The sequence below is a fragment of the Aquarana catesbeiana genome, linkage group LG09 (genome assembly GCF_042186555.1).
Source record: "Aquarana catesbeiana isolate 2022-GZ linkage group LG09, ASM4218655v1, whole genome shotgun sequence".
NCBI classification, from domain to species: domain Eukaryota; kingdom Metazoa; phylum Chordata; class Amphibia; order Anura; family Ranidae; genus Aquarana; species Aquarana catesbeiana.
Window position 1 is genome coordinate 89,904,135 of NC_133332.1, and position 72,089 is coordinate 89,976,223.

The 72,089-nt window shown below is 44.2% G+C and overlaps 1 protein-coding gene across 12 annotated transcripts; it reads left to right on the plus strand.

The window, feature by feature from the left end:
• Nucleotides 1-1,703: 1,703 nt before the first annotated feature.
• Nucleotides 1,704-55,020, plus strand: LOC141107897 (uncharacterized). Of its 12 annotated transcripts, none has more exons than XM_073598943.1 (5): nt 1,704-1,862; nt 19,743-20,792; nt 32,363-32,443; nt 39,113-39,193; nt 54,583-55,020. In XM_073598943.1, exons 1-5 carry the CDS (start codon nt 1,814-1,816, stop codon nt 54,639-54,641), a joined length of 1,320 nt encoding a protein of 439 aa, XP_073455044.1. In that variant the 5' UTR covers nt 1,704-1,813; the 3' UTR covers nt 54,642-55,020. The 12 variants fall into 12 exon arrangements, with proteins under 12 accessions (XP_073455044.1, XP_073455045.1, XP_073455046.1 ...); XM_073598944.1 differs by having other exon boundaries at nt 39,116-39,193; XM_073598945.1 differs by having other exon boundaries at nt 32,366-32,443.
• Nucleotides 55,021-72,089: the final 17,069 nt, after the last annotated feature.

The window sequence follows — 72,089 nt, forward strand, 5'->3', positions numbered from 1 at the left end:
GGCAGTAGTGTGTTACCACATGTTGCGGTGCACTGCGCTGGAAAATGTGTGTCGGAGGTGCCTGAATGCATTCAAAACTGAAACCAGTGCTTCAATTGTCATCATCTTGGCTACTTTCTTTTGTGTTTGTGCTGTCACTGACAGTGAAAGTTGTGGGAAATCCAACATTTTAACTGGACACGGGATGAGAGGGCGCCATCTTCCAAAGGGGACACCTGTTCTTGTGACAGCTGTCCTTCACTTTGAAGAGGTTTGCACTCACTTCCTGCTGCATTCTTTGGACAGTAAAATCTCTAAAACAGGACACAACAAAAAGTAAACTGAGCCCTAACCACGCCCTACTCTAGTAACAATAAATCTACAATCTATATGTAGCAGGCACCTACTTTTAGGTAGGTGACCTTTTTGGTAGTTTACTAAGTCAAGTAAATTTAGACAGGCTTGTGCTATTACAACAGGCCTGTTTTTGTTCATTTCTCATTTAAGCGTCAGGTAGTTTGTATGCTAGTCTCGGCCAATCATTAATTTGCTTGGTAATGCCCGGGACTCTCATATAGAAGCGGGGTCACATGGTTGAGAAAGAGGCTTCCGGGCTTCCTGTTGGAGCGTGGAGAAGCCAGCCTGATTCCCGGAGGGGAGAGGTTTCCCCCTCCGGGGAGCCAACGGAGCTCCCCCCGTGCGAGAAGGGTGGGGAACGGGTCTCTATGGAGGAAGAGACGACATCTTACAGCATGTAGTTGCTGGTGTCGTTGGCCACCCCTGCGGGGAGGGGAGCAGGCCATAAAGGAGAGAAAGGAACTAAGAATCATTGCGGGAGAAGTAGCAACAAAGCGGAAGGAAACTGGGCGATCGATTGTTTATGAGTGGCACATGGACTATTGATCACGTGAGTGAAAGCCCAAGGGAAGGGTACTACCAGAGGCTGAGGGATGTTGGTACGCAAGTCAGTGAGACAGGCAGTGATGGCCTGTGACTTTGGGTTCAGCAATGCCCCGGGATTCCAATCAGTCGGGCGGGAGAAGTTATTCAGCGTGACTCTTTCTTGGCTCAACTAGGAAGTACCATGCAGATGGGAAGTAGTGGTAAAAAGGTAGCGGTGAAGCTGCAAGCACACATATAGAGATACGGACTGTTCTTAAAAAGTCATGATGATGAAGAAGTTATTCAGAGTGACTCTTTATCAATTATTTTCTATCAAATCTACTTCCATCTTTCCTCATTGAAGAAATCACACAAAGTGATTTCCTAACTGTCCGCAAATGATTCTAGTTTTCCCGTAAGAGACAGTGAAAAGATGATAATATAACAAAAGGGCATCTCAAAGGAAGTCCTTCTCCCATCCCAGTTCATGTTAATTAATAAAGCAAGAGAAAAAGCATTATAGACTGTGTTTGGATTTTATGGGCTGTGATGAGTTAGGTGGTAAACGAATATAACAATTATTTAGCCGCTCCATCGGGGGTAAGCGCTTCATATACATATTGACTTATTAGAAAAAAATAAAAATATGGAAGAGCAAGAACATAAGAAGGCTCTACTGTGATCCTCAGCAGTTTAATAAGGAGTTTATGGTTCCTTCTTGCCAACCTTGGCATAACCTCACCCTTTTCCCAGTTGCTTGAATAAGACCTTGTATAACAAACAACTTGTATAACAAGCAAAGCTTATCACTGAGGTATCATACTTTTTGTTACTGATAAGAATTTTCCTTTAAAAGACGATGAATTGTATTCTGCAGCAAAACACTTTAGTGTTGACCATCAACCCTTAGGTCTGTATCAGCATCTAGTACAGAATAGGATTGATCGGAGGAATGGATCGTGGACTGAAAACTTTTATTTCTTTAATTCTATGGATATTTGGTAAGACTGTAGTTATCTTATGTATTTATAAATATATATTTTTTTCCTCTTTAGTACAGTACAGCCATGGCCAAAACTTTTGAGAACGACACAAATATACATTTTCGCAAAGTCTGCTTCCTCAGTGTTTTTAGATCTTTTTTTCCAATGTTACTATGGCATACTGAAGTATAATTACAAGCATGTAATAAGTGTCAAAGGCTTTTATTGACAATTACATTAAGTTTATGCAGAGTCACTAGTTGCAACCCCTCTTTTTCAAGACCTCTGTAATTCGCACTGTCATGCTGTCAATCAACTTCTGGGCCACATCCTGACTGATGGCAGCCCATTCTTGCATGCTCAGTGCTTGGAATTTGTCAGAATTTGTGGAGGGGTTTTTGTTCACCCGCCTCTTGAGGATTGACCATAAATTCTCAATGGGATTAAGGTCTGTGGAGTTTCCTGGCCATGGACCCAAATTTCGATGTTTTGTTCCCCAAGCCACTTAGTTATCACTTTTGCCTTATGGCAAGGTGCTCTATCACGCTGGAAAAGGCACTGTTCCTCACCAAACCGTTCTTGGATGGTTGGGAGAAGTTGCTCTCGGAGGATGTTTTTGTACCATTCTTTATTCATATCTGTGTTCTTAGGCAAAATTGGGAGTGAACCCACTCCCTTGGCTGAGAAGCACCCCCACACATGATTGGTCTCAGGATGTTTTATTGTTGGCATGACACAGGACTGATGGTAGCGCTCACCCTTTCTTCTCTAGACAAGGATTTTTGCAGATGCCCCAAACAAACGGAAAGGGCATTCATCAGAGAAAATGACCTTACCCCAGTCCTCAGCAGTCCAATCTCAGTTTTGAGATGTGAAACAAACAAAAAAAAATATTGCTGTGACTGCTTATCTTCTAAATCTACTAGTGCATCAACATAACATAGAATAATTCAAGAGATCACATTTTTTTAAATTCATAAATATATATTCTTAAAGGTCTTTCCACATAGAATTGATATTATATATACATAATTGGTAAAACACTGACTCTACTTAGGCTGGCCATACACTATACAATTTTCTGATTCGATTTACTTTAGATTTACCTTCAACTATGTAGTCCAAGGGCCTGCCTGACTGCATACAAATTGAAAGGGTTTTTTATATGGTTTTGGTAAATCTAAAGGAAAGTTGAACAAAAAAATTGTATAGTGTATGTCCAGCCTTAGATTTCCTCCAGACTGGACATTATACTGGATCATAATATTATTGTTCAAATTATGTAGTTTCTGCCAAAAGTTTTCAATGTGTTTCACAAACAGCGTCTGCTTCTTCAGGACCAACGATCAGGTTGTAAGAGGGGCTTGTGATTGGCTAGAAATCGTCTCCAAAAGGACCAGCTCCTGCCCCGCTCCTCTCTTACTAGAACAGTAACCCACCTACTAAGGCTATAACTCTCCGCTCTCTTGTGCCCACTCCATGCCAGAGGCCTCCTCCCGACATTCCCAGCCATTAACCTTTACATCCCCAAAGGAAGGATTTTCCACACATAAATATGGTTTCTGTATTTTGCTGGTGGTACTTGGAAATGCCACAACAGTCATGTCACACCGACATACTACCTGGAGTCACTTGACAGTACATTATCAATCACATTTAGTGGACCGTCCACAGTAGTCACATGTGAAAGCATCATGCAACTCTTTAAATGAGCCATCTTCTCTTAAACAGTCTTTCTCCACTTGGGGTCATTAGCACTTACTGGGATAGGATCTCTGCAGTCACCTCCTGCGAAGGTACACCTCTCCCGGGATCCCCCAGGAGGATAGTCTCACACAGGGAACTTGCAACCCATCCTAGCCCCACCTCCATAAGGATCAGGAAGTCTACAACTGGGTGCAGGTCTGTCTCTCCTCGGCCTCCAGCACTGTCTAGGGCCTCCACTTGCTGGCTACATCTGCAGGGCCATCTTAATAGCATCACAGGCCCCTGGGCAAATTAAGCCTGTCCAAATTTACGCACCTATTCTGTAAATTATAAATAGTTGATAGATTTGAACACATGTTCCTTAGTACTTGCAATAAAATTGATCTTAAAATAATAAGAAACCCATTAGAAATGTGTTCTCTCCTCTCTTAGTTCCCTACATCTCCTTGTAGCTGCAATGAAAAGCACGTGTATAGACCAGTGTTTCTAATGCCTTCTTCAACCTTCTTTTTTTTTTTCCAGGAGTCTTTCATATTTGTGGTTGGGGGCAGTAAAGCCATGCAGTTGCGCTGTGGTTTTACTGCTCCCTCTAGCCACTTGACCTCCGTCATGATCAGGGCATTTGCTGCTATTTAGCATGGCGCTAGCTTAACTGGTAATTGCTCAGTCATGCAACACTATACGCAAATTATATTTATATCATTTTCCCCCCACAAATAGAGCTTTCTTTTGGTGGTATTTTATCACTACCATTTTCTTATTTTTTAATAAAAGAAAAAAAGACAAAAAAATGTGAAAATAAAACAATATTTTCTACTTTACGTTATAAAACATATAACATTTCTTCATAAATTTAGGCCAAAATGCATTCAGCTACATGTCTTTGGTAAACATGTAATAGCGGTGGTCAGCTGATAGTGTGACTGATAGTGTGGCTGATAGTGTGGCGGGCGATCTGGTGCTAACAGACCCTCACTGGGAGGTACACTAACTGACATCGCTACTGACACTAATACAGTGATCAGATATAATACTGTACACTATCACTGTACTAATGACAGTGGCTGGGAAGAGGTTATCATCAAGGGACAATTAAAGGGTTAACTGCGTGCCTAATGAGTGTAATGTGTGCTGCTTTTACTTACAGATCTGGCTGCTTTTTCTCCCAGGAAACAGCCAGATCGCTGTTCTGTGTACAGAGCCCTGTGTGTAAACACAGAACTCTATACTGTGATTGGACACAGCCAATCAGCAGGTTTGAACCAAAATCATTTGTGGAAACCTGCTGATTAGCTTGTGCTGTGTCTAACCACAGCACGGGTTGGCAGGGGGCACGTGTGCACGCCCCCAAAAAAACTGAAGACAGGTGGCAATGTACAGGTACATGTGGCAGACACAATGCTTTGCTTTGTGACTGTGGCAAGAATTCTCTCCCCGGTTGCCTTTGGTGAGAACACCACATTCAAATAAAAGGGTTCATACTGCAACTTCCCCATAATCATGTGCAATTCACATGGTTGTGGTGGCATGATGCAGCATTTAGGGGGTTCAAACACCGCCTGTCAAATGCCTTTAAAAAGCAATCCGTGTGTGGATTGCTTTTCAGAGGAGCAGTATTTTTTTTCAATCAGAGAGCAGAGGAAGGGACATATGCAACTGTCAAGGTGGAAGGGGGGGGGGGGTGTGTTTGGACAGTGGACTCACCAATTTTGCAGCCTCTACTGTGTGTGTCCTCCAATTTTCTGCCTGCTGCACACCTTCCACCATACTTCCAGCAAAGTGCCATGTGTGTGTCTGTGTGTCCTCATCAGGGGGTTGTGGGGTATCTCCTGGCTGGGTGGCGGGGGGTAGGCAGAGCAGAGCCAATGACAGGTCGGGGATGGAAAGTAGAAGATGCCACCGGGCCAGTGCCCACTCGTCCAGCCCTGCTGCTTACTAAACTAAAGTGGTAGTACTGGTGTGCAAGGTTGGAGATGGTTGGAGCTGGTACTGATGGGGCCCCTTGTGAACCTGGGGCCCGCTGGATAAGATGGCCCTGTACATCTGTGGTGTGTTTGGCTCCCATGCCCCAACTGCACTAGGGCTCCTTCCAATGTAGCTCATAACTGCACCCTGACTCACCCATGATATCACTACAGGAGGACTCTAACCAAAAGGGCCTAGCACCTGATGACACTTCTTTCTGTAACCACTTTTCTGGAACAGATGTAACTGCACCTGCCTACAGAGTGTTTTGATAATAACTGACAATAGATGTTTCCGCCACCTCTGAGTAAAACATGATATGATTGTTAATCTACTGTATATGCAAATTTGAGCAGTGCGTCACGGCCCATAATGCACTGCGTCATCGCAATGGTTTGCTGGCTGATGATTGGCCAAGCATGCACTATGACCCGCATGCTTTGGCCAATCACAGCGCCATAAGCAAACACAGCCATAATTGGCCAAAGGCAGGGTGCCTTTGGCCAAATATAGCTCAGGGGATTAAGTACACGCCCCACACTATATAAGGCCACCTGCACGTCGGCCGTGTGTAGTGTGTTCCGGCGTTCAGAGAGAGAGTGTAATTTAATTTTAGATAGATTGAGCAGACAGTTGATTCAGTTACCTCCAGTATATTTAGTATATATATATATTTATATACATTTCAGGCTTTGTATATATATATATATATATATATATATATATATATATATATATATATACTGTATCCAGTTTAGCTAGACCTCACTGCAGACCGTTCCTGTTGTTCTGTTCCTAATATACTACAGGCAGGCAGTTCATTCAGTTAGCTGCAGTATATTCAGTACTGTATCCTGTGCAGCTAGATCTCGCTGCAGACTGTTCTTGTTGTTCTCTTCCTAATATACTACAGGCAGGCAGTTCATTCAGTTAGCTGCAGTATATTCAGTACTGTATCCTGTGCAGCTATATCTCGCTGCAGACCGTTCCTGTTGTTCTCTTCCTAATATACTACAGGCAGGCAGTTCGTTCAGTTAGCTGCAGTATATTCAGTACTGTATCCTGTGCCGCTAGATCTCGCTGCAGACCGTTCCTGTTGTTCTCTTTCTAATATACTACAGGCAGGCAGTTCATTCAGTTAGCTGCAGTATATTCAGTACTGTATCCTGTGCAGCTAGATCTCGCTGCAGACCGTTCCTGTTCTTCTGTTCCTAATATACTACAGGCAGGCAGTTCATTAAGTTAGCTGCAGTATATTCAGTACTGTATCCTGTGCAGCTAGATCTCGCTGCAGATCGTTCCTGTTGTTCTTTTCCTAATATACTACAGGCAGGCAGTTCATTCAGTTAGCTGCATTATATTCAGTACTGTATCCTGTGCAGCGAGATCTCGCTGCAGACCGTTCCTGTTGTTCTCTTCCTAATATACTACAGGCAGGCAGTTCATTCAGTTAGCTGCAGTATATTCAGTACTGTATCCTGTGCAGCTAGATCTCGCTGCAGACCATTCCTGTTGTTCTCTTCCTAATATACTACAGGCAGGCGGTTCATTCAGTTAGCTGCAGTATATTCAGTACTGTATCCTGTGCAGCTATATCTCGCTGCAGACCGTTCCTGTTGTTCTCTTCCTAACATACTACAGGCAGGCAGTTTATTTCAGTTAGCTGCAGTATATTCAGTATATATATACATCCCAGCTTTGTGCAGCTACATCTCACTGCAGGCCTTTCCTGGTGTACCTATTCAAATACATTACAAATACATCAAATACAGTATGTCTGGAAGGCCAACAAGGAGAGGCAGATGCTCACAGGCCACTAAAAGAACGCAAGCAGGCTCTGTGTCTACAGTCAACATTGCTGGTCGTGGACACGGTGCATGTTCAACACGTGGCCGTGGGGCACGCTTGTCCTTTTTTTTGGCAGCTAGCCGTGTTGAGCCACAACATGCAGAAGAGTTGGTAGAGTGGATGACCAAGCCGTCCTCATCCTCCTCATCCTCTGTCACCCAGGCTCAGAGTACTTTGGCTGCTAATGCAGCTACCAAAGTGGCCTCTTCCATTGGCTTAATGTCATCAGTCACTCCTTCCCTAGCCCCACCATCATGCCCTGAGGAGTCCCCCGAGCTGTTCGACCACAATGTTGGGTACATGCTGCAGGAGGATGTGCAGCGTTTTGAAGGCTCCGATGATGGTACCTAGATTGAGGAAGGCAGTAACGTGAGCCCAGAAGGACAACAAACTGCCAGTCATGTTCCCCCAGCTGCAGCATACTGTCAGATTTGCTCCAGTGACGAGGAGGGAGGGGATGATGAGGTCACTGACTCTACGTGGGTGCCTGATAGGAGGGAGGAGGAGGAGGCACATCTCCAGGGGCCAGCTTAAGGGCAGCCAACCAACTGCATTACACCGCAGAGCTCCGCATGTGCAGGCGCTGCTGACCAAAAGTTCTTTGGTGTGGGCCTTTTTTGAGACGTGTGCAGCAGATCGCACCATTGCTGTTTGCAACATATGTCTGAAGCGTATCAAGCGTGGCCAAAACAGCAGGCGCTTGGGCACCACAAGCTTGACCAGACATATGTTGAACTCCCATGCAGTTCGTTGGCAAGCGTACTCAAAAGACCCACACCAAAGAACAAGGCAGACCTCTCCTTGCTCCTCATCAGCTGGGATCTCCAACACCACTATACCTTCAGTTCTCTCAGAAACCTGCACTGAGAGGAATGAAGGTGTAGAATTAGGTGTGCCAAGTACTTGCAGGCAATCTGTTATCGCTACACCAACGTCCTATTGTAGCAGGCAAACTTCCCTACCCCATTTGCTAAACCGGCTAAAGAAATTTGGTCCCAGCCATCCATATGCCCAGCGGCTGAATGCTAGCTTGGCTAAATTGCTAGCACTCCAACTGCTGCCTTTTAAGCTGGTGCCCCCTTTCGTGAATTTGTGGAATGTGCGGTACCTCAGTGGCAGGTTCCCAAATGGCACTTTATTTCATGGAAGGTGATTCCGGCTCTCTACCAGCATGTGGAAGGCAATGTCTTGGCCTCGCTGGACAGGGCTGTCAGCGGTAAGGTGCATATTACCGCTGACTCATGGTCCAGCAGGTATGGACAGGGACGTTACCTATCTTTCACAGGGCACTGGGTGACCCTGCTGGCAGCTGGGAAGGATGCAGGACAGGGTGCAGTATTGTTGGAGCTTGTTCCGCCACCATGCCTCCAAAATGCTACTACTGGTGATTCTGACACACCTCTCTCCTCCACCCCCTCCTCTTCTTCTTCCTCCATGGCCTCTTCCTCTATAGATTTGTCCTCGGAACCAGCGGTGCTCTGTAGTTGTTCAAGGGGCTACGCAAGCACTCAGGCAAAAAGATGCCATGCGGTGCTTGAGCCGGTGTGCTTAGGGGACAGGAGCCACACTGGGGCAGAGATTCTGTCAGCTCTGAAGGGGCAGGCTCAGAGGTGGTTGATGCCACGCCAGCTTCAGGCAGGAATGGTGGTTTGCGACAATTGCACCAACCTCCTCTCCCCCCTCCGACAGGGACACTTCACTCATGTTCCCTGTTTGGCTCACGTCCTTAATTTGGTGGTGCGGCGGTTCTTGTGCAGGTACCCGGGCTTACAGGATCTCCTGAGGCAGGCCAGGAAAGTCTGTGGGCATTTCCGCCGGTCATATAATGCCAGTGCTCGGCTGGCTGACCTCTAAAAGGAATACAATCTGCCCAAGAACCGCTTAATCTGTGACATGCCCACCAGATGGAACTCAATGTTGGCCATGCTGCAGTGGCTGCACAGGCAGCAGAGGGCAATCAATGAGTACCTGTGCGACTATGGCACCAGGAGAGGGTCAGGGGAGTTTGGCTTTTTTTCACCACGCCAGTGGCTCATGATCAAGGATGCATGCACTGTCCTGTCACCATTTGAGGAGGCCACGAGGATGGTGAGCAGTGACAGTGCATGCATCAGTAATAATGTCCCTCTTGTCTACCTGTTGGAGCACACGCTGCGTGGAATAATGGACAGGGCACTTGAGGCAGAACAGAGGGAGGAAGAGGAGGACTTCCTTACCTCTCAAGGCTCCCTTTATCCAGACAGTGTTCCTGCGGGCCCGCCGATCACACAGGAAGAGAACGAGGAGGAGGAGGATTGTGTCAGCATAGAGGTGGAGCCTAGCACTCAGCATCAGCAGCAGTCTTCAAGGGATCATTTACAGTCCCCAGAAACCCATGGACTTGTACGTGGCTGGGAGGAGGTGGCTGCGGATCAGGTCGTCCTTAGTGACCCAGAGGACTCCGGACCGAATGCCTCAGCAAACCTACGCTGCATGGCCTCCTGATCTAGCAAAGCCTGCGAAAGGACTCTCGGATTCGTGGTTCCAGGGTCATGCCTAGCTCTAAAGCAAACGTTAAACTGAAGGCACTTTAAAACCAAAAAATGCAGCAATGACACGAATGGAGGGGATCTGGCAGACTGTTGATTGACCACCTGCACCACGCTCATGTTATCGGACCAGAAAACCACCTGGTGATTGCGCAACCGCTCGCCCCACAGCTCAATGGCGACCATAACTGGAAAGAGCTCCAGCAGTGTGAGGTTGCGCAAAAGATCCATGCGGACCCATGAGGCCGACCAACATTAAGCAGACCACCCCCCTTGGAAAAAGGCCCCGAAACCACAGGAGCCTGCCGCATCAGTGTATAGCTCCAGCTGTGAGTTCGGTACCTCCTCCAGCAACCAACATGACTGGCGATTGTAGGACTGGAGAAAGGATAGCCACATCCCCAAGTCATCCCACATGGTCTTGGTGATACAGATATAATGGTGGAGGGCAGCCAACCCCTTTGTGGCCCACGCCAGATGTCTACTGAAAGCCCTCCCCATGTGGATGACGCGGCAGGCAAAGACCAAGTGACCCAACAAAGACTGAAGTTGTATTAAACTGCAGTTTTTTAGCCCCTTTTGCCAAGCGGACCAGGGAGAGTAGCCTGGCCAGCTTGTCACTGGGCAGCCGGGAAACCATCTCCATGTCGATTTCAATACCCAAGAAGGCCAGAACCGTGGCGTAATCGGCAAAAGTTCTCGTACTCTGATGGACATGAGGCAAAAAGTGTAGCGGCTGACTATTAATAAACATACACTTACCTGTCTCACGGTCCAGCGATGCGGGTGGCCGGAGCCTCGCTCCACTCCCCCTCCTCTCCGCCGTGCTGGAACACCAAATACCCTTTTAAAAATCACAAACTCAGGGTAACTCAAGACAACAGGTTTTTGCGTCTCCCATAGAGGGTTTGCCCAGGCCAAGGCTCTCTCAGAAAGCAAAGATATCATGAAACCTACTTTGCTTCTGTCCGTGGGAAACACCTGAGGCAGCATCTCAAAGTATATCTCAACCTGGTTGAGATACCCTCTGCATTGGACTGGATTGCCCCCAAATCACTGGGGGAGCAGAGCGGAACCAGACATACCTCTTATAGAGGTAATACTCGAGGCGGATGCCTGCACAGAGACTGGAGCAACAGCAAGGATGGCCTGCAACACAGGTTGTACCGGAGTAGTCACAGTGGGAGATTCCAGGTGAGCCGTGGGACTCAGGAGCATTTGTAACGCCATGACAAACTGATCCATGCGGTGATCCTGCTCATCCAATCTGGAAAAAATATTACCAACAAGTGGATTCACTGCATCCTCTGAATTCATGGCCTTCGCCTACTGTCAGAAACCATGAATCAGACTGAGACAGAAGTACAGTTAAATCACACTTGTTTAATAATAATAAAAAAAGGTAAACAGAGAAAACGTAGTCAAAACATAGCCAGAGTTCAGGAACCGGAACGGATAGTCAGACAAGCTAAAACGCCAGGGAGCCAGAGATGAGCGTAGTAGAACAGCAAGCAGGATCTGGAGCCAGAAGGAATGTCAGCCAAGCAAGTCTTTAACAGGAACACAGGAGAGCATCTCTAGAGATGTGACCAAGGCGAAGGCAGAGCTCATCTGGACTGGACGGCTTAAGTAGGCAGGATTGAAGAGCAGGATATCATCAACAGGTGAGTCACTGTGGATAGATAGGAGCTGGCAATTAGCCGACAGCTGAGCAGCCAGCTTTGAGAAGGAAGGGCTGAGCCCAGCCCTGCAGATTTTTGTCTTCAGATTTACCAAAACTATGTAGTGCAAGGGTCTGCCTGATTGTATACAAATTGAAACTCCTAAAGCGGAGTTCCACACGTTTTTTCATTTATTAAAAGTCAGCAGCTACAAAAAGTGTAGCTGCTGACTATTAATAAACAGACACTTACCTGTCCCTCCAGCGATGCGGGTGGCCGGAGCCTCGCTCCACTCCCCCTCCTCTCCACTGTCGCTGTCATAGCAACTGTGAGCACTCAGCCGTGACAGCTTTTGGCTACACGGCCGGGCACGCACTGCCAAGTCACGCTACACTATGCTAGTGGCCAGGCAATCTTCTGGGACCTGTGACATGTCCCAGAAGATTGCAGTGAGGGAGGGTCCGCCTAGGGGGAGAGGAGGAGTCGCCTAGGCGGCTAAGAGCAGGAAGGAGGAAGTGGGACAGGAAATCCCCCCCAAAAGAAAATGACATGCTAAAAGTGGCATGTCAGGGGGCGAGGAGTACTTAAAGCAGAAGTTCCACTTTTTCGTGGAACACCGCTTAAGATTTGACCTCACATTATATGGTTTTGGTAAATCTGAAGACAAAAATCTGCAGAAAATCTAATAGTGTGTATGGGGGTCGAAGAGCTGTGAAAATGTGGAATAGATTCCCTCCAGAGGTGGTTCTGGCCAGCTCAGTAGATTGTTTAAGAAAGGCCTGGATTCTTTCCTAAATATACATAATGTAATTGGGTACTAACATTTATAGGTAAAGTTTATCCAGAGAAAATCCGATTGCCTCTCGGATCAGGAAGGAATTTTTTCCCCTGCTGTAGCAAATTGGATCATGCTTTGCTAGGGTTTTCCGCCTTCCTCTGGATCAACTGTGGGTATAGGATTGTGTATATGGGTGTCATGGGTATGCAAGTAATGTTTGTTTTTCAGCTTACCTCTCCATGTGTTTTGCTTAAGAGGCCAGCCACTCTCACCTGGCTGCTTAAGTAATTTCTCCTCAAAGAATGGCTCCACCCCAGCCCCTATCAGGGAACTCTAGATTGACCTGTGCACTGCAAGCTAGCTCTGCTGATCAATATTGTGTGTTTAGCTTTTGTGTGTGACTTGCTGTGTCTTCTATGTCTGATTCCAGTTACCGATCTTGGCTTGTTCTTGACTATCCTTACCTGCTTGTTGCCCTGACCTTTGGCTACCTCCTGACTATCCTTTGTTGTCGCAGTCTGCTGCTTCCACTCTACCTCCCTGTAGTCTGTGAACGTGAGCTGGGAGGCCCTAGGGGTAGCGACCTGGAGCCAGACTGCAGCAAAATCCATCCCCACCACTAGGTGCTTCTGGTGAACACCCGCTGGCTCTTAGATTCCGCGCCTGGGAAATCTTGTGATCTAGCTCCCAGTGTCATCTGTGTAGGTACTACAGAGTACCTGCTCTCCTGTATATCCTAGAGCTCCATCCACAGCAGTCAGCCGTAGGGTCCACTACCTTGCGGTGCACTCCAGACCCCAACGGGGTGCATCTGTCACCTGGACTCAGGTGACCTGACAATGGGATTGCATGATATTATTTTTTATTTATTTTTATGGGTGAACTGGATGGACTTGTGTCTTTTTTCAACTTGACTAATTATGTAACTGCCCTCTAAAAATAAATTTACCATGGATCGCTTTTCAGAGGGCACTGCTAGTGTAAATGAGCCCTTACTGTGCACTGAGGACATTGCTAGGTCATAAAGGGTAAAGTAATGAATTGTCTCCCAACACTGAGCTGGTATTTGGGACTTGTGTTTATCTCTAAGGCCAGCCATACACGGTTCGAATCTTGGCCTGTTCAACAGGAAGCGGTCAAGATTCGAACCATTAATGGGCAGGCTAAATGTACCAAGTTGATCAATCAACTTGGGTACAACCAGCCTGCCAGATTCGCTTGTAATTATCGCTAGCATCTGCTATAGCAAAAAGCGATAATTACTGTCATAGGCCTGCACACCCTAATCACTCCTTCACTGTGCCCTGCCGCCTTCCCCCACTGCCCGCCTGGGCTTCCCACCGTGTGCCCCCCCCCCCAACCCCTAGGATGGAGAGCAGGGAAAGGGGCTAGTCAATATGTCATTTATCGGCCCCTTCCTTTTCTAAATAAACACACTCACTGTGTTCATTCATAACTGAAGCATAGTAAACTGTGTTTGCTGTGCTTTAGATTGAGAATGAAGAGGAAGTAGCTCAGCACAGAACACTTCCCATTCATTCACTGTCCCAGGTGTGCCTGAGCTTTGGGGTGCACACCCTAATGCAAAAGGCTGCGCCCACCTATGATCACTGTCTTCTCCCGACGGGGACAGCTTCCCCCACCGGGAGAAGACAATGACCCAGTAAGAGGGATTCCTGCATCAACACTATGGTTGCAGGAAAGAATTCAAACCGTGTATGGCCAGCCTAAGACCCAGTGGTATCTTTGCATTACAACTGTGTTGACTATAAGTAATGTGCCTACTTTATGACATACTTCCACTACAGCAGATGTACGTGGCTCATCTCAGAACACTGTCCAGCGCAGTGCTGGCCTTTTTAGCATACATGTTATGTATTTGTTTGTGAAATTAAAATGATACTAAACCCACAATATAATTAGCATAATCAGTCAGTATATGTAGTAAAGCATGCTTGTTATACTGACTGTGGAACCTGAGAGGTCAATCCGTTGCATTGTGGAAAAAAGGCTGTTTGATCCTGTCCTCTCTGATCCGCCCCTTCTTCCACAGTCCTCAAACCATCTCCTGATAGAAGAGAGCCTTGGGGGCAAGGTACACATGCTCAGTTTAATGTGTATCGCTAGAGAGTTTTCTTTAATTTCTTATGAGAGGGTGCATGTCATCAGCACAGGGCCAATCAGCACTGTCCAGACAGAGGGTCAGCAGTTCTGCAGCCTCATAGGACAAACAAGGGAGAATAAAAACTCCTTTTTACAAGCTTTAACCAGGCACTGATGGAAGTCAAAAGACTGCTCTAACTGCTGATGAGAAACTGTATTTAGCAATTTATATTTACTAAAAACTATTGCATTTCCATGTTCTGTGTACTGTGGGAGACCAGATATAGTGAATGCAGGGTCATGGGTTTAGTAACACTTTAAAGTTGTGTTAACATAAAAACAATTTAATAGCGCTATTCATCCTGTAAAACTGCATGTGCATTTGTTCTGTGTGAATGGGGGCAACATTTAGACTGTTTTTTCTCCAGGTCCAATGTTATTAATTCATACAGGATAGAATAATTCTGGAAAATACCACATTATGGCTACTAGATGGAGCTTACAAATATAGTAATTTCATATGATCCTCAGCTCCATTTAGGATTCATAATGCAGTATTTTCCTAATTTACTCTATATATATACTGTATATATATATATGTATGAATTAATAACATTTGCCCTGGAAAGAAAATAGCCTAAAAACATTGTATCCTTGCTCACACAAAACAAAAGTACATGCAGTTTCATAGGATGAAGAGCTCTGTGAATGTTTTATGAATATACTTTAACCACTTCCCACCAGGCCTATAGCAAAATGATGGCCGGGTGGTGGTTGCGTTATCTTGACTGGGCGTCATATGACGTCCAGCAGGATAACAGCCGCCGCACGCCCGTGGGGGCACGCATTGCGGAGATCGGTGGTGCCGTGTGTCAGTCTGACACACCACTACACCGATCTCGGTAAAGAGCCTCCGTCGGAGGCTCTTTACCACGTGATTACTCATGTCCAATCACGGCTGATCACGATGTAAACAGGAAGAGCCGTTGACTGGCTTTTCCTCACTTGCGTCTGACAGACGCGAGAAGAGGAGAGGCAATCGGCTGCTCTCCTGACAGGGGGGCCTGTGCTGATTGTTTATCAGCGCAGCCCCCCCTCGAATCTTGCCCAGGACCACCATCATGCCGCCCAGGACCACCAGGATGGCCATGCACACTTGTTCACCAGGTATGCCCCCCTGGACCACCAGGGAAATGCAAATCTGTGCCAAGGCAGCTGCCACTCAATGCCCAGGCAGCTGCCAATCAGTGCCCACTCACAATGCCTACCACTGCCAGTGCCACCAGGGATGCCTATCAGTGCCGTGTACCAGTGCCCATCAGTGCCACGTATCAAAGCCCATCAGTGCCCAGCAGTGCCGCCTATCAGTGCCACCCATAATTACCCATCTTTGCAGCCTTTCAGTGCCCATCAGTGTCGCCTAGCAGTACCCATCAGTGCCCACCAGTGCCGCCCATGAGTGCCCATCAGTGTCGCCTATCAATACCCATAAGTGCTGCATATCAGTGCCACCCATCAGTGCCGCCTACCAGTGCCCATCACTGCCGCATATCAGTGCCCATCCTCATGCCCGTCAGTGCCCGCTCATTGATGCTGCCTTATCAGTGCCGTCAGTGCTGCCTTATCAGTGAAGGAGAAAACTTACTTATTTACAAAATTTTATAACAGAAACAAAAGCAAAACTTTTTTTTTTTTCAAAATTTTTGGTATTTTTTATTTGTTTAGCAAAAAATAAAAACGCAGAGGTGATCAAATACCACCAGAAGAAAGCTCTATTTGTGGGAACAAAATTCTGTTTGGGTACAGTGTAGCATGACTGCGCAATTGTCATTTAAACAGCGACAGCGCAGAAAGCTGAAAATTGGCTTGGACAGGAAGGGGGGTAAGTGCCTGGTATTGAAGTGGTTAACCACTTTAACCCCCGAATTTGGCTGCTGAATGACCAGGCCATTTTTTGCGATACGGCACTGCGTCGCTTAAACTGACAATTGCGTGGTTCTGCGATGCTGTACCCAAACAAAATTGACGTCCTTTTTTCTCACAAATAGAGCTTTCTTTTGGAAGTATTTGATTGCCTCTGCAGTTTTTATTTTTTGCTCTATAAACAAAAGAAGAGCGACAATTTTGAAAAAAACACAATGGGGGTTATTTACTAAAGGAAAATCCACTTTGCACTGCAAGTGCACTTGAAAGTAAAGTCGCTGTAGATCCGAGGGGGACATGCAAGGAAAACAAAAAGCAGCATTTTAGCTTGCACATGATTGGATGATAAAATCAGCAGAGCTTCCCCTCATTTCAGATCTACCCCTTAGATTTAGAGCGACTGCACTTCCAAGTGCACTTGCAGTGCAAAGTGGGTTTGCCTTTCGTAAATAATCCCCAATATCTTTTACTTTTTGCTATAATAAATATTACAACATTTTTATCAAAAAAAACAATTTTTTCCTCAGTTTAGGCGAATATGTATTCTTCTAAATATTTTTGGTAAAAAAACAACCGCAATAAACGTATATTGATTGGATTGCGGAAAAGTTATAGCGTCTACAAAATAGGGGATAGATTCATGGTATTTTTATTATCATTTTTTTTTTACTAGTAATGGCGGTAATCTGCGATTTTTATCGTGACTGCGACATTATGGCGGACACATCAGACACTTTTGACACATTTTTGGGACGATTGACAATTATACAGCGATCAGTGCTATAAAAATGCACTGATTACTGTATAAATGTCACTGGCAGGGAAGGGGTTAAACACTAGGGTGAGATCAAGGGGTTAACTATGTTCCCTGACTGTGTGTTCTAACTGTAGGGGGAGGAGACTGACTATAGGGGATGACAGATCGTGGTTCCTAGCTATTAGGAACTCACGATCTGCATCTCCTCTTAGAACAGGGATTTGTTTGTTTACACGCTCGTCCCTGTTCTGCCTCTTGTGGCCAGCGGTCATTGCAACCGCCGGTCACGAGCATCGGCACCCCCACAGTGCAGCGTGCGCGTGCCTGCTATCCCACTTAAAGGAGCCGACGTACAGCTACAACGTCTTGCGGAAAAATGCGTATAATGACGGCAGCTGGTCGGCAAGTGGTTAGAGTGATATTAAAGGATTGTCCTTTTTTTTTTTTTAGCAAGCATGTTATAGTTACCTGCTCTGTGCAGTGGTTTTGCAACAGATCAGTGGTTTTGCACAGAGCACCCCCCAATCTTCCTGTTCTCAGGTCCGCCGCCAGCGCTCCTGGCTCCTTCCTCCTGCCGAGTGCCCCTAGAGCAAGCAGCTTGTTTTGGGGGCACCCAAACAGGTTCGCTCCCCAGCCACTGTTCTGTGTTTTAATTAATACACAGAGCTGCAGCTCGGCCCCACCCCCTCTCTGTCCTCATTGGCTCACTGGTTGTGATTGACAGCAGCGGGAGCCAATGGTGCCTGCTGCTGTCTCAGCCAATGAGGAGGGAGAATCTATGGAGAGCCGATGCTCACGAGCACATCACTCGATCAAGATCGGGTTCAGATAAGTATTATGGGAGCTGCTGCACACAGAAGTTTTTTTTCTTAACCTCTTCCCGCCGACCGTACGCAGATATGCGTACTCGGCTTTCCGGGGTTATACCGGGATGATGCCTGCAGCTGCAGGCATCATCCCAGTACCGTTGTTTCGAGCGGGCGATGGGCTATCCAAGTATAACAACCGATGCGGCTAAAAAGCCGCTCGGCTGTTATACCAGAGGAGCGGGAGGGGACATCCCCCCCTCCGGCCGCCTCCCGCCGCTCTTACCGGGCCTCCCGTGCGATCGGGAGGCCCGGTGTCCAATCGGGTGCCTCCGGCGGCTGTGGGCGGGCTGGAACGAAGCTGTCGGCGGCTTCGTTCCAGCCTTCTCAATGTAAACGCGGAAGCGACGTCATGACGTCACTTCCCGTTTACTCGGCTGCCAATGGTGCCCAATTTTTAAAAATACACAGTATTCAGAATCGCCGTTTTCGGCGATCTGAATACTTTGAAGTATAAAGGAGGGTTCGGGGGTCTTTTAGACCCCCGATCCCTCCATAAAGAGTACCTGTCACCACCTATTACTGTCACAAGGGATGTTCATTCCTTGTGACAGCAATAAAAGTAAAAAAAACAAAACATTTTTTTAAACACAATTTATAAGTATAAAAATAAATAAAATAAATAAAAAAAATAAAAAAAAAAATTTTAAAGCGCCCCCGTCCCCGCGAGCTCGCGCAGCGAAGAAAATGCATACGGAAGTCACGCACGCATATGTAAACGGTGTTCAAATCACACATGTGAGGTATCGCCGGCATCGTCAGAGTGAGAGCAATAATTCTAGCCCTAGACCTCCTCTGTAACTCTAACCTGGTAACCGTAAAAAAAATTTAAAGTGTCGCCTATGGAAATTCATAGCTACCATAGTTTGTTGCCATTTCACGAGTGCGTGCAATTATAAAGCGTGACATGTTTGGTATCTATTTACTCGGCCTAACATCATCTTTCACATTATATAAAAAAATTGGGGTAACTTTACTGTTTGGATTTTTTAAAATTCATAGAAGTGTCCCTTTTCCAAAAATTTGCGTTTAAAACACCGCTGCACAAATACCGTGTGATATAAAATATTGCAACAATCTCCATTTTATTCTCTGCTAAAAAATATATATATAATATTTGGGGGTTCTAAGTAATTTTCTAGCAAAAAATATGGATTTTAACTTGTAAACACCAAATTTCAAAAATAGGCTTAGTCATGAAAAGGTTAAATGCATAGAATGCATTAAGGTAAAAAAACCTTCTGCCTTTAGAACCACTTTAAAGTTTATAACTGAGCAGAACATAAGAAAAAAGCATACAGTATTCAGTATACCTTTGTAATACATGAATGATTTATCATTTACACATGTATCTCTTTAAAAATACTGCAAGTACAGATATTCAAAGAGGTGTTGTCAGCTATGGCTAGTTCTCCCCCTGCTGGACTACAGGACACTTCCCTTATGTGATGGAGGTGATCTGTAGTCCAACAAAAGAAGAACTGGGAAAAGCTGAAAATTTGGCTTTGGAATTTTGTAATATTGTAAACAGTAATTTAGGAGCTCACTGGATTTCTGATAGATCAACAGATAGGTATTTTTCTGTTTTTGCAGCAATTGTTAAGAGACAAACATGGAGGGAAACATGCATGTATTGCAAATATATACTGCACACTATTTTTTTTCCTATTTTGCCCTGATCATACTTTAAAGTGTATGATGTGGATTTTTGATGATGACAACTCACGACCCATATATTTCTTTTTTTATATTTTTATTGCAGTCAAGACGGCATACTGTGGCCTCCTCTTTAAGGAACCGTTGGGGGTAAACTTTGCTCAGGAAACAGGAAAACTTGATCAGGCTTTCATTGAAGAACATGGGAACATCGATTTGAAAATTAAAATTTTTGTACCAGAGTCTCAGACGGGAAGAACAGTTATTGTTTCAGCAATAAAGGAGAAGACAGAACTGTATCCCCTTCTAGTCCAGGTTACAGCTGTGAAAAACGAGACATACTGTGCCAGTAATACCTGTACACCCGGGCCTGTATTGTCTTTGTGGCTGGAGGCAGTGATAAATGGTGAGAGCACCTATACTTACTCTAACAACATCACTAACCAGCAGCTATGGCTGAATATAAATCTGTTTGGTGTCTTTAGTGTGACCCCCATATCTTTAAATGGAATTGAAGAAACAAGAGTAGTTTTAAATTTTGATTACAATACCGCTGATGGCCTTCCTCGCTTAAATTTCAATCATGACTCTTCAGAAGCCTTTGTTGGCCTTCACATTGTCACCACGCCATGCAAGCAGACTCAGCTAACTGGAACCCCCAGTGTCAACCGGGCACTTGGCCAAACTGTCGTTGAAGAACCGGCGAATGTTGATGTAAAAATTCTGATTTTGGTACCAGAATCTCAGAAGGGAATCGTAGAGATTGTTTCAGCATCAACAGAGCTGTCAGGAGATTATCCTTTGCTAATCCCTGTTCACTTTGTGATAAATGAGACAACCGCATCATCTGGGCCTGTACTGTCATTGTGGCTGTATGGGTCGGTGAATGGTGTGAAAACCTACACTTACTCCGTCAACATCACTAGCCAGCTGCTATGGCTGAACATAAATCTGTTTGGTGGCACAAGCGTCACTCCCATATTTCTCAATGCTGTGAACAAAATTGTATTTTTGAACTTTGATTATAATACCGCCAATGGTATTAATGCCTTAGAAATTAATCATAACTCTTCAGCAGCTTCTGTTAATTTTCAAACGGTCGCCACAGTATGCATTGAGACTGAACCGCCGAAGAGCACTGGATCCCCCAGTACGTGTAAGTAAAATCTATTGTTTTCTATGTTTGCATTGTAAGGTACATTTATTCAGCAATATGTTTACCACTGAGGATGTCTATAGGAAATTTTTGGAAGTGGACAAATTGGGGTTGATTTACTAAAACTGGAGAGTGCAAAATCTTGTGCTTGGTAGCGAATCAACTTCTAACTTCAGCTTGTTCAATTAAAGTGGATGTAAACCTGATTCATGAAATCTGAGCTGGGCACATATATCTCTAGTGTTTTCTTATCTCTCTTTAAAGCCCTATTTAATTTTTATTTAATAGCTGTCTCCTGCTCCGTTCTTCTGCCATCAGCTTGAGAACTTCTGACAAATTATCCATTGTATGTAATAAAAGCAGCCTAAGTTTTGTGTTGGGATGGATGCTATAAATAGATTAGCAGAGCGCTGAACGATTCAACAAACAGAGCTCAAAGTCTCTACCTATGAGGAGAGGGGGCAGGGGTGTGCCTTTCCTCCAATCAGCTGTCTTGGCTGTATGCCCAAGCTTCAATGCAGTGCTAACCAGGAAAAGAAAATCTAACACGATCCAAACTTTCTAAAGAATATATTTAAAGCTGAAGACAGCAGATATACATGTAAAACTTATGTAGGAGGATTTGTTTCATCCCCGTGTATCATCTGAGGCTGTTCACTTCACTGGGTTTATGTGAGGGTTTACATCCACTTTAAGCTTTGACAAAAAAAAACTTGGAAGCTGATTGGTTTCTGTGCAGAGCTTCACCAGATTTTGCACTCTCCAGTTTTATCAAATCAACACCCTTGTGTCTGTGCTGCTGCTACTGCTACGTCATTGGGCCTGCCACTTAGGAGCTTGTGCTATACCAAGAAAGTTTCTCCTGCAGTTTGGATGTAAAGCCAAAACTTTTTTTGATTAAGACCCTTGTCAGTTTTTTTTAGTTTGCTGTGTGTGTCCCCTCTGGGAGATTTCTCCTCACTTCCTGTGACAGTGATAAGGGCTGCTGTTACAAATCACGGGGCCCCATACATCCTACATGTCAGGCCCCCCCCCCTTTTTTTTTTTTACACTTTTTAATTAAAGGGGTTGTAAAGGTAAACATTTTTTCACCTTAATGCATTCTATGCATTAAGGTGAAAAAACTTTTGACAATACCGCCGCCCCCAGCCCCCCCGTTTTACTTACCTGACGCCTCGAATCTCCGCTGCTCGTTCTCGTTATCTCCATTGCAGCTCAGCCTGGTCGCTGATTGGCTGCAGTGGATGGATTGAAAGCAGCGCAGCCATTGGCTCGCGCTGCTGTCAATCACATCCGATGACGCGGCGCGCCGGGGGGCGGGGCCGAGTGATACAGCGAGCGGCTATAGCCGCCGGCTGTATCACGGGAGCGCGCCCGCAAGCACTCACCACCATGCGGGAGCTCGCATTAAGGTGGTGAATGCTTGCGGGGAGGAGCTGAAACAGCCGCCGAGGGACCCCAGAAGACCAGGTTCGGGGCCACTCTGTGCAGAACGAGCTGCACAGTGAAGGTAAGTATAACATGTTTGTTATTTTTTTAAAAAAAAAAATTTACCTTTACAACCCCTTTAAGAAAATGGGAGAAGAGAACAAAATGACTTTTAGGATGGTTTTATGGGCGGGCAGTCCTTTTAGGTTACTCTTCTGCTGGCTATTGTTGGAGCCCTTAAACCACTTCTCGACCGCGCTATAGCTGAATGACGACTACAACGTGGTCGACCAGTTCTGGGAGGGTAGCATATGATGGAGCACTCTGTGATCGCTATGTCCTTAAAACACAGCTGATCACAGATCGGGGTAAAGGGCCAATCACATTGGCCCTTTACCACCTGATCAGCTGTGTCCAATAACAGCTGATCACGATGTAAACACAAGCCGGTTATCGCCATTTCTTTACTCACGCTGACAGCACGAGGATAGGAGAGCTGATAACTGCCTTGTGTGAAAGGGACATCTACACTGATAATCAGGGCACTGATTATCAGTGTCCTGATTATCAGTGCAGCCCCAACAGTGCCCACCAGTGCTGCAAATAAGTGCCCACCAGTGCTGCTAATCAGTGCTGCCAATCAGTGCTACCAATCAGTGCCCATCAGTGCCTCCTCATCTATCAGTGCTGCCTATCAGTTCCGCATATCAGTGCAGTCTCATCAGTGTCTCCTCATCAGTGCCCACCAGTGCTGCCTCATCAGTTCCCATCAGTGCAGCCTATCAGTGCCCATCAGTGCAGCCTATCAGTGCCCATTACTGTAGCCTCATTAGGGCACATCAGTGAAGGAAAAAAATTACCTGTTTGCAAAATTTTATAACAAACTATGTAAAACGTTTTGTTTTTTTACAAAATTTATGGGATTTTCTCATTATTTTATCAAAAAATAAAAAACTTAGTGGTGATTAAATACCACCAAAAGAAAGCTCTATTTGTGTGAAAAAAAATTATAAAATGTTTATATGGGTACAGTGTAGCATGACCGCGCAATTGTCATGCAAAGTGGGTCAGCACTAAAAGCTGAAAAATGGCCTGGGCAGGAAGGGGGTAAAAGTGTCCAGTAGGCAAGTGGTTAGGAAGTGTTGGTGAACTTAACAGCAGGTTTAGTAAACTAGCATGCAGGATAGCAGTAAAAATGCAGTAAAGGTATGGTATAGGTGTGGTACAGGTGCATTATACTGCCCTGTATACTGTCCTGCCTTCAGTAACCCAGTCCCTACTAGCAGTGTGAACAATGAGCAGTGAATCCATTCACCAGTCCCTGCGGTGCAGCTGTGAACTTTTATTGTAGAAGGGGGCACCCTCAGTCTCTCCTCAGAATGAAAAAAAGAGAACAAATCAGCGCAACTATGTACACAAATAACAGAAAGCAGCTGAACACCAGGGTCAAAAATCAAATCCCTAAGAGTAATATAAAGCAGGTGGTGCAGCGCTAAAAATGATAATGATACAAGAACTAGTCCATATAAATCAAGCAATCATGAGTGTTGTGACATCATGCTGGAAACTTTGTGGGTAAAAGTGATCCCTCCACCAACACAAGAAATGGCCTCTCACCTCAGCACCAGAGCAGGTAAGCAGCAAATCCGGATCAATCAAGCAGCGGTAGTAGATGAGCCATATGCAGAGTAAATCAATCCCCATGCGTAAGTACCATGTAAACATAAAAGGGGGTAGACCATAGTGTTCTCCGTAATAAACTTTAATGTAATAAAAAGCAAGGTAAAAAACTTACAGACAAGGCACTCATCCAGTGCCAGATGTATAAGCATGAACAAGGTGAAGTTACGAGATGGTCGCGGGTGACGTCACGATGCTCCCTTTCTTCCGAACGCGTTGCGTCAGAGTGGGCGGGGACTTCATCAGCGGATCCGGAAGGAGCGTGGTCACCCGCGCTTTGTAAGCGCTTTCTCCTCAGAATGCCTCTGGAGATCAGCCGTGGAAAGTAGAGGGTGAAAGGATACTCTCTGCGGGAGCGGTGTAGATGTAATCGCTGCAGTCTCTGGTCACTTAACCCATGGAAGATCTGTGTGCACCAGGACCGATGTGCACATCTCAGTTCCAGCGCTGGAGGAAGGGATTTTTAGTATAGTCTGGTAGTACAGTCTTTTAGTACAGTCTTGCACCAGCTTCCTCCTCAGTGTCCCATGGGAACTGTACTGCAAAAGGTCCATAAATCCCAGTCTTTCAGACTACAATTCCCATGATCCTCATTGTGCTGCACAGAAGTCCATAGGCTTTTATGGCTATTGTTTTTCCTCTGCTGACTGGAGGGGATAGTGCAATACATGATTGGTGTAATGCTGATATGCTCGTTGCCCAGACTATTTTCCCATGGCAAACCACTCCCATGCTTAATCTACTTAAACCCCCAAAAACTAATGAAACACATGACACCTTCTGGATTAAATGGCCAAAAAGCCCCTTTATTAAATCCGAACACCAAAATTGTATAAAAATAACTTTTTAGTTATATATATATATATATATATATATATATATATATATATATAACATATATTTCTAACTAACATATTTTAACCATAAAGAACATTTTAATGCTACGTCTGAGGTTCCTGAAAGAAGGCCCCACTCTCTCATCGGCTGACCACCACCACAGCATCCTGGCCCCTAGCCGTGATCCATTCAGCACAGGGACAAATGCATACCTCCTTATTGCACCTTCAGCTCAATAACCGATAGTCCATATTACCAGTTAGGAAAAGGTACCCATCCCATGATAGGTCCCAATCCGTACCACACCAGATAGTATATATCCATATATATATATCTACCATCACCATTCCGACTTTCAGGAACCAGAGACCCCTGCCACAGACGCCCACCAGTGACACTTACGCTTGGGTGACCCGCCACAGCCGCAAGGCCCGCTGGAGACCTTCCTGGAGCCCCAGGAACCACATATCTATTCCTACCGCTGACAGGTGTACCCCATCACACCTCAAATAAATGCCATTGTCCCCCTCCAACTCATGGTGCTGAACCACCAACCTTCCATTCCTGACCACAAACTTTGCCGCCTTGTTAACTTTTCTCCTTGTTTTATTAATGTGTTCCACTGACCGGGCCCCCGCCATGCCGCCCTCCTGATGATGTCCGACCATATTATGACAGAATCTGGGAAGGCCACCTGAGGTTGGAGAAAATCCCACTTGACATCCCTGATCAGCTCCCTGGAAGCCCGAAGGCAGAGGTCATTTCCCCCGACGTGCAACAATAACACATCCGGGGGCCTGTCCATACGAGTGTACTGTTGAATTTCCAGCATTACCCTGGACCATATTATCCCTGGGATTCCGAACCACCGCACCCTGGCCTCCTCCCAGGAGAAGCCTAACTGACGGCCTTCTGGCCTGACCAATGCCCTCTTTGCCCCCCGTGCACATAGGAGTGGCCCAGGATCCACATCAGACATACCAGGCCTGAAAAGAAAGAAACACAAAAAACATAGACCCAGAGGACAATCACCATCACACACCCGTCATGCACTTACCCCGAAATGACAGCCCATAGAACAAAAATTACAAACATGACAAACGCCATATGGGACCCCCCCCCTACAGCAGGTGAGGGCGGACATACAAAATGAGATTCCCAGCGCCCAATCCGTTGTAGGATTTGATCACTCAAACCCAAGCGCGATGCCTCTGTTGCCGCCCTAATTCTGAAGGAATGAGACGAATAGTCTGCAACCGAGAAACCCCTCATTCCCAAGTACTTTTTGAAGACCGCCATGAACTGATACCCTGACAAATGCAACCCATCTTCATGAATCAACATTGTACTCCCACTAGGAGGTCGTAAAACCGACCACTCCCGGAGAACCTTAACCGGGCATACTGCCAAGCCAGGCACACTCCCCAATACAACCTTGATCCCTTTTGCCAACTGGTCCGTCTTGGACTTACGGATCAGCAGCGTCACGACTCACCCTGCAATGACACGTCCGAGACGTCCAACCCCCCGCCCACATACTGATTTTGAGGGACTAACCAATTCACCCACTCTCAACGCCCCAAAAAATGCTAATATGAAAGCCGTCTTAAACAGCTGAACTTCAAAAGGAGAAAAACAAACCCGGGGTAACACCCCCACCAATGTTTCCAACATTCCCAATGACACTGGACGCCTGGAATCAGGACTCACGCGCCCCTTCCTGTAACCACGCAGCGCTTTTCGCACTATGAAAGCCTTAGTAATATCCTCAACCCCCCCTAATTTAAACAAAAACGCTAGACCAGCCATTTTATAATTCAGGGTAGCTACCGACACCCCCTCCTCGCAATTCCGACTCAGGAAATAAAGTAACTCATGGAGCCTGTTATCATTGCCTGGACAACCACCAATGCTACTCACTAGTTCGTACCACTCCCGCCAAACCCGTTCATAGGACCGCCAGGTAGAATCCACCAAACCAACGCCATCACGGTGCCAGCACAAGGTCCCATAAACAACTGGGGCACCGAACCCCTATCTACTCCGCCTCCGGTGCCAACTGTCCGAATCTGTCCCACTGTAACAGAGAAAGTGCATCAGCCATGCCATTCTCAACACCCGGGATATGCACAGCACAAACAATGTTCAAAAGGAGGCAATGTAATACTAAATAACGCAACAAACGCACCACCGGCAACGATGATGCCAACAGTAAATTGATCGCGTGTACCACCCCATTATCACAATGAAATCGAACCCCGTCCGGTCACGAAACTCTGCACCCCAAAACTCCACTGCTAACACTATACAACTCTAACAACATCAAATTCCTGATCAGCGCTGAGCCCGCCAACTCTTCCGGCCACCTATCCGCACACCACCGCCCCTGAAAGTAAGCTGCAAATCCCACAGACTCAGCCGCGTCCGTGAAAAGCTCCAGTTCCTCTGCCAGCACCGCAGGCCCCAGCCAGAAGGACCTACCATTGTACTGTTCAAGAAACACCGCTCCCATACTTGCAAATCGTCCCTGTGCTCCCTCCCCAATCTCACAAAGTGATGCGGTGCTTTTACCCCAGCCGTCGCCGCCGCCAGCCATCTGCAGAACACCCTCCCCATCGGCATAATGCGGCACACAAAATTGAGTTTCCTCAACACTGACTGCAAACACCACCTCCTTGAGATTCTCCAGTTTGTCCACCGGCAGCCGACACTCCATCCGGTCAGTATCAATAATGATACCCAAGAATTTCAACACTGTAGTAGGACCTTCCGTCTTCTCCTGTGCAAGCGGCACCCCAAAAACTTAAAAAACATGCTGCATAGTGGGTAAGCTGATCGTACAGGTACGATCAGCCAGGGGGCCTATAACCAAGAAATCATCCAAATAGTGCAAAATCGAGCAAAGGCCCGACAAATCCTTGACCACCCATTCCAGAAAGGAACTGAATAACTCAAAATATGAACATGATATAGCGCAACCCATTGGCAGGCATCTATCAACGAAAAACTCCCCACCCCAACAACAGCCCAACAATCACACACTATCCGGATGCACTGGCAGTAGTCGAAAAGGCCGATTCAATGTCGGTCTTTGCTATCAGTGCACCCTTTCCGAACTGTTGTACTCACCGAACCGCCTCATCAAAGGAGGCATAAAAGACAGTGCAAAGAGCAGGATCGATCGCGTCATTCACCGACCCACCTTTCGGGTGGGAAAGCCACCATAAGCCGAAACTGATTTGGTTCCCGTTTTGGAACCACCCCCAATGGTGACACCCCCAAGTCCCCCAATGGCGGAACCGCGAAGGGACCCGCCATTCTACCCAAAGCTACTTCCTTCCGCAGTTTACTAGAAACCACGTCCCAATGATCATACGCTGACCATAGGTTGGCTGAGACGGGAGGAACCTCCGCCAATTCACAGGGAACCGGGAAACCCTCCTTAAAGCCCAACCACAGCGTCTTCACTCCTTCCCTGTTCGGATACCTACTTAGATACCGCGCCATTTTTTCCACCTTCACCAGGGTCCTCCCTTTTTCCAGTGTCACCCTGTTTTGGCACCGACGTCGTCTCAACCGGACCTCCACTTCTTGATGCGAGGGCCTGCCCTGGGGGAGTAGCCCACGTCCGGCTTGGCAGCTCTTCCTCACCGGGCAATGCCATGCAGGGCGAAAGGCCCCGCACGCGCCGCCACCACATCCTGGTCCACCGCTGCAGAAAGCCTGGAGGGGGAAGGAGACACCACCCTCCTAGCCGGGTCCCGCCTGTGATGGGGATTCCTCCCATTCCCCGTGGCCGAAGAAGGGGCATGACACTTGGCCCTGTGAGGAGGATGGTCCGGAATCGGTCTCCCTGAGCAGCGGCTCACCTTAGGGGCATGATCAGGGCTGAATCGCGCCGGAGGCCGCGACCTCCGTGCCCGCTGCTGGGGGGGGGGAGACCCGACATACCTTCCCCCGGTCCCGGTAGCAGCTCAGCAAGCTGCTCTGCAAACAACTCAGCCCCGTGCACCACAGCCTGCCAAGTGGAGCTGTTCCAGTATACTGTCTAAGCGCTCCACGAAGAGGTAACAGTAAAAGCACTACAGCTTATATGTTAACTCTTCCACTTTCTTTCCCGAATGAAAAGCTCCACTCCCTGCTCCAGCCACATGTACCTAAACTGTGTGACCCGCCCAGAGTGCTACACAAAAAGTGACCCCACTTCCTGCCCCACCACTTCCTGTGTACCTCACCAGCTACCCCCAGTCATGCGGCCCCTACTCTTAAGGTTCCCTCTGCTCCGGGGCTGATCTACATCCAGCATAGCAGTAGAAAGTGAATGTAAAACTGACCATAAAGAGGACAAAGGAGTAGATTTACTAAAACTTGTGCACTCAGGATCTGGTACAGTTGTGCATGGTAACCAATCAGCGTCTAACCTTAGCTTGTTCAATTAAACTTTGGTAATAAAACCTGGAAGCTGATTGGTTTCAATGCAGAAATGAGTCTGAGTTTGCACTCTCCAGCTTTAGTAAATTAATCCCAATGTCTCCTTGTCCATGTGTCTGTAGTCCAGCACCTGGCTACACTGTTATACTCTGGTGCTAGAAAGTATACACTGGCAACTCAAGGTAGAACTCTAGCCCACCATTTTTTTTTAGACTTGATTAAAGTTAGAGCAACTTTTGGGTTTTTATTGCAATGTATGTCCCTGTTGTAGAGATCACCTCTCACTTCCTGTCCTGGTGACAGAACTATAGATAAGAGAAAGACTGACAGAGGTTTTTCCACACCGTACCAATAAAAGTGATATTTTGTAAGCCTGCATTAGATTCTCCTGACTTTTTGCCCTGGTGCCATATGAGTGCATATCACCCCAGGGGACAGATATTCCAACCTAACAGGGATTTTAGCTCTCTCTAGCTAAACTCTTTCCTATTCTATCCAAAACTGAAGAAAATATTTTTCAGTTTTAACCACCTTACTATCACATCCTTGTAAAAAAAATGGTGGGTAGGTGGATTCAATTTTCTGGAGCATCGTCAAACTCTCACAGTACTGAGAACTGAAAAATTACCTGGTAATAAAGGGGAATGTACAGGAAAAGAGCTTCTGTCTAGATTCTGCACTCAGTTAGCCAAATAAGTAATCCGCTATATAGGACTTAACCACTTTCTGCCCAGCCTATTTTCTGTATCAATAATTTTTATTCAAGTTCAACAAGTAGCCAACGTGCAAAAGTTACGGCCACGCAAGGGGCTAGCATTGACAGTTATCACACAAGTCAGCCAAAAAATTTGCCAAAAGTTGCAAAGTAAACATAAAGAAGAGAATGAGAACTAACATTGCTGCAGAGGCTAGGCCTGTTTCATAAGGCTGCCAGGGGTCCTGAGAAGGTACTGTATACAGAACTGAGGAGAGAGGCAAATTGGGACTCGGGAGGAAGTGAAGCCGAAAGGTGGCACTAATGAAAGAGGGAGTGCGCACCTGACAAGAAAGGAGCCAGGGAAGGCTAAGGGAAGCAAGAAAGAAGGAGGATCAGAGGGTCAGAGCTTGAGAGAAGGGGGAATGGTAAGGGTTCGGGAGCATCAGGACCATCCGTCATAGGCCTGCCCAGCCTATTTTAAATTGACGACTGGGCAGGACATTCGTCATTCTGGGTGGACCATTATATGACCTTATTTCTCCCAGAACGCACCTCGCACATGTCCTACAAGCTGCGCAGAGGCGCTATCTGTCACCGGCTGTGTCTGACTGATCATTGTACATGCCCACTGCTGGTACTATGTGATTGCTGTGACCAATCACATCAGATCACATGACAATTGTACACAATAGATGGCTTCCTTTCATGCCATTTATTGTGTACAATTGTGTTACTAGCTATGATTGGTCACAGTGATCACATGGTACAGACAGGGACAATTATAGCCCATCTGTACCATGTGTTAGCTGTGGCCAATCACAGCTAATCACAATAGTAAATACTGAATAAATCTGTTTCATTCATTAAAAATGGTTGCTTATACCGGTGAAATTCACTGATATAAGCAATCATAATGTGTAAAAAAAAATAAAAAATCCTGATCACTTCCCCAGAGTAGTACAGTGTTACTATGGTATTTCTCTGGTCTGTGTTTTTAAAAAGTGTAAAAAAAAAAAAAAAAGTAATGAAAAATCAAAAAAAAAATTGAAATTATTAATTAATTAATTTTTTTTACATACTGTCACCAGTCAGTGTTTCTGATCACTGCCACACCACACAACACACACAACTTTTTTAATTTATTTAGCAAAAGAAATAAAAACCCCAGCGGTGAATAAATACCACAAAAAGAAAGCTCTATTTGTGTGAAAAAAATGCTAACAAATGTCATATGGGTACAGTGTTGCATGGCCACTCAATTGTCATTCAAAGTCTGAAAGCTGAAAAAATTGGCCTGGGGGGGTCAAAGTGCCCAGTATTGAAGTGGTTAAAGATCAACTCCTCTTTGTTTTAAAAACAATAAAAGCTGTAGCTGCCAATACTGTAGCTACTGACGTAAAGTGGTTGTACACCCTATACAACCACTTTTACCTGCAGGTAAGCCTATATTAAGGCTTACATGTAGGTGCTGGAAATATCTCCTAAACCTCCACGGTTTAGGGGATCTTTACAAAAAAGCCATGTGCCGATGTCTACGGCGCATGCGCACTTTAGAAAGGGCAGATCCTGTCATTTCTAAAGGAGTCATGCCTTGACTGGCGGCTCCCGCGCGCATGCGACTCCGGCCAATCACAGAGCCGAAGTTCACAGCATCGGAAGGAAGAGAGGTGCAGATGGACGCTCGCTGCTAGTGGGGACAGTGGTGACATCACAGGCTTCGGTTTCAGGTAAGTGACACATAATGGGCTACTATGCGTTGCAGGGAAATAAAGAGGAAGTAAAACCCATCAGGGTTTACTTCCTCTTTAAGAAACAGATACTCACTAGCCCAGCAGTCCAGCACGGTCTTCACCCTGGCCAGTTCTTCGGATCCCCAGAGCTGCCATCTTGGCTGTGGGAGCCAGCTGTGACTTCTTGCTCTTTTGACGCCAGCTCCCCACTGCACATGCGCAAGATTGCACTGCAATGTCCAATTAGTCCTGCAGCCTCCTGGGACATGTGGACATGTGACATGTCCCAGGAGGATGCGGGCAGGGAGGTGATAGGGCCAAACTTAAATCATTTTCACCTAGGTGAGAATTGTCAGAAAAGGTATCCATTCCTGAAAAGTTCAAATATGTTGGGGTGGGGAGAGGGGATTTAAGTGAAGATCCGCTTGAAGAGCAATAGGAAGCTTTTACCATTAAAGTTCATTTCCCAGGATAGAAATATGGGGGGTTGCCATTGTTAATCTCTCCTCTTGTAAATATGAGTTCTCTGGATCTGAGCTACTGACCTGTCTTTTGGCTGTATGGGTCGGTGAATGGTGTGAAAACCTACACTTACTCCATCAACATCACAAGCCAGCTGCTATGGCTGAACATAAATTTTTTTGGTGGCATCAGCGTCACCCCCATATTTCTCAATGCTGAGAACATAATTGTATTTTTGAACTTTGATTAAAATACCTCCAATGGCATTAATAACTTATATAAATAAATGAATCATAACTCTTCAGCAGCTTCTGTTGACTCTCAAACTCCCACCACAGTATGGGTTAAGACTGAACCGCAGAAGAGCATTGGATCCTCCAGTATGTGTAAGTAAAAGCTATTATTTTCTATGTTTGCATTGCAGGGTACATTTATTCAGAAATCTGATTATCACTGAGGGTGTCCAAGGGACATTTTTTAATGTGGACAAATTGTGGTAGGGGTAGGCATGAGGAACACTAGGGTTTCTACTTTTTCTTCTCATAATAATAATAATAATAATAATAATGCTGATAAAAAATAACAATAATGGAACTTCATGAGCAGTAAAATGAAAGCAAAACCAAAAAATCATTGGGTCTGCCGCTAGGAGCTTGTGCATTACCAAGAAAGTTTCTCTTGCAGGTTGGATGTAAAGCTAAAACTTTTTTTGATTAAGACCCTTGTCAGTTTTTTAATTTGCTGTCCATGTCCCCTCTCAGAGATTTCTCCTCACTTCTTGTGCCAGTGATATAGCAGAAGAGATCTCCCCAAAGCAAGGAAATATTCCCCCTTAGAAAGTTGTAAACAGATTTCCCCTTATCTCCTGTTATTGTGATATCTCAAAAATGTTAGATTTTCCATCATTTTTAATCCTAGTGACAATGGTTACCAGGACCCGTAAACGGGGGGAAACTCCCCAGTGATGACAAGGGCAGCAATAGGCTCTTCTCCTGTACTGAAATTGTTTACTCTGATTTTACTGCACACTGTAACCTTTTCGCAGTGTGTATTAGAAGCTGCAGCAAGTTAGATAAAGCCTACCTTATTTCTTGGATGGAGGATGTTTGGCATCACCTATCTAGGCTTTTTATCTCCAGCCTGACGATCCCTGGCCAGTCCCTTTTATTAAATGGATTTCAATTCTTTCAAGCATGGAGGCTCAATATCTCATGTGGGTGTTAGCGCAGCTTCTTGTTTTCGGGAAGCTATGTACAGCACCCTTCTGGCCCCTCCCAGCAGCCATGATCTTCCTGCATTGCACAGAAAAGCAAAGAGACCTAGTGAGGATGTCTGTGGGTCTAAAATAAGATGGGTCACTAAAACAGAAACATTTTTGTTAATAAATTCATTAACATGATGACAGGGGAAAGGAGGAACCAGGGAAGGCAAAGTTTAAGCAAAATATACTTCAGCTTTAAAAACATGGTGGTTCAGATTTTAGCTATACAAAATTATGCTTGGGGGGTGAGTGGACACAAGAACCCCTTATATAAGAGGATCCCATAGTTTTCCTGGGAAAGGGTCTCCCCCTTGTTTATTCTCTGCAATTACCAGTATTAACTCTACTCCCTCCATAAGCTAAATACGAATGGCTACCTGCTCTGTCATTTTGTATTGTATTTAGGAACTTGCTGTTGTAGCGCTACCCCCCGCAGGACCCTCTGTATAAGACGGGTACTCTGTTCTTTGCCTTGACTTTCCCAAGGGCTGCGGCCCCTCTGACGGACTAGGTTGAGTGAAAAAGCAAGTAAAAACAGTGAAGCATGGCAAATAGTTCATATTACCTACTAATAGTGCTTTATCAAAAGCAGGCACCAAACCAGCTAGCAAATTAATCTTAAAGTGATTGTAAAGTCTTGTTTTTTCCCTATAAAAATAACAAACATGTCATACTTACTTCCTCTGTTGCAGTGGATTTGCACAGAGCAGCCCAGAGCCTCCTCTTCTCTGGTTCCTCTCCGGTGATCCTGGCCCCTCCCTTCTGTTCAGTGCCCCCACAGCAAGCAGCTTGCTATGGGGGCACTCAAGCTGAGTCACAGCTCCCTGTGTCCATTCAGACATGGAGCCCGACCCGGCCCTGCCCCCTATCTCCACTGATTGGCTAGCTTACTTTGATAGCAGTGGGAGCCAATTGCGCCACTGTTGTGTCTCAGCCAATCAGCCGAGCTGAAACACTCGTGGACAAAGAGGGACCTCAGGTAAGTGTAAGGGGGGCTGAAAGGGGCTGCTGCAAACAGAAGGCTTTTTATCTTAATGCGTAGAATGCATTAAAATAAAAAAAAACCTTCTGCCTTTACAACTCCTTTAATGCATTACCACTTAGTAAAGTTGATAATCAAGCAAATACAAATAAATTGGTATTTGTGGTAGGTTCAGCATACAAAATGGCTAAAAGTGAGCGTTAAGCATAAAATGACACATAATGTCCAGGTCAGCATAAACAGTAGCAGCGTCCCCTGAAGTGCCACAATGTGCAGCAATAAAGCTTGATCTAAGAAAAAATTACTAGGACTATACTGCCAGTGTGAACTAATGGAATCTATGCTAGGCCTAAACTGACTGGGTAGGCGCTGTTCATAGAAATTAAGGAAATGGGAGAAGGGAACTTGCAGGATAGTTTCATGGAAGGGGCAGTTCTTTATGTTGTTTTTCTGCTGGCTATCGATAGGGCCCTTTAGGAAGCACTGGTGCACTTAATAAGTTTAAGTTTAAGTAAAACAGCATGCAGTATAAGTGTGGTAAAGATGCAGTAAAGGTGCAGTACAGGTGTGGTACAGGTGCAGTATACTTGATGTCCTGCCTCCAGTAACCCTACTAATAGTGTGAATAATGGACAGTGAGCCTATTCACCAGTCAATGAGGTGCATCTGTGAGCACTTGCTGTGGAAGGGGGCCCCCTCTTTCTCTCCACAGGATGCCTCTGGTGATCAGCAGTGGAAAGTAGAGGGTGAGAGGATGCTCAATTCTCTCTGTAATAATTTCCACACTCAGGCGCTAAAGTCTTTCATAACTCATCAATTGCGTGGCAAGTACTTTAGGTCATAATCCCAGCTGCTAAAAAATACTACTTGGAGTAATAGATAAAAACATGTAAACCTCAATAAAACAAAAAGCGCTTAGGAAGACTGACCAATTGGGGATGATAATAGACCACTGATTGTCCCAATGTGCTATGACAGTGTATTTTGTGGGTATAATCCAAAAAACAATAAGCCATAAAAAGCACCTAGAGCGTGAATTGCATTGTTATGGTAACACACATGCTTGCTGTCCAGGCCCCCTTAACTTTGACCCACAGCGACTTCCAGCTATCCATTGACTCTACTTCTGGTGTGCCAGTCCAGTAGAGAGTGGTTCCAGCTACATCAGTGCTCTCCCATAGTGGTATTACTGATACTGCCTGGATATCCTTCGGCTGCTTGGCATGAGTGACCCAGTGTCAGCAGCTCTGTCCCCATGGCGTTATTACTGACACTGCTCTGGACTAACTTTGGCTGGTATGAGGGTTCTCTTCCATCATTGCTGCTACCGAGGCTTAAGTTGTGGATGGTACATGCCCTATGGTGTACTCTATTTCCTTCAGCAAGCAGCCTCCTCTAATCTGTGGATTTTTTATGTGGTCTTCAATAAACTTGCTTTTTAGGCTTATTGATTTTATTATTATTATTATTATTATACCCACAAAATACGCTGCTGAAGTAATTGGTACAATAAATAATATTTAAAGGTGGTTACGGATTACCTCTATTTATTGCACATATGTATTACCTAGTCTATTCCTATAGTTAGCTAGTCTATTAAACCGCTGGTCACATGTTACTGTTGATATCACAAAAATTCAAGGTTAGCTATGAAACAAGGCACACTGCTTAATAAAACAAAGTCTTATTTATTTCCCAAGAAGATAGCAAAACGCTAACATGAAAATACTATAGAGAATTATACAGAGTATATGACAAAAGAACATCAAAGATACTTATCACAATGCTTTCCTTGAGATATTGTTTCATCGGCTGGGCTTAGTATGGCAAAAGAGAGATAGCCATGAGGCTCAAAATAGTGGAAAGAGCCATGCAGCTCAGGCACAAGCCAAGAGCAAAAAGGGTAGAGAGAGAGGAAGGTCTCTGACTCGTTCAGTCCTTTTACACTTCAATCATACACCATCCAGACCCAACCCCATTACAATCCCATCTAGACCTTTGACGAATCACAGTACTTATGGGGCAGTCCTCCTCAATAAATTATATTACTGTCCGTCCTGCTGTATTGGCTTCTAGGGGCAGCATTGTCCATTTCTATGTATCCTGGTCAATCTTCAGTGCCTTTGATCTTTGATCTTCTGTAGCAGGACATTCATCAATCATCTTGTCAGCTATGGTCCCTTTCAATATTGCTTGCAGTGTTATAAAAACAGATGGTCCGGAGCCAAGCGTTGTTCAGCCTTGATGGAGGCCTGATTTCTTCTTTCAGATATGCTACAAAGACATTCCAGACCACCCCCAAGAAAGCAAAGGCTTGGTTGTATCAACCAGAAAGAATCTCCAGAAATATGATATTAAATCATGTTGCCTTCCAACAGCTGCCATAGCACATTAGAACAATTTGTGGTCTAACATCATTCCCAATTGGTCAGTCTTCTTTAGCTCTTTTTTTGTTGTTCAGTTCTCCCTGTGGCAGCGGTGCAGATGTGATTGTTGTGGTCTTTGCTCTGCTGCCCTGGGTGTATTTGCCCCCAGGTCTCAGTCTCTGGTCACTCGCCCCATGGATGATCCATGTACACTAGGACCGGTATGCAAATTTCAGCTCCCAAGCTGTAGTGAGGAAGAGCTTTCAAGTACAGTCTGATAAAAGTGTTCCACCACTCCCCTTCCTCCTCAATGTCCCTTAGGAACTGTATTGTAAACGTCAATAAATCTCATTCTGTGATTGATGTTTCAGACTACAATTCCAATGTTCCTCAGCGTTCTGACCATAGTGTTCCATAGGCTTTACTGGCAATAGCTCTTCCTCTGCTGACTGGAGGGGATAGTGCAACACAACATCCAGCATATCAGAAGAACATAAGAGTAAAATTGACTGTAAAGACAATGTCTCCTTCTCCATGTTACTGTAGTCCAGCACTTAGGTACACTGTCATACTCTGGTGCTAGAAAGTATCTGTTGGCACGTCAGTGTAGAACTTTAGCCCATCATTTTTTTGTTAGGCTTGAATAAAGTTGGAGCAACTTGTCTCTGTTGGGGAGATTACCTGTCCTGGTGACAGAACTGTAGATAAGAAAAAGGCTAACAGAAGTTTTTCCACACCATACCAACAAAAGTGATATTACAGTATGTTTGCTTGCATGGATTCTCTTGACTTTCTGCCCTTGTGATATAAGAGGATAAATCTCCTCAGGAGACAGATATTCCAACCTGACCGGGATTTTCTATTCTAGCCAAAACTGAAGAAAATGTTTTTCTAGGAGTTCAGCTTTAACCACCTTACTATGATGCCCTTAAAAAAGAAAATGGTGGGTGGGTGGACTTCATTTTTTGGACCATTGTTTATAAATAGCTCTTCAAAGAACACTCATGTGCAGTCAGTGCACACTTTGCCTGTGGTCGAGTTGTCAGACAACGCAAGCCGCAGGCAAAAAGTACAGAGACAAACAGAGTGGCTCTGTGCCCTGTGATTGCTGCAATGGCCAAATACATTGATCACAGTAGTAAACTGGTAGTAAGCAAACCAAGTAGTAAGCCCTCTCTTTGCTTTCAAAACCACATCCACTGATCACATCTCTTGACGTATGAAGTTGTAAGTTTCTGCTTGTTTACAAAGATCCTTTGTCTTCGCCATAAGGATGTGCATTAGTTAGTATTTATTGTGCACAAGTTTAATCAAATGATTGCATAAACTATTTAGCACAGTTCACAGCGATTTGCAACTGTGTAAATGACACTCTTTTTTATGGCTTTATAGACAGGTATTTAAACTAAAAAGCTAACATTAGTGTCACACCAGCTAATCATCACAAGGCTTTTCCATCTCTAGAAAAGTCTTTATTAGAGAAACTCTCAGAAAACGCTGAGGTCTCTAGTGACTTTAACATGTTTAACATATCTGTGTAATTGTAAATCAAACTATCACAGCACTGAAAACTGAAAAATGGCCTGGTAATAAAGAGAAAAATACAGGGAAGGAGCCACTGCCTAGTATCTGCACCCAATCAGCCAAAATGAGTAATACACTATATAGGACCTAAAGAGGAACTCCTCTCATTTTAAAAATATTAAAAGTCGGCAGCTAAAAATACTGTAGCTTCTGACTTTTAAGGAACAGACACTCACCAGCCCAGCAGTCCAGCACTGTCTTCACCCTGGCCAGTTCTTCGGAACTCCAGAGCTGCCATCTTGGCTGCAGGAGCCGGCTGTGACTTCTTGCTGTTTCGCCGCCAGCTCCCCACTGCAGATGCACAAGATTGCACTGCAATGTCAAATTAGTCCTGCAGCCTCCTGGGACGTGTGACGTGTCCCAGGAGGTTGCGGCCTGGGAGATGATAGGACCAACCTAAATAATTTTCGCCTAGGTGAGAACTGGGGAAATGGGAGTAAATAACTGTCAGAAAAAGATACCCATTCCTGAGAAAAAAGTCAAATATGTTGAGGGGGGGCGGATTTAATTGAAGGTCCGCTTGAAGAGCAATAGGAAGATTTTACTATTAAAGTAAATTTTCAGGGATAGAAATATGGGGGGTTGCCATTGTAGATCTCTCCTCTTGTAAATATTAGTTCTGTGGATCTGAGCTACTGACCTGTCTTTTGGCTGTATGGGTCAGTGAATGGTGTGAAAACCTACACTTACGCCGTCAACATCACTAGCCAGCTGCTATGGCTGAACATAAATCTGTTTGGTGGCATAAGCGTCACCCCCATATTTCTCAATTCTGAGAACATAGTTGAATTTTTGAACTTTGATTATAATACCGCCAATGGCATTAATAACTCATATAAATAATTTAATCATAACTCTTCAGCAGCTTCTGTTGACTCCCAAACTCCCACCACAGTATGGGTTAAGACTGAACCGCAGAAGAGCATTGGATCCTCCAGTATGTGTAAGTAAAAGCTATTGTTTTCTATGTTTGCATTGCAGGGTACATTTATTCAGAAATCTGTTTATCACTGAGGGTGTCCAAAGGAAATTTTTTGAAGTGGACAAGTTGTGTCTGGTAGGCGTGAGGAACACTAGGGTTTCTGGTGCCTCTTCTACTTTTTCCTTTCATAATAATAATAATAATAATAATAGTGGAACTTCATCATGAGCAGTAAAATGAAAGCAAAACCAAAAAAGCATTGTGCCTGCCACTGCAATACCAAGAACGTTTCTCTTGCAGTTTGGATGTAAAACCTAAACCTTTTTTGAGTAAAGTGATTGTAAAGCTTCGATTTTTCTTTTTTTTTTAAAATAACAAACATATCATACTTGCCTCCAATTTGCAGTTCGTTTTGCACAGAGTGGCCCCGATTCTCGACTTCTGGGGTCCCTCGGCAGCTCTCGCGGCTCCTCCTCTTATCAGATAACCCCCTAGGAGAAGCGCTCTCCCAGAGGGTTACCTTGCGGGCGTGCTCCCGAGTCCATCATTTGGCGGCCAAAGACGCCGAATGTAGGTTTCGGCCACGCCCCCCAGTGCCCGCGTCAATGGATTTAATTGACAGCAGCGGGAGCCAATGGCTGCGCTGATATCAATCTATCCAATTAAGAGCTGAGAACCCCGGGCAGAGGGACAGCATGTCTCCGCCCTGGGAAATTCCAGAGCTCAGGTAAGTAAAACAGGGGGGCTGGGGGGCCGGTCACTGCCAGGTGTTTTTTCACCTTAATACAACCCCTTTAAGACCCCTTTCAGTTTTTTTTCATTGCTTTTCATGTCCCCTCTAGGATATTTCTCCTCACTTCCTGTGCCAGTGATATAGCAGAAGAGGAGATCTCCCCAAAGCGAGCAAATATTCCCCCTTAGACAGTTGCAAATAGGGATGAGCCGAACACCCCCCTGTTCGGTTCGCACCATAACTTGCGAACAGGCAAAAAATTCCTTCAAACATGCGAACACCGACTATGGGACACGAACATGAATAATCAAAGGCTTATATGCAAGTTATTGTCATAAAAAGTGTTTGGGGACCTGGGTCCTGCCCCAGGGGACATGGATCAATGCAAAAAAAAGTTTTAAAAACGGCCGTTTTTTCGGGAGCAGTGATTTTAATAATGCTTAAAGTGAAACAATAAAAAAAGTAATATCCCTTTAAATTTCGTACCTGGGGGTGTCTATAGTATGCCTGTAAAGGGGCGCATGTTTCCCGTGTATAGAACAGTCTGACAGCAAAATGACATTTCAAAGGAAAAAAAGTCATTTAAAACTACTCGCAGCTATAATGAATTGCCGGTCCGACAATACACATAAAAGTTCATTGATAAAAACAGCATGGGAAGTCTTCACAGGAGAACCCCAAACCAAAATGTAAAAAAAAAAATGACGTCATTGTCAAAAACTGTCTCTTGTCATTTTTAACATTTTTGACAGTTTTTTTGTGAAATGGTAGGGGTACAAAAGTACCCCCTTACCATTTCACACAGGGGGGAGGGCCGGGATCTGGGGGTCCCCTTGTTAAAGGGGGCTTCCAGATTCAGATAAGCCCCCCGCCCGCAGACCCCCACAACCACCAGGCAAGGGTTGTGTGGAAGAGGCCCTTGTCCCCATCAACATGGGGACAAGGTGTTTTGGGGGGCTACCCCAAAGCACCCTCCCAATGTTGAGGGCATGTGGCCTGGTACGGTTCAGGAAGGGGGGGGCGCTCTCTCATCTCCCCCTCTTTTCCTGCAGCCTGCCAGTTTGCGTGCTCGGATAAGGGTCTGGTATGGATTTTTGGGGGGACCCCACGCCATTTTTAAAAAAAAATTTGGCGCAGGGTTCCCCTTAAAATCCATACCAGATGATTTTGAGGGGGACCCCACGCCATTTATAAAAAAAATTTTGGCTGGGGTTCCCCTTAATATCCATACCAGAACTTAAGGGCCTGGTATGGAATTTAGGGGGACCCCCACGTCATTTTTTTTTTAAATTTTGGTTCGGGGTTCCCCTGTGGGGAATTCCCATGCCATTTTTATCAATGAACTTTTATGTGTATTGTCAGACCGGCAATTCATTATAGCCGCGAGTAGTTTTAAATGACTTTTTTTCCTTTGAAATGTCATTTTGCTGCCAGACTGTTCCAAACACGGGAAACATGCACCCCTTTACAGGCATACTATAGATAGCCCCCAAGTACGAAATTTAAAGGGATATTACACTTTTATTGTTTCACTTTAAGCATTATTAAAATCACGGCCGTTTTTAAAACTTTTTTTTGCATTGATCCATGTCCCCTGGGGCAGGACCCAGGTCCCCAAACACTTTTTATGACAATACCATGCATATAAGCCTTTAAAATTAGCACTTTTGATTTCTCCCATAGACTTTTAAAGGGTGTTCCGCGGCTTTTGAATTTGCCGCGAACACCCCAAATTGTTCACTGTTCAGCGAACTGGCGAACAGCCGATGTTCGAGTCGAACATGAGTTTGACTCGAACTCGAAGCTCATCCCTAGTTGTAAACAGATTTCCCCTTACCTCCTGTTATTGCGCAAAAAATGTTGGATTTCCCTTCTTTTGTAACAATGGTCATCGGGACCTATAAACAGGGGAAACTCCCCAGTAGGGCCAAAGACAAAAACCTGACAGAGGTACTAACTTTTCCACATTTTTAATCAAAAAGATCAAAACATTTTTGGGTTTACATACACTGCAAAGCTAAAACCCCCTCCCATCAATTATTTATTTATTTTTATACTAGTAATGGTGGTGATCTTACAGTGGCACTGCGATAGTATGACAGGCAATCTAACACTAACTGATACTTTTGACACTTTGTGGGAGGCAGTGATACTAATACAGTTATCAGTGCTAAAAATGCAATGGGGTTTATTTACTAAAGCTGGAGAGTTAAAAATCAGGCTCACTTCTGCAAAGACCTGAGCTTGATCAATTAAGCTTTGGCAATAAAACCTGGAAGCTGATTGGTTTCAATGCAGAAGTGAGCCTGTTTATGCACTCTCCAGCTTTAGTAAATAAACCCCAATGTCACTGTACTAATGACACTGGCTGGGAATGGGTTAACATCTAGGGCAATCAAGGGGTTAAATGTGTGCCTAACAGTGCTTGGTGCTGTTTTTACTAAGGAATGTGCCAGTTTTTATTCCCTGCTTTGCACATCCCCACTGATAGGACAGAGCTCTGTGTTGTTTACATTCACAGAGCTCTGTCCTGTTATTCTCTTTGCCAATCAGCGGGTCCTGGCCGGCAATCTTTGGTTTACTGGTAGTAAGCAAACCAAGTAGTAAGCCCTCTCTTTTCTTTCACAACATCCACTGATCACATCTCTCTATCTATGAAGTTGTACGTTTTCCTTTTGTCTTCGTCATAACAATGTGTATTATTCTGCATTAATTTTGCACAAGTGTAATCAAATGATTGCATAAACTATGACGTACAGTTGCCAGCGATTCGCAACTGTGTAAATGGCACTCTTTTTAATGGCTTTATAGGCAGGTATTTAACCACTACAATAATGGGCACTTTTTTATCATTTTTTTTCACACAAATAGAGCTGTCGTTTGGTGATATTTAATCACCACTGGGTTTTTCATTTTTTGCTAAATAAACATATAAAGACCGAAAAATTTGAAAAAAAAGTTTATCTTTGTTTCCGTTATTTTCCGTTATTTATTTGCAAGATTTTATTTCTTCATAGATTTAGGTCAAAATGTATTCTGGTACATTTCTTTGGTGAAAATAACCCAAATCAGTGTATATTATTTAGTCTGTAGGAAAGTTATAGAGTCCACAAACTATGGTATATATATATATACACATATATACCTATATATATATATATATATATATATATATATATATATATATATATATATATATATATATATATATATATATATATATATATATATATCTGAAAGTCGATTAGTACTGATGTCTCTTAGATTGTAAGCTCTAACGAGCAGGGCCCTCTGATTCCTCTTGTACCAAATTGTATTGCAACTATATTGTCTGCCTTCATTTTGTAAAGCGCTGCGCAAACTGTTGGCGCTATATAAATCCTGTATAGTAGTAGTAGTAATAATATCGTACTGACGGCCTCATCTCATTTCTTGAGGCCCGAAAATGCCAGGACAGTACAAATATCCCCCGAATGACCTCTTTTTGGAAGACAGTCCTAGGTATTTAGTAAGGGGCATGGCAGGTTTTTGGAAGTTGTAATTTATTGTCACAATTTTTGGGAAAATAAATAAATAAATAAGAAATAAATAAGAAATCACAATTGTTTTACATACTGCCACCAGTGCAGTACAGAGTTATCATATAACTGGTGTGGCAGTGTTCAGGGACACTGACTGGTGACAGTATGTAAAAAAAAATATATATATATATATATATATATATATATATATATATATATATATATATTTTTTTTTTTTTTTTTTTTTTTTTTTTTTAACACACTGTGACCTGAGCAATACAGTGTTACCATAGTAAAACTGTACATTACTACTCTGGGGAAGTGATCATCACTTTTTATTTTTTTTACACATTATGATTGCTGACACCAGTCTTTTGTGGTGATTAGCTATGATTGCCCAAAGCTAATGATATGGTATAGATAGGCTGTGATTGGCCCTGTCTGTACCATGTGCAGTGGCGTCTCCAGCTTTAATATTTAGGGGGGGCACATGGGGGGACAGGGACAAAAGTAGGGGGTCCAACTATAAAAATGTATAATATATATGTATATATATCTGAAAGTCGATTAGTACTGATGTCTCTTAGATTGTAAGCTCTAACGAGCAGGGCCCTCTGATTCCTCTTGTACCAAATTGTATTGCAACTATATTGTCTGCCTTCATTTTGTAAAGCGCTGTGCAAACTGTTGGCGCTATATAAATCCTGTATAGTAGTAGTAGTAATAATATCGTACTGACGGCCTCATCTCATTTCTTGAGGCCCGAAAATGCCAGGACAGTACAAATATCCCCCGAATGACCTCTTTTTGGAAGACAGTCCTAGGTATTTAGTAAGGGGCATGGCAGGTTTTTGGAAGTTGTAATTTATTGTCACAATTTTTGGGAAAATAAATAAATAAATAAGAAATAAATAAGAAATCACAATTGTTTTACATACTGCCACCAGTGCAGTACAGAGTTATCATATAACTGGTGTGGCAGTGTTCAGGGACACTGACTGGTGACAGTATGTAAAAAAAATATATATATATATATATATATATATATATATATATATATATATATATATATATATATATATATATATTTTTTTTTTTTTTTTTTTTTTTTAACACACTGTGACCTGAGCAATACAGTGTTACCATAGTAAAACTGTACATTACTACTCTGGGGAAGTGATCATCACTTTTTATTTTTTTTACACATTATGATTGCTGACACCAGTCTTTTGTGGTGATTAGCTATGATTGCCCAAAGCTAATGATATGGTATAGATAGGCTGTGATTGGCCCTGTCTGTACCATGTGCAGTGGCGTCTCCAGCTTTAATATTTAGGGGGGGCACATGGGGGGACAGGGACAAAAGTAGGGGGTCCAACTATAAAAATGTATAATATATATGTATATATATCTGAAAGTCGATTAGTACTGATGTCTCTTAGATTGTAAGCTCTAACGAGCAGGGCCCTCTGATTCCTCTTGTACCAAATTGTATTGCAACTATATTGTCTGCCTTCATTTTGTAAAGCGCTGCGCAAACTGTTGGCGCTATATAAATCCTGTATAGTAGTAGTAGTAATAATATCGTACTGACGGCCTCATCTCATTTCTTGAGGCCCGAAAATGCCAGGACAGTACAGGGGGTCCCCTAGTTACAAACATCCGACTTACAAACGACTCCTACTTACAAACGGAGGGAGACAACAGGAAGTGAGAGGAAATCTACCCCTAGGAAGGGAAATTCGCTCCTGTAAGAGTTATTATGGGGAAAAGGTACCTCCACTGATGCTTTATCACCAGTCTATGTTTCCACAACAACCCAAAATTTTCAAAATCCAATTGTCATTGGGACAGAAAGTGAGGTGAAATCTTCTGAACAGGGGCACAGACAGCAAAACAAATGTTACAGGGGTGATAACCCTTCCCTATGCTATCCAAAAAGCTTAAAAATAGTTTTTTTGGCTGGAGCTACACTTAAAAAATGTACCTGTTCCGACTTACAAACAGATTCACCTTAAGAACAAACCTAAAGTCCCTATCTTGTTTGTAACCCGGGGACCCCCTGTACAAATATCCCCCGAATGACCTCTTTTTGGAAGACAGTCCTAGGTATTTAGTAAGGGGCATGGCAGGTTTTTGGAAGTTGTAATTTATTGTCACAATTTTTGGGAAAATAAATAAATAAATAAGAAATAAATAAGAAATCACAATTGTTTTACATACTGCCACCAGTGCAGTACAGAGTTATCATATAACTGGTGTGGCAGTGTTCAGGGACACTGACTGGTGACAGTATGTAAAAAAAAAAAAAAAAAATATATATATATATATATATATATATATATATATATATATATATATATATATATATATATATATTTTTTTTTTAACACACTGTGACCTGAGCAATACAGTGTTACCATAGTAAAACTGTAAATTACTACTCTGGGGAAGTGATCATCACTTTTTATTTTTTTTACACATTATGATTGCTGACACCAGTCTTTTGTGGTGATTAGCTATGATTGCCCAAAGCTAATGATATGGTATAGATAGGCTGTGATTGGCCCTGTCTGTACCATGTGCAGTGGCGTCTCCAGCTTTAATATTTAGGGGGGGCACATGGGGGGACAGGGACAAAAGTAGGGGGTCCAACTATAAAAATGTATAATATATATGTATATATATATATATATATATATATATATATACACGCATACAGTGCCTTGAAAAAGTATTCACACCCCTTGAAATTTCCCACATTTTGTCATGTTACAACCAAAAATGTAAATGTATTTTATTGGGATTTTATGTGATAGACCAACACAAAGTGGCACATATTTGTGAAGTGGAAGGAAAATGATAAATGGTTTTCAAAATTGGCACCTGGGGCGGATCCTATATCGGGCATCCCTCCTCCCAGGCGGACAGGCAGCGCACCGTACGTCGACGTCAAGTGATGTTAGGGTAGTATACAGGCTGATTGGGGGGATATAGTGCCAGGTTAGGGTGATATAGTGCCAGGTTAGGGTGATATACAATAGTGCCAGGTTAGGTGGTAGTGGCAGGCTAGGTGGTAGTGCGAGGTTAGGTGATGCTGGTCTGCAGAAGGTGGATTACCAGCCAGGAGCTCCTTCTGTGGCCATCAGGAAGAGACAGAAGGAGCTCCCGGCTGGTAATCCACCTTCTGCAGCCCAGCATCCTTGCAGCATCACCACCCCAGGATCAGAGGGAGCACCGAGGACCACATACCTATACAGATGAGCCTTTTATATGTTTTTACCCTGTAAGTGTGTTTTTACCTGGTGTCATTAAACATCATTTGTTAATACTACACTCAGGTGGCGATTCATTCTCTACCCCTCTCTTATCCATCACAGAGCCAGCTCTCTGAGGACAGCAGCCGCCTAGCCTACCAGCCTACTTTAACCATTACATTACCGGTTACCACTTAACCCTTGAACTTCCAGCCTGTCCCATATGGACTAAGTTGCTCAGCCCTTTATATCTCCTGTTATATATGGACTTGTGTGTTTGCGCTTACAGTTACCAATACTCTAATAGTGCCAGAGTAAATACATGACAACATGAATAGATAAGAGTCCTGTTCCCCTCTTCCTCCATCATCTGCACTAAAAGCATGAATCTATGACTGTCCCTACTTCTGCAGAACCTCCTTCTCCCCCTCCCTGAAGTAAACATAAAGAAAAAAAAACTCACATGGGTGCTGGCAATCTGAGGATTGATTCTGGCTTCTTCTTCCTGGAACTGTAATCAAAATGTGGGTGGGAGGGAAAGAGGGAGGGGCTTCAGCACAGACAAAGCATTGCAGCCTCACCGTGCCCATCATTGCCGCCTTACTGTGCCCATCATTTCCGCCTTACTGTGCCCTCATTGCAGCCTCACCGTGCCCATATCATTGCCACCTTACTGTGTCCTAATTGCAGCCTCACCATGCCCTCATTGCAGCCTCACCATGCCCATCTCATTTCTACCTTACTGTGCCCTCATTACAGCCTCACCGTGCCCTCATTGCAGCCTCACTGTGCCCTCATTGCAGCCTTACTGTGCCCATCATTGCCACATTACCGTGCCCTCATTGCAGCCTTACTGTGCCCACCATTGCAGCATCACCATGCCCATCATTGCAGCCTCACCGTGCCCATCATTGCCGCCTTACTGTGCCCATCATTGCAGCCTCACCGTGCCCTCATTGCAGCCTTACTGCGCCCATCATTGCCGCCTTACTGTGCCCATCATTGCTGCCTTACTGTGCCCTCATTGCAGCCTCACCGTGCCCTCATTGCAGCCTTACTGTGCCCATCATTGTCGCCTTACCATGCCCTCATTGCAGCCTCACCATCGTTGCAGCCTTACTGTGCCCATCATTGCAGCTTCACGTGTCCATCATTGCAGCCTCACCGTGCCCATCATTGCCGCCTTACTGTGCCCTCATTGCAGCCTCACCGTGCCCTCATTGCAGTCCCACCGTGCCCATCTCATTGCAGCCTTACTATGCCCTCATTGAAGTATCACCGTGCCCATCTCATTGCAGCCTTACTGTGTCCTCATTGCAGTCTCACCATGCCCATCTCATTGCAGCCTCACCATGCCCTCATTGCAGCCTTAGTTACTGTGACCTCATTGTAGCCTCTGTGCCCTCATAACAGCCTCACCATCTTGCAGCCTTAGCGCTGTGTCATGGAGCTAAGTGTGATTGTGAAATCATGTTCTGCCGCGCTATGACAGAAGTCCCGCCCTCCTCCTAGACCAGCTCGTGTGATAGACGCAGTGTTCTGTCTATCACATGAGCTGGTCTAGGAGGAGGCTTTTGTCCTAGCGCAGCAGAACATTTCAAAGCTCCATGATACAGCGGTCTCCCGCTGTGCCTGTGAGTGAGAAGGAGGGAGGGGAGCACTGCAGCCATGCACGGCAGAGCCCCAGGGCAGGCAGCCCCGGTAGGCCAGTCCGGCCCTGTTGGGGGGGCACATGGGGGGCCCAGTATGATGTTGGGGGGGTTAGTGCCCCCTGTGGCCCCAGGCTGGTGACGCCAATGACCATGTGATCACTGTGACCAATCACATCTAGAAACACAATTGAATACAATGGATGGCATGAAAGGAAGCTATCCATTTTACAATTGTCATGTGATCTGCTTTGATTGGTCATAGTGATCACATGATACTGGCAGTGGGCCAGTATATTGATCAGTAATCATCTGTGTCTGGTGGTGCGTGGCCCCGAAAGGATGTCATATGATGTCTACTCACAAGGACAAAAAGCCCACCCGGCCATCATTCTGTTATAGGCCAGGCAGGAAGGTGTTAAACTAAAGCTTACTTTAGTGTCACACCAGCTAATCATCATTTTAAAGCTTTTCCAACCCTAGAAAACTTTTATTAGAGAAACCCTCAAATAAGCACTGAAAACCACCCTGAAAAATAGCCTTGTAATGAAGGGGAAAGTATGGGGGATGAGCCATGCTTAGTATCTGCAACCAGTCAGCTGAATAATGAATCTACTATATAGGACTTAAAGAGGAGCACCACTCATTTAAAAAACATTATAAGGCTGTGTTCACCTGGGTCGGTTCTTTGCCAATGTTTGGATCCCCAGAGCCAACACCTTGGCTGTGGGAGCCTTGCTGTTTTGCAGCCAGATCCCCACTGCACATGTGTAAGATTGCACTGCAATGTCAAACTAGTCCCGCAGCCTCCCAGGACATGTGACGTGTCCCAGGAGGTTGCGGCAGGGACATAAGGCCAAATGTAGATCATTTTTGCATAGGGAGAATTGCGGAATTGGAAGTGGATAACTGTCAGAAAAAGGTACCTATTCCTGAAAAAAAAGTTCAAATGTGCTGGGGGTATCATTGTTCCTCTGCCTATGTGGAGGGGGGTGTGTGCCTATCCTCCAATCGGCTGTCACACAGTGTATGCCTAGACTCCACTCCCACTGCTGGAACAGGAAGAAAAAATTCTAACACAATGTACACTTTCTAAAGAATATAGCAAGCTGAAGACAGCAGATATACAGTGCCTTGAAAAAGTTTTCATACCCCTTGAAATTTTCCACATTTTGTCATGTTACAACCAAAAACATAAATGTATCTTATTGGGATTTTATGTGATAGACCAACACAAAGTGACACATAATTGTGAAGTGGAAGAAAAACGATAAATGGTTTTCCAAATAAATATGTGAAAAGTGTGGCGTGCATTTGTATTCAGCCTCCCTTTACTCTGATACCCCCAACTAAAATTTAGTGGACCCAATTGCCTTCAGAAGTCACCTAATTAGTAAATAGAGTTCACCTGTATGTATTTTAATCTCAGTATAAATACATCTGTTCTGTGAAGCCCTCAGAGGTTTATTAGAGAACCTTAGTGAACAAACAGTATCGTGAAGGCCATGGAACACACCAGACATTTTCCTTCTACTTCACAATTACAGTATGTGCCACTTTGTGTTGGTCTATCACATAAAATCCTAATAAAATACATTTAAGTTTTTGGTTGTAACATGACAACGTGTTCACTTCACTGGGTGTATGCAAGTGTTTACATCCACTTTAAAGTGTGCTTGTTCCAGGTTTGTGACTTAAAAAGTATTAAAGCCAAACAATGACATTTTTTAAAAGGGGACTCAGACTTCTACCAAGATTCTCTTTAAACTGTATATCTGGGTAAAATAAAAAAAACATATTCAGTACCTTTATGTAATACATTAGTTTAGTCTATTAAAAAAATATGCAAGTACAATAACTGTTGATCCTGCCAGAGATTCAGTGAGCTCCCAACTTCCTGTTTCAGCTGCAAATTCTGTCGGTGCTGCAACGAAGACTCAAGCAGGTCTATCTTCCATCCCTAATTTTCCCCTTGACTAAAAAACATCTTCAACTTATGTCATGGAAATGAGGAAAGGAGAAAGGGTTCTGTGGTTCAGAAGGGAAAACTTCAACAAAACATGGGGATTGGGGAAATGTGCATTTATTGCAGAGATGTACTGAACATTTTATTATTTTTCCCAGACATAAAGTCCACATCCAGGAAAATAAATCATACCCCATAGGTGCTCTTGCTGCAATACTCATCTCCTCTCCAGTGCTGTCCCACACAATAGTTGCTGTACTAAGTCTTCTGGACTGAATATTCAGTGTCATTCAACACTAAAGCCTCGTACACACGATCGGACAGGCTGTTGGCGGGAAAATCCGACCATGTGTACACTTCATCAGACAATCGTTGTCGGATTTTCCGCAGACAAATGTCTGTTGTCGGATTTTCCGAGCGTGTGTACACAAGTTCGTCGGACAAAAGTCCAAAGTACAAACACGCATGCTCGGAAGCAAGGACGAGCCAGAAGCGGTCGGTCTTGTAAACTAGCGTTTGTAATGGAGAATTAACATTTGTGACTCGGCAAATTATGAAATCTCGAAATGCAGCGCACAATTCTCTTCTTCTTTAATGGGATAATAATGAGGCTGCTTTTCTGGTGATACTGATGGAGTTTTTGCAAAAACATTTTCAAAGGCTTTTCTTTTCTAGTGAGATCAAGAATACATTTAAAAAATTATTATTTTTTTCTTTTATTTGGGCAAGTTACCACAACACCATTATCACATAGTTTTTAAGATCAAAGATGCAACTATGTTGGTGTCCCTTGTCAATTTTACATTGTATTTTTTTTAAATGTAACTGCCTACTCCCAAACTGTCATTTGTAGTAAAACACATAGCCAAGTATTATTCGCCACAATTTTTTTATTGTGCATTAAAAAAAGAAAACAAATAAAATTAGACATGCTATCTGCCAATAGAACTTAACCAAAAAGTGCATTCTATGCATCCAAAAATAAAGGCCAATAATAAATAACATGTCATCTCCTCCGATTCCGCAATATGACTGGTTGACGAACGGATGTTCAGAAACGAACTGAAAAGCGCAAACTGAAAGCGCAAATCCACACTCCCCAAACTTCTACTAACACGATATTAGCAGAAGGAGCCCAAAGGATGGCACTAAAGAGCTGAAAAACAATGTAGTACGTCAATACGTTCGTATTTGTTGGCCAACAATTGTGTGGCCGTGTGTATGCAAGACAAGTTTGGGCCAATGCCCTTTGGACAAAAGTCCACGGTTTTGTTGGCCAACAATCTGATCGTTTGTACGAGGCTTTAGAAATCCAATGAGGGCAGACAGTTTAGATTGTCAGTCACACTCTGTTGTGTTGCCAGTGGTCACCAGGACAAACAAAGGATGAACATTAAAAAGCAGTCATACATACCTAATTCCTCGCTCCCAAGGCAACCAACATTTTGCCCTTCTCCCCATTGCTCTGGGTTGTGGGTGGATCTTCAGTGTCCTCACAATGCTAAACTACTTGCTCTGCATTGTACATGATGACATCAGATTACCTGCAGCCAATGAAAAGTCAAAGAGAAGCAGTTTTCAGGGGAGTGGTCACATGTAGAAGAAGAAATTTGCATATGGCGAGGGATAAGGTAAGTAAAACTGCTGTTTAATAGTGATAAACAAACACTCATGCCAGAAATAATTAAAAAAACCTTAAAAAAAGAATAATGTGTTAATTGCAGTGGCTCTTTCAAATCCAGTGATTAATAGTTGATAGTGATTCACAAAAACCTAGATTCCTGTGAACAAACAGCGCTTGCTGGTACCGTGCATCATCAAACTCCTAAAAAATGTATATATTTATGAATAACACAACAAAAACAAAAAACAAACTATAAACATGTGAAAACCAGTGTTCATAAGTCCTATGGCGGTTAATATGAAAAAGTTATTTTCCAAAAAGCATGTTCCTGCCGTGTAAATCCAACAAAGAGTGACTTGTTATTCAATGTGCTCCCAAACAAATACCTTGTGGAAGTTAAATGAAGATCCCCACTCACTGAATTAAGTTGACAAGATTCTAGTTATGCCTCTGATTTGACTCCTCTTGTCGTATGACATTGAGTTGACACTCAATGTCATACGACAAGAGGAGTCAAATCAGAGGCGTAACTAGAATCTTCAGGGCCCCGGTGCAAGAAACCATGAAGGGCCCCTACCAGGGGTGTTGGTAGGTCTACAAAAGATCTCGGGCTAGAGACCATAGCAGTGATTTAAAGAAAGCCATACGCTTGGGCGGGCATACACATGTATATAATATACACGTGTGTGTATATATTTTATATATATAGATATAGATATATATCTATATATATAGATATATATATCTATATCTATATATATAGATATATATCTATATATATAGATATATATCTTGATGCGTTTTGTCATCAAAATGGACTTCATCAGAAGGGCCTCTGATGATGTCATTTTTGATGACGAAACAAGTCACGCTAGGACGAACGGTGCATATGCAGAGCTGTAGGTGGAACGTACGCCACAACATCTGAGTGGTTTTACATGTTTCATTTGCTGTTACGGATGCCTGTACAGGAAGGATTTGCAAAGTCGATTTGTTGTAAGCTGAACCTGCCTGAAGAGTCAAAACTTTTTTATGCTATGTGGAGCCCGTTTTCATTTTTTTCTGACTGCCATGAGATTCATCCTTGCAGGTACGGAATGCAGTAAGGAGGGAACGATTGAAGCCGGTTGGTGGAATTCTTGGTCACGGAGACTGCTTAAGCCTATTTGTCTCAGTGGCAAAACTTTCAGGGTCGCAGCAGTTGCACTTGCGACTGGGCCTTGGCGTTCTGCCGCTGTGGGGGGCCCCCAAGACCCGGCATCTCCCCCTGCACCTCTGGCTGTCAATTTAGTATGCAGTGGGGGGAGTGGGAGAGGGCAATCAGCAACTCTATGGTGCCTACGAGCCGCGGGATCTTCCTGGGGCTAGTAGTTCTCTTCCCGACTGTATACAGTGGAGAGGGGAGGGGCCTATATCCGCGTCAATCAGTTTACAAGTGAGTCGGCTCTGTTTCTACACTCTTGCTGATACCTGGTCAGGTCAGAGGTCATAGAGCTGCCGATCACCGCCTCCCAGCTCCCCCCAGGTGGGGGGTCCAGAGATGTGCTGGGGGTTGGAGGTGCACAGCGGAGACCAGCCAGGTACAGGGGAACCTCTGGAAGGGAGGGGGGCAGCTGTCAGTTTGATTTTTAATAGTACCCCAGACAAAAAGGAACATTTAACCATTGCAAAGGTAGTCCTAAATTGAGCTGTAAGATGAATGTTACAGCAATGATCCAAAACGTGTTCATGCTTAATATGCACATTCAGTAGTTTCCCATCTAAAATTCTGTTTCTGGAAATAGGATAAAACCTTGGATTGCAAGCATAATTCATTCCTGAAACGTGCTTGTAATCCAAAACACTTGTATATCAAAGCAAATTTCCCCTTAACAAATTATGGAAACTCAGATGATTAGTTCCACAACCATTTATTTATAAGTCATTCAGTCTACAGTCCATATAAAAAGATTATAGCAATGTGACTCCAAAGCAACTTCGAGGCAACTTCAGGAAATGCCTGGGTAATCTTCCTGTAATGTTGGATCCAAATAACCATAATTAGGATGAGGATCCGACTTAAGGCTCATGCACACTGCAGCTCAAAAAAAAAGCTGCCTTTACAGGCATTTGAGCTTTTATTACAGCTTGAAGAAGCTTGTGCTTTCTTGTGTTCTTGTGCACATTTTATTGAGCTTTTTTGAGCTCCTTAGAGCTTTTTGAGCATAAACGTTTTTTTTTTCACAAACCCTACTTAAAGTCTATGGGCACAGGGGCAAGTCGGATAAAAGTCGCCTTGAATTAGTACAGCAAACTTTTCTAAAGTCAGAGTGACTTCAGTAGTACTAATTTAGATAGCTGTCATTGACTAAAATGGCATTTCACAAGTCACGCGACTTGGAGTCACATACGTTGGATCCCAAGTCGCAGCAGTGTGAACCGAACCTAAATGTTGTACCTTTATTAAATGTAACCATATTGCTACACTTGGAGGCGCCTCTCTTTTCTTTCATGCTCAGTTGACGCTACTCGTATTGAAAGACCTCGCTCGTTTATCAAGTTAAAACTTATTTAAAAAATGTCCTCGTCTTGTAAAACACTCGCAGAACAAGTTACTCGTAATCCAAGGTTTTACTGTATATGTTGCAAAGACCTAATTTGATTGTACAATCTTTCATCAGATCATGGACCACCGAAGGCAATAATCCTCCTTGCTCTGCTTCCAGTACTTCTCAACTGATTCTCCAGAGTTTGTCCAGGCTGTTAGAGGTGTGCGGATGACAAATCCACATTCTTCATGCAACCGCCGAGTACGTTTTCTAATATCCAGAACACTGGACCATTTCAAACACTGGCTGCTTTTGGATCGGAGCCTGCTTCTTTTGTGTGAACAAAATGCGAATGACCATATTAAAATATGACTTGCATTTTGACGCATATTTATGAGCTCTGGTGTTTTGCTGTGTCTATTGTCTTACTTTTTTATTGATATCACCATTTTTAATAAGGTTATTAAAGTGTACCTCCACTTTCATGGGAAACAAATAATATAGCATGTACAATTGCTACTCAAGTCATATTTGTAATTGAATGTTATTAAAGATTACTTTTTATTTTCATACTGCAGCACTGTAGTTGTCTGTAAAATGCAATGTAATATAGTAACCTGGAGTCATTCTGTACACAGAGGGTGTACAGAACGCCCCCCAAAACTTTCATTTTCTGCTTGTGTGATGATTTTCCCAGATGTCTGCACTAAGATACAAGTCACATTTTGGGCATCCACTGCAACGAAAATGTAATTTTTGGCTAGATAGTCCCAAAGGGAAATCACATCTAGAAGGATACAGACCCTGACACTTTCCTCATTAGAACACTGCAAGTGTAGCAACTGATTGAGAATTATAAAATCACTCCTATTCACTTTGCACATGAAGAGTGACAAACAGACAGCTATTTCTTCAGAATAACAAAAGGTAGGAATTTGCAACAAAGTTTGTTATAATTTTTGCAATCTATATAGATCACCCGAGGGGGTGTGTTTTTTTCAACGAAAGTGGAGTAACTCTTTAAAGTGCTATTCAACCAAGAAAACTGAGGACATACTGTAAATGCAGGATTTCATGGGTTCACCCCTTGAAGGGGGCAACATCACGGTACTCTTCATTCACCATGTATTGATACAGAGAGCAGCATTGTTGTCATTATATCATCAGAGGAATGCCCGCTTATGGGAGAAGACTGAAAAGAAGGAGGACCTAGGGTGTCACATGCCTGGCCTAAAGACTTCTGAAAAAATTAGTATAAAAAATAAAGTAAAACAAACTTTTTTTAGGCTTATATCCCCTTGTTTTTACCTGGTGATCCTGCCAGTGAAACACTTTTCGATGCAAACATGACAGTGCTCACTCACTGTCCGATATCTATGTATTGCTACCCCCGTATGAGCCGCTGGATGATCCTTGTTCTCTGGTGCTGCCCTAAACCTTGCAAGCTCCCTGTCCCTTTTGCACTCTAGGTTCAGACATGGTTTAGACAATCAGAGTTCAATAAACGGATTACCAAAAATACACAGCTCAGAGTAAAGGGCAATAGACACAGATTTCAATGACCACAATTGTACTAAGTAAGTCAACATGGCGCAAAAAGGTATTCAGGGGGTTACAATTGGTCTACATTAATATACACATTAAAAAGAAAAAGAGTAAAGGTAACCTAAACCAAACAGCAGTAACTGAGTAACACCAGCAAACTGCAATTACCCTGTAGATGTCTATAGTGACTAAAGAGGGTGCAGCACTGGTTGTGAGGGAAGAGGGCCTAGAAAAACAGCCAATTTCACGGCAGCCACTGGCACAAAGTAAAGGAACCAGGTGAGTGACATATATATATATATTGGATCGAAGCAGGGTGCCACTTTAACAAAAATAGAATAAGTCCTGAAGTTGTAGTTAGGATCTTCTTCTAGCAAGATGGTGTCCTTGAAGGTTGAATAGTGATTGAGAATGACAGAGACAGATCTGCAAACAGGTGAAAGAAGTGACAAGTGAGGTTTCCTCAACAGGCTTGGATGTACAGTATATATGGATATCAGTGTCTTCTACTTAGTTAGCACTGCACAGAAATTTCTCAGCTGGAGGCAAAACAGTCTAAGCACCGGCAGAATGAAGGTGATGACTGAGGAAGTTTAAAGCTGATCTCTAGGATTCGGTGAAGTTTAAATAGTTTGTTTGGACCAAGCTGGTCCAAACAAACTATTACCTTCGCTAGTAGATACAGCAGTTGGGAGCACTATATAAACTGTATGTATCCTCAGCTACACATAGTATACAGCATTGTGTTCTGGCAGCAGTATGGAGACTTCCTGTCCTGTTCCCAGGCCAAAAATCGAATCAGGCTGAGCGGTGCTCAGCCATTCACAGGGAGCTTTGTATTCTATCAATGAACACAAAGCTCCTTCTGATTGGCTGAGGTGGAGAGGCAGGTGGATAACATCATGATTATGTCACCAATCAAAGGGCCCGAGCGGTGTGGAGTAGGTGGGCTGGAGTATTTTATTATGCTTGGCAGACACACCCTTATTGGCAACTATCCTGAATATTTCTATATTTCCATCTACAATCCAACAACTAGCATATTTTTTTAGCAGAATGAAATTATGATTTGTTAGTTACCAAATAGAACATAGATCTTATGCATATTGCACTTAGGGGGTCTATATGTCATATTAGCCTTCTGGACCTTGTAAATTAGACATGTTTGGTGTCTACCTGTATCTTTTTATACCTTAAAGTATTACTAAAGGCAAAACCTTTTTTTTTTAGTTTTGGATAGATAGAGGGGAGAGGGATTAGAACACCTGTCCATTTTTATTGTTGTCTGTGCCCCTGTTAAAGAGATTCACTCTATTTCTCCTGTTTATCAGTTGTTCCTATAGTTCTACTTTAATGCAAACTATTCAGTGGAAAATAAACATGGCACGTTGTTCATTATGACTCCCTTTAACTTACTGGTAGGATCAGATACACTTGGCTTGCTAGTAAACACTTTAATTTGTAAGACATGCACTTTGACATGACAGAATAATCTGCTCAAACTAGTTTGGGGGTTGCCAGATCCCATTATCATCAAACCGCCCCCCAGTAAGTTTTTCATGAAATACCCACACAGAAATGGGGAAAGCATATACACTTCTGAGCTTATTTCCCTAGTGGGCCCCAGACCACAAGGCAACAATGCTAACCATGTATACACCATGCTGCAGACAAGGTGATATGATTTCACCACATTATTTAAAAAATTATAAGCATCTTTGTATTTACTCCTTTCTTCTGTGTTTGCAAACTCTGATAGTGTTGCTGGACAGCCCAGTGGTGCCACTCTGTGCCTCAAGTATTCTCCACTGCAGGCTTTGTATGTTTACCCACTGAACCCTGTCCAAGTCTAAACCACCAGGTGTGGGAGTATAACTCTAGAATTTTTATTGTAAAACAGTTGAAGAATTAGAACACTAATAGAACAAGGACTCCTCACCTATAAGACCCTTAGACCCCTTTCACACTGGGGCGGTTTGCAGGCGTTATTGCGTTAAAAATACCACCTGCAAACCGACCCAAAACAGCTGCTGCTGTTTGTTCAGTGTGAAAGCCCTAGGGCTTTCACACTGAAGCGGTGGGTTGACAGGAGAAGAAAAAAACTCCTGCCAGCCGCATCTTTGGAGCGCTGAAGGAGCGGTGTATTCACCGCTCCTTCAACGCTCCTGCCCATTGAACTCAATTGGACAGCGCGGCTATACCGCGGCAATACCGCGGCTATAGCCGCGCTATTCGAGCGGTTTTAACACTTTTTCGGCTGCCAGCGGGGGTTAAAACAGCACTGCTAGCGGCCGAATACAGCCGCAAAAACGACGGTAAAACAGCGCTAAAAATAGCGCTGTTTTACCGCCGACGCCACCACCGCCCCAGTGTGAAAGGGGCCTTACTGATTTGCTTCACAGAAAAGTAATATATAACATATTTTAGGTAGAGTTCAACAATGACTTCTTGTGGACAAAAGGCCTTATTGGGAAATCAACAAAACAGGGAATTATAGCTTAAAGCTATTGTACATGTAGCCCCGTTCCTAAAATTGGGGCTATAGTGTAAAATTAGTTTTTGTCTGAGCTGTAAACAGCTCAGATTGATTGTACATAGTTTATTTGGTTGTGTTCTAAACTTGACTGTGTTGTGCATTTCCCACTGTTGCCAGTAGGTGTCACTGGTACTGCAGGACAGTGTGAGAATTACAACTAGGTTGAGCTGTAATGAATATTCTTTTTCCAGAAACAGCCCAGTAGGAGGTTCCTAGCCGCTGTGCATTCTGGGAAGGGGTACTTTTTGGACAGAGGCCATGTGCTCTAGGCAGTCCTCACCTCGTGGCCCTTCTGGCCTGAGGCTACGTTGCTGCAAGCTCTGCAAGTAGGCTACTACTCCTGAGGCGGTCCTTAGGCTGTCTTGCCTGAATGGAAGAAGCCGAGCCAAGCTGAGAAGATCCAGGGGAGGACCCTTGCTGGAGAGAGTCATGATGAAGACTGGTCTCTCAGAAGGGCCTGGTAACTCACTTGGAGGACGCACCTGTGTCTGACTACCCTTACAGTACCGCCGGGTCGGCTTAAAGGTTCTGGTACTGTCAAGCTGACAGTCAAGGTAATACGCTCTTGGCTGCTAAGTTTGTGAGAGAGACTTATCCAGGCATCTACTGGCTGCTAAGTCTGTGAGAGAGGCTTATCCAGACATCTTACTGGTTGCTAGGTCTGTGTGAGAGACTTACCCAGGTATTCAAGATCTGCTGAAAGAATGTTGTTTGTCCTTTGATTCAAGGAGTCTGTAAGTGATCTGCTAAAAAGGGTATCTGAAACCTCCCCTCAACCTCTTTTCTACAACCTTTCTCAAGTTATAATTAAAGCATTGAAAAATACCTAAAGTGACTGGCACCCATATTCTGTTCAAACTTCCCATTATAGCCATGGACTCAGCCCTGGGGTGAATGTAAGCCCGCTCCCTGTATCTGGAGGTACCCCCTTTGCTCCCAGTATATTGATTATTATGTGTGAGGTGTTACCATTTAGGACTCATGCACATGAGCGTATGAAAACAATGCTTCAATCTGCTGTCAAAAGTTGGCAGAAAAAATGCCTCTAATGCTGTGGTTTTATGCATGTACAGTGCATCCGGAAAGTGTTCACAGTGCTTTACTTTTTCCACATTTTGTTATCTTACAGCCTTATTCCAAAATTGATTAAATTCATTATGTTCCTCAAAATTCTACAAACGATACCCCATAATGATATTGTGAAAGAAGTTTGTTTGAAATCTTTGCACATTTATTAAAAATGAAAAAAGAAAAAATCACATGAATACATAAGTATTCACAGCTCTTGCTATGACACTCAAAATTGAGCTCAGGTGCATCCTGTTTCCACTGGTCATCCTTGAGATGTTTCTACAACTTGATTGGAATCCACCTGTGCTAAATTCAGTGTATTGGACATGATTTGGAAAGGCAGACATCCGTCTATATAAGGTCCCACAGTTAACAGTGCATGTCAGAGCACAAACCAAGCCATGAAGTCCAAGGAATTGTCTGTAGACCTCCAAGACAGGATTGTATTGAGGCACAGATCTGGGGAAGGGTACAAAAAAGTTTCTGCAGCATTGAAGGTCCCAATAAGCACAGTGGCTTCCTCCGTAAATGGAAGAAGTTTTGAACCACCAGGACTCTTCCTAGAGTGGGCTGCCCGGCCAAACTGAGCGATCAGGGAAGAAAGGCCTTAGCCAGGGACAGTGGCAGAAGTATAGGGGTCGCTGTGGTCGCCATGGCGACTGGGCCCCATGCTGTAGGGTTTATCTTGATAGGAGGAGCGGTTTGTGTGTGTATATACAGTATATGTGTGTGTATATTATGTGTGTGTTTAGATGCAGTGGTGGCCCATGCATTAAGGGCGCACGGGCGCCGCCCCCTCTCTCCAGCCGCCCCTCTATCACCAATAGATAGATTCATGCATTGCATGAATCTATCTATGGCCGCCGCTGCTACCCCCTATTCAGGCGCCCAGCCCCTTTTTGGGCGCAGGGAACCTGAATTACTCGCAGGCCACTCAGCTGTGTTAGAAAAGCGAATGACTATTCGCTTTCCTAACACTAAACTGCCTCTCCACCAATCAGGTGCTCGGGTCTGTTACCCGTCACCTGATTGGCTGAAACAACAGGCGCCGCTATTGGATGCCTATCAGGAGGAGAGGACGGGAGATGTGGACAGCAGGAGACGCATGGAGGACCCCACTCGTCGCAGTCACCCACTGCCCTTCCAAGACAGGGTAAGTGCTGATGAGCGATCGGGGGTCACACTGGGGCATTCAAGGGCACACTGGCAGCATTTAATGGGCACACGGGCAGCATTTGATGGGCACACGGGCAGCATTTGATGGGCACACTGGCTGCGTTTGATGGGCACAGTGGCAGCGTTTGGCACAGTGGCTGCGTTTGATGGAACACTGGCAGCATTTAATGGGCACAGTGGTAGCATTTGATGGGCACACTGGCAGCATTTGATGGGCACACTGGCAGCATTTGATGGGCATAGTGGCAGCGTTTGGCACAGTGTCTGCAATTGATGGTACAGTGGCTGCGCTTGATGGCACACTGGCAGCATTTAAGTGGCACAGTGGCTGCGTTTGATGGGCACACTGGCTGCGTTTGATGGGCACAGTGGCTGCGTTTGATGGCACACTGGCAGCATTTAAGTGGAACAGTGGCTGCAATTGATGGCACAGTGGCTGCAATTGATGGCACAGTGGCTGCAATTGATGGCACAGTGGCTGCAATTGATGGGCACAGTGGCTGCATTTGATGATTTTTTTTCAAAAAATGTTTGCGCCCCCCAAAAAATTTTGAGCACCAGCCGCCACTGTTTAGATATATGTATGCACATTTTATGTATGCACGTCTAATCCTGACAGCCTATATGTGTACAATCAGGACTGATTTTTTTTTTTCTTGCTCGTTCAAAGTACCAGCAACAAAATGCTGTTCCTCTGAAAAGCGATCCATGCTCAGATCACTTTTCAGAGGCATTTGACAGCCGGTAAAGAGGCAATATGTTGCCTCCTGACCACCTGTTTTAACCCCTTAAAGTGATTGTAAAGCTTTTTTTTTAAATAACAAACATGTCATACCTTCATTGTGCAGTTAGTTTTGCACAGAGTGGCCCCGAACACTGACTTATGGAGTCCCTCAGCGGCTCTCACGGCTCCTCCTCTTATCAGACATCCCCCTAGGAAAAGCGCTGTCCAGGGGTCAGGGGGGCCCTTCATGATTTCTTGCATCGGGGCCCTGAAGGTTTTAGTTACGCCACTGGCCAGGGAGGTGACCAAGAACCCGGTGGTCACTCTGACAGAGCTCCAGCATTTCTTTGTGGAGAGAGGAGAACCTTCCAGGAGAACAACCATCTCTGCAGCACTCCACCAATCGGGCCTGTATGGTAGAGTGGTCAGACAGTAAAAGACACATGACAGCCCACCTGGAGTTTGCCAAAAGGCACCTGAAGGACTCTCAGGCCATGAGAGACAAAATAATCTGGTCTGATGAAACAAAGATTGAACTCTTTGACCTGAATTGCAAGTGTTGTGTCTGGAGGAAACCAGGCACCGCTCATCGCCTGGCCAATATAATCCCTACAGTGAAGCATGGTGGTGGCAGCATCATGCTGTGGGGATTTTTTCAGTGGCAGGAACTGGGAGACTAGTCAGGATTGAGGGAAAGATGAATTCAGCAATGTACATCCTTGATGAAAACCTGCTCCAGAGCGCTCTGGACAATGACCCTAAGCACACAGCCAAGGTAACAAAGGAGTGGTAGTGAAGTCCTGCAAAGAAGAATGGGAGAAACAAACCAAAAATAGGTGTGCCAAGCTTGTAGCATCATATTAAAAAAAAACTTGAGGCTGTAATTGGTGCCAAAGGTGCTTCAACAAAATATTGAGCAAAGGCTGTGAATATTTATATACATGTGATTTTTTTGTTTTTTTATTTTTGATAAATCTGCAAAGATTTCAAACCAACTTCTTTTAAATTGTAATTATGGGGTATTGCTTGTAGAATTTTGAGGAAAATAGTGAATTGAATCTATTTTGGAATAAGGCTGTAACATAACAAAATGTGGAAAAAGTGAAGCGCTGTGAATACTTTCCGGATGCACTGTATACAAGCGTATTGTGTTTAGATGCATATGAAAAATCATTCTAAAATTTTAAAATCATTCTAATGGTTAGAATATGAATTTATTCTAGCCACTAGAATAAATGTACATGCATAAGCACGCATGTACGTGTGTACAGTCGTAAATTGCGGTGGAAAACTTTTGTATGAATGAGAAGGGCAAATCCACTTTGCACTACAAGTGCACTGCAAGTGCACCTGGAAGTGCAGTCGCTGTAAATCTGAGGGGAAGATCTGAAATGAGGGGAAGCTCTGCTGATTTTATCATTCAATCACGTGCGAGCTAATATGCTGTTTTTGTATTTTCCTTGCATGTCTCCCTCGGATTTACAGCTATTGCACTTCCAAGAGCACTTGTAGTGCAAAGTGGATTTGCCTTTCGTAAAGAACCCCCAATGTCACTGCCCTTATAGCAGAGTATTCTGTCAAAGCATATTTGGGGTTATTTACGAAAGGCAAATCCACTTTGCACTACAAGTGCAAACTACAAGTGCAAAGTGCACTTAAAATTGCACTTAAAGTGCACTTAGAAGTGCAGTCGCTGTAAATCTGAGGGGTAGATCTGAAATGAGGGGAAGCTCTGCTGATTGTATCATCCAATCATGTGCAAGCTAAAATCCTTTTTTATTGTCCCCCTCAGATCTACAGCGACTGCACTTTCAAGTGCACTTTCAGTGCAATTTCAAGTGCACTTTGCACTTGTAGTTTGCACTTGTAGTGCAAAGTGGATTTGCCTTTTGTAAATAACCCCCATTGTGTGTCTTACAAATTAAAGTGTTTGCTAGCAAGCCAAGTGTATCTTATCCTACCTGTAAGTTAAGGTGATGTTAAGCTGCACGAACAAACAGTACAGCCGGGCAAAAACACTATACATTAATTGTAAAGTATTTAAACATGACATAGATTATCTTAAAGCCTTATCGAAGCAATAATTCAAGTTTTGTTACACAAATTTCTGTATAATACTAGAGCTGACATTTTAATTATGGATATGTTGAATAGCTTAGGTACCTGAATAATTGTCCTAGATTCAGATACTTCAGGCAGGAGGGGGCATGGCATTCTGGGTATATTTTCCAGGTAGCAAAATTGTTTTTCCACCACCTAATAAGAATTGGACGCAAAGCCCAATAACAGGATCTGGAGGAGGTTTTGCACTCCTGTGACCCGTTTTCTACAGACAGCAGGCTGAAGCCCGCTGTCAGCTGACATCACAGAGCAGGTACAGGCTTGGTAAAGATTGTGAAAGATCACCCACGTGCCTGGACCGGCACTTGACTTGACTTGACCTGTATACTTGTGGTTTGGTGATGTCAATCATGTATAACAAGGCACTTTGTAATGCTGCATTTTTCTATTTAAACCACCAGATGGGGTGCTAGTACAAAGGAAGGATACCTCTCTGAGACTGCACATCAACTAAACACATTTACCAATTAAATCTTCACATTTCACTTATTACTGTATGAACTGCATGGGTTCTGTGACCGAATAATAAAACAGTGACTCTACAACTACATAACCTGGTGAATATTAAAGTGTTAGTAATTTAAGGAAACTTTAGGATAGATTTGGAGGATGTTATAACTGACCATAAAATAAACCTGGAAGATGATATTTCTAGTAGCTTGGCTGCTGTACTGACTCCCTTACCTTAATATTTCCAGTCCCTGATGCAAAGTAAATACTCAGATAAGGTCTCTTGACTTCTCTTTGACATAGAAAGCACTGAAATATAGTTGGGCAACTATCAAGATCAGAATCTTTTGCTTTTGCCCACAAGGCTGCTATGGGACCTGTTGTAGGAGGAAGCTCCAGAAAAAAAAAAACCCAGCAACGTTTCCAGTATAGTAGGGCTGAAGTCAGACTTCAGGATTTAAAGTGGAGTTCCACCCAAAATTGGAACTTCCACTTGTTTGTCTCCCCCAACCCCCCCCCCCCCCCCGGTGCCACATTGGGCACCTTTCAGGGGGGAACAGGGACCTGTTTTTGACAGGTCCCCTTCCCCACTTCTTGAAGACGGGGGGCGCAGTGCTGTCTCTTGGAAGTTTGGCCCCCTCCTCCTTCCTCCGCCGCCGGGCTAATTAGAAAGCGCAGCACGCTTGGCGCATGCACAGTAGGGAACTGGCTGTGAAGCTGAAAGGCTTCACTGCCGGGTTCCCTTAGCGGCAGTGGCGAAGATCGGCTGCAGTGCCGACATCGCGGGCTCCCTGGACAGGTAAATGTCCGTATATAATAAGTCAGCAGCTGCAGTATTTGTAGCCGCTGATTTCTAATTTTTCATGGGGTGGGAGGACCTCGGCTTTAACAAGTCACAGATCCCACAGTAAGAACTTATGTTACAAACTGACCTGTATGCCTAATGCATTTACAAATTTCAGAGATGAGGTTTGTAGTTCTATAAAAAAGAAAATTAAAAAAAAAGCTTGTATGAGGGTTAGAGAGTAAATGTGTGCATTATTAATTTGTCAGAATAGAAAAAATGATTATGGTTATTGTTATTATTGCTACAGTTAGAACTTGTATCCAAAGCACTGGTCCCTTGTAGTGTTCTGACTATGCTGACAGCTCTCCTGCTGCCTGTCATTTATTTAAAGCCAAATTAACTCTCTCTGTAAACAAAGACTATTTTTAATCCTTATGCTGCAAACATTAGTAAATAGATAGGAAAGTATGTGGGCAGTGCTTAATGCCTAAGCTCTAGAGATGTACACAATGTAAACATACGTTTTGTTTTGGATTTGTTCGTTAAATTAATAATTTTGTTTCGTCATATTCGTTGTGTTAGAATAATTCGTTTTTTGAACTTTTTTTGTTATTTTTGAATCAAATTGGAAAATTAATTTGAATTCAAAATGGAAACATATTGCAATAAATACAGCAAGGTATAAAAGTGAAATAAGATCATTATTCCTAGTTTGGCTGCTTTCACACTGCTCTCTTGCAAAAACACGGTAAAAATGCATATGCATATGTTCCACAGGATTTAATGGTCATAAGTTTTTTGTGTGCTTTTTTTCATGCAAAAACAGAAGATAAACGGATCAATCTAAAAAGCAACCTTAGGCTGTTTTATAGAGAATAGAATAAAACAGAATAGAAAATGAAAGAAGAGAATAGAATAAAACGGAATAGAATCAAATAAAATAAAATAATTATAAAATGATTATTAGAATAAAATAGAAAAGAAAATGTTCTATTCAATTTTTTTCTATTCTATTCTTTTATTTTATATTCTATTATGTTTTATTCTATTCTATTCTGTTTTATTCTATTCCTTTATTTTCTATTCTATTCTATTTTTCTTTTGTAATCTATTCTAATTTTATCTATTTTGTTCTGTTCTGTTTTATTCTATTCTGTTTTATTCTATTCTTTATTTTCTATTCAATTCTATGCTATTCTTTTCTTTTATATCCTATTTTTTTCTCTTTTGTTCTGTTCTATTCTATGCTATTCTATTCCTTTATTTTATATTCTATTCTAATCTGTTCTATTCTATTATTTTATTTTCTATTCTATTCTTATCTATTCTTTTACAAAAGGTTTTGTTTGAAAAAATAATTAGAACAGACAGATTATGTAAACAATGAGATGGTTATATTACATGTGGCAAAACGGGAAAAAGTCCCAACAAAAGGATGAAACACAATAAATTGTATAACTTCCATGGTCAACTTATCATTGTAGTTTAAAGTCATTGGCTGACAGCTGATCAGATGATAAGGGGCTGGGATTGGCCCCTTACTCCGATCTGTGATCACCCGAGTCTCATTGACTCAGTGATCACAGCGCGCGTGGGGAGCGTGCAAAGGTGAGGACGTCTATTGACGCCCTCCCGGCAAAGTGGATCTGCACTGTAGCTGTCATTCGGCTATAGCGCAGATTTGAAGGAGTTGATTAAATAAATTATGCAAATTCGAATTTGAAATTAAAATTGAATTCAAAATGCACAAATATTGCAATAAATACAGTAAGGTATAGGGATGAGCCGAACACCCCCCCGGTTCGATTCGCACCAGAACCTGCGAACGGACCGAAAATTCGCACGAATGTTAGGACCCCATTGACGTCTATGGGACTCGAACGTTCGAAATCAAAAGTGCTCATTTTAAAGGCTAATTTGCATGGTATTGTCTTAAAAAGGGTTTGGGGACCCGGGTCCTACCCCAGGGGACATGTATCAATGCAAAAATAACTTTTAAAAACGGCCGTTTTTTCGGGAGCAGTGATTTTAATGATGCTTAAACTTAACAAAAAAAAAGTGAAATATTCCTTTAAATATCGTACCTGGGGGGCGTCTATAGTGTGCCTGTAAAGTAGCACGTGTTTCCCGTGCTTAGAACAGTCCCTGCACAAAATGTCATTTTTAAAGGAAAAAAAGTCATTTAAAACTGCTTGCGGCTTTAATGTAATGTCGGGTCCTGGCAATATGGATGAAAATCAGTGAGACAAACAGCATGGGTACCCCCCAGTCCATTACCAGGCCCTTTGGGTCTTCTATGGATATTAAGGGGAACCCCGCACCTAAATTAAAAAAAGGAAAGGCGTGGGGCCACCAGGCCCTATATACTCTGAACAGCAGTATACAGGCGGTGCAAACAAGACAGGGACTGTAGGTTTGTTGTTAGGTAGAATCTGTTTGTAATTTTGAACTGGTACATTTTTAACGTGTTTAGCTCCAGCCAAAAAATCTATTTTAAGCTTTTTGGAAAACATAGGGAAGGGTTATCACCCCTGTGACATTTGTTTTTCTGTCTGTGCTCCTCTTCAGAAGATTTCACCTAATTTTTTGTCCCAATGACAAATGTTTTTTGAAAATTTGGGGTTTTTTGTGAAACAAGGATTGGTGATAAAGCATCAGTGGAAAGGAGAAACGTTTTTCCCATATTAACTCTTATGCCCCGTACACACGGTCGGATTTTCCGACGGAAAATGTGTGATAGGACCTTGTTGTCGGAAATTCCGACCGTGTGTAGGCTCCATCACACATTTTCCATCGGATTTTCCGACACACAAAGTTTGAGAGCAGGCTATAAAATTTTCCGACAACAAAATCCGTTGTCGGAAATTCCGATCGTGTGTACACAAATCCAACGGACAAAGTGCCACGCATGCTCAGAATAAATAAAGAGATGAAAGCTATTGGCCACTGCCCCGTTTATAGTCCCAACGTACGTGTTTTACGTCACCGTGTTCACAATGATCGGATTTTCCGACAACTTTGTGTGACCGTGTGTATGCAAGACAAGTTTGAGCCAACATCCGTCGGAAAAAATCCTAGGATTTTGTTGTCGGAATGTCCGAACAAAGTCCGACCGTGTGTACGGGGCATTACAGGAGAGAATTTCCCTTCTGAGGGGTAGATTTCATCTCACTTCCTGTTGTCTCCTTATGTTTGCAAGCAGGAGTCGTTTGTAAGTTGGATGCTTGAAAGTAGGGGCCTGCCCTATATACTCAGCAGAAATTTGGGCCTTAGGTGTTGTTGTGGCCACAACACTGTAAGCCCTCACAGGGCCCTGCTGTGAAATATTAGATCAAGAATTGTAATTACATGCTCCTGTTGAACAGGGGCAGAAAAATTGGGCCTTTAGTGGTGGTGGTGCTAGTGCCACAACACTGTAAGTCCTCACTCGTTCTCGGTGGGTGCAGAAACGGGCCCTGCCGTGAAATATTAGATCAAGAATTGTAATTACATGCCCCTGTTGAACAGGGGCTGAAAAATTGGGCCTTAGGCACTGGTGCTGGTGCCACAACACTGCAACCCCTCACAGATACTCTAGTTGGAACGCAGGAATGAGCCCTGCTGCAAAGTATTGCATCAAAAATTGTAATTACACGCCCCTGTTAAACAGGGGCTGAAAAATTGGGTCTTAGGCACCGGTGGTGGCGCCCAGAACCAAAAACGTTCTTACAAGCTATCAGCGTGATCATTGAGGAGGAAGAGGATAATTACTCAGGATAGTCACTCAGCATCAGCATAGGCAGTCTTTGAAGGGATCTGAGATTTTAAAAAAAATGATTCGGTTACATCTGCATCAGTTGCTTGGTAGCTGGTGGTGATCCAAGACTGATTCATTTTTATGAAGGTCAGTCGATCGACCGAGTCGGTGGACAGACGCACCCTGTGATCGGTTACAAAGCCTCCAGCAGCACTGAATGTGCGTTCCGAAAGAACGCTGGATGCAGGACAGGCCAGTAGCTCAATTGCATACTGTGCAAGCTCTGGCCAGTGATCCATCCTCAAGACCCAGTAACCCAGAGGATTTTCGGTGGCAAAGGTGTCCAAGTCAGATCTTGCCCCTAGGTATTCCTGCACCATGTAAAACAGACGCTGGCGATGGTTGCTGAAACCGATCATACCTTGGGGCTGCGGACCAAAAAATTGTCTGAACGCATGGTCAGATGGCCACCTTCTCCACCGCTCCTTCTTTGACTGACCGAAGCCTCAGCAACCCGTTGTCCAGAAACAGGAGTTTGTAACCTCCCAGTCTCTGGGAACGTATTGCACGGCCTTTCTGCAAGGCCTCCTGAAGATGTTTCAGCCTCTGCTCCCTCTGCGATGGCAAGATAAGGTCCGCAACCTTACCCTTGTAACGTGGATCAAGGAGGGTTGGCAGCCAGTATTGGTCCTTCTCCTTGATACCACGAATATGAGGATCCTTACGCAGGCTTTGCAGGATCAGGGAGGCCATGCAGCGTAGGTTTGCTAAGGCATTTGGTCCGGAGTCCTCTGGGTCACTAAGGATGGCATGGTCCGCAGCCACCTCCTCCCAGCCACGTACAAGTCCATCTGTTTCTTGGGACTGATCCCTTAAAGACTGCTGCTGATGCTGAGTGCCAGGCTCCACCTCCATACTGACACAATCCTCCTCCTCCTCGTCCTCTTCCTGTGTGATCTGCGGGCACACAGGAACACTGTCTGGATAAAGGGGGCCTTGAGAGCTAAGGAAGTCAACCTTTTCCTGCCTCTGTTCTGCCTCAAGTGCCCTGTCCATTATTCCACGCAGCGTGTGCGCCAACAGGTGGACAAGGGGGACAGTGTCACTGATGCATGCACTGTCACTGCTCACCATCCTCGTGGCCTCCTCAAATGGTGACAGGACAGTGCATGCATCCCTGATCATGGCCCACTGGCGTGGGGAAAAAACCAAGCTCCCCTGACCCTGTCCTGGTGCCATAGTCGCACAGGTACTCATTGATGGCCCTCTGCTGCGTGTGCAGCCGCTGCAGCATGGCCAACGTTGAGTTCCACCTGGTGGGCATGTCACAGATTAGGCGGTTCTTGGGCAGGTTAAACTCCTTTTGGAGGTCTGCCAGCCGAGCACTGGCATTTTATGACCGGCAGAAATGCACACAGACTTTCCTGGCCTGCCTCAGGACATCCTCAGGGTACCTGCCCAAGAACCGCTGCACCACCAAGTTAAGAATGTGAGCCAAACAGGGCACATGGGTCATTTGTCCCTGTCGGAGGGCAGAGAGGAGGTTGGTACCATTCTGGCAAACCACCATTCCTGCCTTAAGTTAGCGTGGCATAAACCACCTCTGAACCTGCCCCTGCAGAACTGACAGGACCTCTGCCCCAGTGTGGCCCCTGTCCCCCAAGCACACCAGCTCAAGCACCGCATGGCATCTTTTGGCCTGCATACTTGCGCAGCCCCTTGAACGGCTACGGAGCACCGCTGGTTCCAAGGACAAAGCACAGGAAGAGGCCATGGACGAAGAAGAAGAGGAGGGGGTGGAGGAGAGAGGTGTGTCACAATCATTAGTAGTGGCATTTTGGAGGCGTGGTGGCGGAACAACCTCCAACACTACTGCACCTTGTCCTGCATCCTTCCCAGCTGCCAGCAGAGTCACCCAATGCGCGGTGAAACTTAGGTAATGTCCCTGTTCATGCCTGCTGGACCATGAGTCAGCGGTAATATGCACCTTACTGCCGACCGCCCTGTCCAGTGAGGCCAAGACATTGCCTTCCACATGCCGGTAGAGAGCCGGAATCGCCTTCCATGAGAAAAAGTGGCGTTTGGGTACCTGCCACTGAGGAACCGCACATTCCACAAACTCACGGAAGGGGACAGAGTCTACCAACTGAAAAGGCAGCAGTTGAAGTGCTAGTAATTTTGCCAAGCTAGCATTCAACCGCTGGGCATGTGGATGGCTGGGAGCGAACTTCTTTCGGCGGTGCAGCAGCTGGGGCAGGGAAATTTGCCTGGTACAATCTGACGTTGGTGTACCGAAAGCAGATTGCCCACAAGTACTTGGCTGTCACACTCCTAATTCTACACCTTCATTCCTCTCAGTGCAGGTCTCAGAGAGGACTGAAGGTATAGTGGGGTTGGAGATCTCAGCTGATGAGGAGCAAGGAGAGGTAATCTTTGTTCTTTGGTGTGGGTCTTTTAAATACGCTTGCCAACGAACTGCATGGCATATATGTCTGGTCAAGCAGGTGGTGCCCAAGCGGGAGATGTTTTGGCCACGCGAGATACGCTTGAGACATATGTTGCAAATAGCAGCAGTGCGATCTGATGCACTCGTCTCAAAAAAGGGCCCACACCAAAGAACGTTTTGAATAACGCGCAGAGACTGCAGCGCCCTGCACATGCGGAGCTTTGGGGTGTGATGCAGTCAGTGTGCTGCCCTTAGGCTGGCCCCTGGAGGGCATCCTGCCTCGTTGGTGATGTGCCGCCTCCTCCTCCTCTCTCCTATCAGGCACCCACGTTGAGTCAGTGACCTCATCATCCCCTCCCTCCTCATCACTGGAGCAAACCTGGCAGTATGCTGCAGCAGGGGGAGCATGACTGCCAGATTGCTGTCCTTCTTGGGCACCCCCTCTGTCCGTGCTCACGTTACTGCCTTCCTCTAGCTCAGTATCATCATCAGAGCATTCCAAAAGCTGGGCATCCTCCTGGAGCATGTACCCAACCCTGTGGTCAAACCGTTCGAGGGACTCCTCAGGAGGACATGGTGGGGCTAGGGAAGGAGTCACTGATGACATTAAGCCGAGGGAAGAGGCCGCTGCTTTGCCAGACAAAGTACCCTGAGCATGGGTGAGAGAGGATGAGGAGGATGAGAACGGCTTGGTCATCCACTCGACCAAGTCTTCCGCTTGTTGCGGCTCAACACGGCCAGCTGCCGAAAAAAAGGCCAAGCGTGTCCCACGGCCACGTGTTGATGAGGATGCACCGTCTCCACGACCAGCACTGTTGCCTCTAGACACAGAGCCTGCTTGCCCTCTTTTATTGACTTGTGACTGTCTGCCTCTCCTTGTTGGCCTTGCAGACATACTAATGGCCTGTAGCTGCACTAAGCTGGAATATATATATATATATATATATATATATATATATATATATATATATATGTGTGTTCTGATACTGCAGCTAGCAAAATCAACTGCCTGCCTGTAGTATGAGAACACCACCAACCTTCTACAGG

Coding starts and splice junctions, on each gene's coding strand:
- LOC141107897 (XM_073598943.1), top strand. CDS start 1,814: ATGGATCGTGGACTGAAAACTTTTATTTCTTTAATTCTATGGATATTT. Junction 1,863..19,742: donor TTTAATTCTATGGATATTTG/GTAAGACTGTAG, acceptor TTTTTATTGCAG/TCAAGACGGCATACTGTGGC. Junction 39,194..54,582: donor CATTGGATCCTCCAGTATGT/GTAAGTAAAAGC, acceptor ATCTTTCATCAG/ATCATGGACCACCGAAGGCA.